General features: G+C 33.5%; 2 protein-coding genes and 1 long non-coding RNA gene across 10 annotated transcripts; 1 reads left to right on the top strand and 2 right to left on the bottom strand.

The window, feature by feature from the left end:
- Positions 1 to 33427: 33427 nt before the first annotated feature.
- Positions 33428 to 34601, top strand: LOC139902803 (calmodulin-7-like). The gene is made up of 2 exons (XM_071885434.1): positions 33428 to 33582; positions 34111 to 34601. Exons 1-2 carry the CDS (start codon positions 33507 to 33509, stop codon positions 34482 to 34484), a joined length of 450 nt encoding a protein of 149 aa, XP_071741535.1. The 5' UTR covers positions 33428 to 33506; the 3' UTR covers positions 34485 to 34601.
- Positions 34602 to 35081: 480 nt separating this feature from the next.
- Positions 35082 to 39399, bottom strand: LOC139902802 (uncharacterized). Of its 8 annotated transcripts, none has more exons than XR_011777709.1 (9): positions 39166 to 39399; positions 38276 to 39014; positions 37693 to 37989; positions 36961 to 37026; positions 36326 to 36883; positions 36077 to 36163; positions 35926 to 35990; positions 35668 to 35769; positions 35082 to 35515 (listed from the first exon to the last, which is right to left on the bottom strand). It is a non-coding gene; the product is annotated as an uncharacterized lncRNA (long non-coding RNA). The 8 variants fall into 8 exon arrangements; XR_011777708.1 differs by lacking the exon at positions 35668 to 35769 and having other exon boundaries at positions 38256 to 38399; positions 38528 to 39014; XR_011777705.1 differs by lacking the exon at positions 35668 to 35769 and having other exon boundaries at positions 38276 to 38615; positions 38888 to 39014.
- Positions 39400 to 41486: 2087 nt separating this feature from the next.
- Positions 41487 to 42903, bottom strand: LOC139901108 (uncharacterized). Its single transcript, XM_071883846.1, has 4 exons — positions 42741 to 42903; positions 42287 to 42611; positions 41972 to 42126; positions 41487 to 41893 (listed from the first exon to the last, which is right to left on the bottom strand). Exons 1-4 carry the CDS (start codon positions 42901 to 42903, stop codon positions 41487 to 41489), a joined length of 1050 nt encoding a protein of 349 aa, XP_071739947.1.
- Between the last annotated feature and the right edge of the window lie 29186 nt (positions 42904 to 72089).

The raw sequence follows: 72089 nt of genomic DNA, 5'->3' as shown, positions 1-72089 counted from the left end.
CCAGTATTGAGTCAACCACGCTTCTTCAAGAATCGACCATTTTGTTTGATTTCTTTGACTTGGACCTTCCTTTGAAACTACATAACAAAGTAAACATATATTATAAATAAACAAAAAAATCGTATATATGTATATATATATATATATAACCGAATATATGTATAAATATATAAAAAGCGTATATATGTATAAATATATAAAACAATTAACCGTATATATATTAAACAAAAAAATATATAAAATTAAACCGAATTAACCTTGCTTCTTTTTATGTTTTCTTTTACTACGTTTCGTTTCTGAAACCGTATCTTCTTCATTTTGTGATTGAGTTGGTGGTTGAGTTTCGGTCACCGTTTCTTGAGGCAATGTCGAAGTCATCGGATTCATCAACAACGTCGGTGTTATGGGGCGATATTGTGCTTATTCTAGAAGTCGTTATTGCTCCAAATAAATTTGATGTTGTTGTTCTTGTGTTAGAGAACGATATTGAGGTGCAACGATTGGGATATGTTGAAGATTACTTGGGTTTGATAAACCACCACCCAAAAAGGTTCCATATTGAAATCAATCGTGGAAGTCATTTGAGTTTGGTGGTCTTTGGTTTGGGTTAGACATGATTTTTTATTTTTTTTATTTAGAAAATGATAAAGTTAAAGGTGAATTTTTGTTGATGAAGATGAAGGAAATTGTATAAGTATTTATGTAAAACAAGAAAAAAGTTTAAATTTACTAGAATTTGAAAAAAATAAATAAAAAAACAATAAAATAACCCAAACGGTCATGTATCCGCTGGAGGGCCAACTAACGCCCATCACTAATGAACGCTTTAACGGCCGTCAATTTTCATCAGTGTGTGCCAGGTGGGACTGACTGTGCAATCTAACGCCTGGTTGGAGTGGTCTAAGAGCATGAGGTGTGGATACATGCAGCTCGGCGTCGGATTCTGATTTCTCACCAATCGACTGTCGGTCAATACCGACCCGGCGTCGGTGCCGCGTCGCGACACCCAACGTCATCTGCAAGACTTCGAAGTATCGATCCGTTAGTGGGCCCCAAATTTAAATATATATCCGTTACATGTTTTATTTTTATTTTTCAAAATAAAATTTTAACATTATATATTATATATACACACCATATCCCCATTTCATTTTATACACACACACAATTTCATCAATTAAAACACACACTCCACAATTCTTAATACTATGAATCCAAACAATACTAATCACCCACAACACCATATGAATTCAAACAATGCATTTGGCCAAAATTTTAATTGGAGTAATCCTAATAGTTGGGTTAATACGCAAAATGAAAAATAGTCCTCAATATGGTTCGTTTGGTAGTCAATATGGTTCGATTAATCAAACTCAAGTGCCACAAACTCAAGATGACTACCGGGAATTTTTGGCTTGGAAAGCTTTCAACAATCAAGGAAAAAGCGGCTCACAGCATTACACAAATAATCTATCAAACAATCAATCCGTAGAAGAAGTGCCATCACCAACGTCTCAAAAAAAGCCAAAGCAAAGGAAAGGAAAGAAGTCGATGAATGATGAAGGTTCGAGCCGCAACCAAACCATGTGGGATGCCGATGACGAGTTACGTTTGGCTCAATGTTGGATACATGTTTCCGAGAACTCAATTGTAGGAAACGCAATGACCGGTATATACGTATATATTTATTATATATATGTATACACGCAATATTAATTATTATATATATGTATACGTATTCGCATATTATTATTTATATATATATATATACACTGACAACGTTTATACGTATAGGGAAAACCTTTTGGTACCAAATTGTTGAAGAATACAACAAACATAATCCACCATGTGCTCGTACGAAAGATGCATTGTCTTCGAAGTGGACCAAGTTGAATGCTGATTGCAATAAGTATAACGGTATTGTGAATCGTTTGAAGGCCGCGTGGAGGAGCGGGGAAAATGATCAAATTTTTCGCACCAGGTGTGACGATCAGTTTAGGTTCGAGATGGGGAAGACTTTTCCAAGTTATAAGTCATGGGACTTTTTGCAAGACAAACCAAAGTGGCTACATCTTGATCCCGTTGTTATTGGTAGGCGAAACAAGCGAGTGCCTGATCCCGTTGTTGATGAAGCTGTAGATGAAACTGATTTTGACTTGAACCAAGATAAAGAAGTTGAAACAAATCCAAATTAGGAGCTATTTGGCAGAGATCGACTACAACGTCCACCTGACAAACCAAGAAAGGCTAGGTCAAGGAAATCAATGAAGACCTTAAGTGATTCAGCCGCATCATCCCATGAGTCTTTACACGTGTCCATGAAGGAACACTTTGAAGATGTGTCTCGAGAAAAGAAATCGTACTACTCTCAAATGAAGATGGAGTCGCAGTTGAGGATTTTGGCTATTGATACGGACAATTTAAATGAACATGATAGGAGGGAAATCGAGAAAAAGAAGGAGAGGATTCGTCGAGAAATGACTTTGGAAGACTCATACTCAGACTCCTGTGACAACCCGAAAATTTCCGACAAATTTAAACTTGATCTTTATATGATTTCGACACGATAAGTAAAGTCTATTAGGTTGAATCCCAAATATTTTGAACTGTTTCCTATAAACATTTGACCTTTAATTATTTCCGACGATTCACGAACAATTATTTGTAAATAAATATGTGTATATAAATATCTGGAGGTACAAATGTAAATAATAATATGAAATAAGAAAATACAATTAAAACATTAGAATTAAGTAAAACAACATATTGGATAATAAAGATCTATGTGTGTATATGTATATATATATATAATTCTTAAACAATAATTAATACTATATGTATATCATAATATTTATATAAAATGTATAATTATTAAATATTAGATATATATAAATATATTGTATGAGCAATACATAACACATAGTTAATAAAATGTAATATTATATAAAACATAAATTATAAGTTAAAAGTTTTATAGTAACATTATTATCATTTTCAATATTACTATCAAAGTTAATATTACCAATATTATTATCACACACAGGTATGAAATTTAATTATTATATTTATTACTAATATTATTATTGTCATTAATATTATTATTAACTGATATTATTGTAAGTATTATTAATATTATTATTACCATTTTTATTACTATTATCATTATTATAAATCATTGTTAAACTCATTAAAAATCATTATTCTTGTTATTATTGATATCATTATATCATTATTAATACTTCTATTAGTATTATAAATTATTAATGATTAAAATGATTATTAACAATATTATTATTAACAATATCAATGTTATAAATAATTATCATTATTATTATAAATATAAATAACAATATTATTACTAACATGATTATATTTATAAATAAATAAAAAAATATATAAATGCGGATACATAAAACCTGTGAATTCAGTACCAATCCCTTTCACTTTTTTTAATTTTATCTTTTACTTCCTGATTTAAGTGTGAAAACCGTACGAATTTGTTAAGTGTATCAATCCAACTATTTTCAATTTTTGTTTCTGTCTGTAATCAATTACATATCGATTTCACAGTTTTGTTATAATCAATTCCACCATATTATAAAAGAATACTACTGCAATTGGGGATTTAAAAACGAAAAAAAAATAGCTGAACAAGCTTAACCCCTGTTCGCGTTTATTTTTTTAACAGTTCAATTCAGCTTAAATTTTTAAAATGTAAAACTGTGGTGTTGTTAGGATTATTTTTCTCACACTACCTGAAAAATTTCAAGTTCTAATTCCTCATATTGAATTCGAATTTTAGAGGTCAAAGATAGATTTTCAAAAAGTCAACTCTGTGTTCATCGTAAAATTTGAGTTTAATACAATGTTTTGGATCCAATTGAGGGTACAGAAAGTTTATGAAGATGTTTTACTACCTATTTCGTGTTATAACATTTTTCTAAAACAAACTAGAATTCGATATCTAATTTGGAGTTCATAGCCTTTTATTTTTCTGTCCAGATTAATTTTTTTGTTTATTCTTTGATTTTAATCAGGCACTATATATTCTGTTTCATATATATATTCTTAAATAAAATGGGTTTTGTTATTATGATTAAAAATCAATACGTTATCAATCGGTTGTGAAATGGGGAGGAAGGAGATGTAATAGAAAACTGGGTTAAATAAAATCGTATGGAAATAAAATCAGAAAAGTGAAGTAGCTCAGCTAGTTAGAGAGTGATTTTGGGAACGAGAGGTCTCGGGTTCAATCCTTGCTAGGTGCAGTTCTTTCTAAATTGGACTCCTAAGGTAGTTTTTAATATCAAAAAATTTTATTATTATTTTTATTTTCATTATTATTATTATTATCATTATTATTATTATTGAAATTGTTATTATTACTGTTATTGTTATATTTATTAGTTATTAGTATTATTAGGTTAACATTAATAATATGATTTATATTATTAGCACTTTTGTTATTAAGTAACATCATTAAATATTATAAGTGTTACTAATATTAGTATTAGTAATATTGATAAAAGTATTATTATGATTAGGATATTAACATTATTATCATTAAGTATCAGAATTATTATTATTATTAAGTATTACGACTAATAGTTATTACTGTTATTATTACCAATGTAAGTATTAGTTACCATTTATTATCATTATTATAACCCTAATTACAATTACAATTATTATTATTATTATTGTTATTATTAATATTATTATCAAAATAAGTATTAATATTAGGTAATATGATTATCATTATGAGATTTCTATTACTATTATTATAAGTATCAGTATTAACAAAATCATTGTTAGTATTATTATTAGTAAAATTATTATTAGTAAATCGTTATTATTATAAAAAAAATATCTTTTAAACAGGTAAATATTTTGTACCTAAAATATACTTGTTACATATACTATAATTATATTAAAATTTCACATAACTATATATATTAAACCTATTAATATTAATTATATAAATACATACAAATAACAAACTATCAATTTTTAAATAAAACATTTAAATAATTATGTATATAAATATGGATATATTAATATAATTATATAAATATTAACCAATATGAAAATATACACAATATATAACTTAAAGATATAATAAATAAATTTGTTCAATTCTGATTATATGTTTTAATATATATATACGAATAATATAGGTTCGTGAATCCGAGGCCAACCCTACATTTTGTTCAATGTTGTCATATGTATTTTTACTACAAAATACACTATGTGAGTTTCATTTGCTCCCTTTTTAAATGTTTTTGCAATATATATTTTTGGGACTGAGAATACATGTGCTACTTTTATAAATGTTTTACAAAATACACACAAGTAATCGAAACTACATTATATGGTTGAATGATCGAAGCCGAATATGCCCCTTTTTGCTTGGTAGCCTAAGAATTAGGGAACATCACTAATTTTGAGAATTAGTGCACGCCTAATTGACGCGAATCCTAAAGATAGATCTATTGGGCCTAACGAACCCCATCCAAAGTACCGGATGCTTTAGTACTTCGATGTTGTTTTTATCATGTCCGAAGGATTTCCCGGAATGATAGGGGATATTCTTATATTCATCTTGTTAATGTCGGTTACCAGGTGTTCAATCCATATGAATGATGTAACGACCCTGGTTTTTCCACTTTTAATTAATAATGTTTATTATTAATGTTTGCGTGTTAACGAATGTATTTTATTACATTTACTTGTTACCATGATTGACTTTTAAATGCCCGACACGTCTTTGTGACATACGTACATTACACGAATAATATTTTCAAATATTATTTACATTCATGATTAAGTTTTATTAATCATTTTTAATTAACTATGGATACTAGTTAATTACTTGGGCTTTTGTTGGATTAACTTATTAAATACTTGAACTTGGGCTTGATTAGTGTTAATGGACTTAAGAGCCCACTCTACTCACCTTAATGGACTTATTAGCCCATTACACATGTAAGTATCACATTAAGATTAAACTAGATGGATTAAGTTGCATGGAATCTAGTTACTTACTTAGTTACACATCTTTCCCATAACAACACATCTAATAACCACCTTTTTAAGTCTTTACATGCATGTAACTAGTAGACAATCTCCTTCCCCCTTACCCTTGATGAACCGTCGGCCTTTGTAGGCCTTTAGAGGAGTTTTTTTTTTTTTTTTGACTACTTCATTTACTAGTATTACTCTTTCATTTTACACACACACAAATTACTTGCAAGTTCTCTCAATCTTTTCTCTCATTTTCTCTCTCAAGTTTGTAAGTAACTTGAACATTTCTTCTTCCTTTTTCTTGTCTTCAAAACCGTGACCTACAACACTCTCATCATCATCATCCTTTACTTGTTTGTTACTTGTCTTTGATTATTGTTTACTTACTTGTAGTTGTTACTTACATGTTATCAAGAATCAAACTCTTTAGTTTGATTCTTCATTTTATCTTGTTTATGCAAGAACATAAAGAAACTAGGAGAATCAAGTTTATGTTTTGATTCTTCCATAAAACTTGTTAAAGAAAGTTCATGTTGTAAAATCATACTTGTAATTCATGTTAGTAAACTTAAAGTTTACTTCCTTAAAGATCAAGACTTTGGCTTGAATCTTTAAAGTATGAATAACCATGACTTGTTACTTGTTTATTTAGTTTGTTACTTCATTTCCTTGCACTTTAATTTCTTGATTATGGTTGTTGTTGGTCAAATGTTACTAGTTAACTTTGATCTCATTTTTCTTGAACTAAAGTTAACTTTAAAAGTTCAAGAACATGGAAGTATAACTTTTTAGTTATAACTTTATACACTTGTGTTAGATTTAACTTAATAACAATAGATCTAGACTTTTGGGTCTTGGATCTTCAAGATCTAACTAAGAACTATGTTCTACAACTTAAGATCTTGATTAGTTAGTTCACTTTCAAATTTGTAGTTCCATATTACTTTTATAACTCTTGTATGTGTTGGATCTAAGGTCTTGATGTAACTTTGGTTCATCAAACATCATACAACTCTTAAGTGAGTTGTTCTACATATCTTAGACTTGCACTTGTGTTATGATGGTCAAAACTTGGAAATATAATGTAAACCCATCAACGAGTTGTACACTTGAAGCTATATGCATCAAGGATGAGAACCGTGATGAACATCAAGCACCAAGAACCCACCGGAACCTACTGTTTTACTATTTCTGGGTCTGATCAGTACGACCTGGGATACTGTAATGTTGATATTCAGTTATCTCTGTTCGAGTAGATAACTTTTCATTTATGACTCGTCTTAATCCGAGTTACGGTTTAGGATTTATGGCCCTCCGATCGTCACTATGTCCTTTTAACGTTTTGCTGAAAATTCTGACCTACTCGCACTTAGACCGTCGCCACGGTCAAACGAAGATGAGTTCGCTTCTGGAATTTTTACCACGAATAAAGGACTCATATATGGAGCCATGACCACTGGTCTCACCTTATTTCAGTAGGTATAGAGGCCGTGGTGACTGATCCAAGTCAGCCTTTGTTTTAAACTTCTTTCATAAACGAAACTTACTTTACACCTTTTGTTTGATGATGAATGATGATGACCTTTAAGACCTAATTTACATACATTTAAACCTATTGGGACGATTTACTAACTTAGTATTATTTGACTTAGGTTGAGGACTTTCCGGACCTACGTACTTGCTTATTTCCCGACTCGACTTTACCACTACTTTACCACTGTGAGTTATAGCATTCCCTTTTTACTTTAACTATTTTGGGAACTGAGAATACATGCGCATTTTACGTTTTACATACTAGGTACGAGTACTTAAACTTATATATGTGTGGGTTATACAACGGCATAAACATTCCCTTTAGCTCGGTAACGTTTAGTCATTGGTTTTTGAACCGGTGAACGCGAATCTTAGATATGGATCCATAGGGTTTGACATCCCTACTCGGGCTAGTAGCGCTAGCATTTAATGAGTGTTTAATACTTCGTAAACATACGCACTCACCAAGTGTACTTTCAGGGGGTTATAAACGTTAAGTTAGTTACCAAGTGTCCACGGTTAAACATATACTTTATCTTACTGTTTTGAAACGCTCTTTGTAGCACTGAGATCTCATAGCCTACCTTACATACTGTTATACTTAAACTATAGCTCACCAACCATTGTGTTGACGTTTTAAGCATGTTTTTCTCAGGTTCTTAAGGTTGCTTCCGCTGTTGTACTAGTCTTGCTGTAGACACCCGCTGCTTTAGAGATGTCACTGCATGAACGTTTATCTTGCATTCATAAACATTATTACTTTTGAAACTATGATTTGTAACGACCTATGGGTCACATACTATTATCCTTGCTTCCATTCAATGAGGCATACTTTTGGTTGTAAAACAATTGACATTGCTTATAACGTCAGCTTTTATCATGAATGCAAACTTGTTTTGAAATAGCATATAGTGTTTGACCTTGTAATGATCCTGTTGTTAATGATTCGTACACGATGGTTTTGTACGGGGCATCACAAATGATTTTTGTCTCTATGCATGGGGCGTATATTTATAAGAACTGGAAATGAAAATCTTGTGGTCTATTAAAATTATGGAAATGATTATTTATGATAAACTAATGAACTCACCAACCTTTTAGTTGGCACTTTAAAGCATGTTTATTCTCAGGTATTAAAGAAATCTTCCGCTGTGCATTTGCTCATTTTAGAGATATTACTTGGAGTCATTCATGACATATTTCAAAAGACGTTGCATTCGAGTCGTTGAGTTCATCAAGATTATTATTAAGTCAATTATAGTTGGATATATTATGAAATGGTATACATGCCTTCAATTTTCGATGTAAATGAAAGTTTGTCTTTTAAAAACGAATGCAATGTTTGTAAAATGTATCATATAGAGGTCAAGTACCTCGCGATGTAATTAACTATTATGAATCGTTTGTAATCAATATGGACTTCGTCCATATGGATTAAGACAGGTCATTAGAGTTGGTATCAGAGCGGTGGTCTTAGCAAACCAGGTCTTGCATTAGTGTGTCTACCTGATAGATGATTAGATGTATTAGTGAGTCTCGACTTCGATCGTGTCTGAATGTCAAAAGTTTTGGTTATCATTTAGTGTCAAAAATTATTTGCTTATTATCCTTAAAGTCTAGACACGTCTTACTGCCTCTATTGCATAGACTGTGTATAGATAAATTCATATCTTAGCGTATCTGCTATTGTTACCTTTGCCTGACAGCTTCCGTAGATTCCTCCGTAATTTATGGGATTTTAGTATTATATATACATATGTAAACTATGTATTGCATGGTACTAATCTACATCCTATAATCTATTTCTTATCGAAAATCCTTCATCTGATCGTACGAGATAAATCCCTCAACCAGTTCGAGTCCCTCAGATTTCGATAGCTATTCCGATAGTTATTCCGACAGCTATTCCGACATGGATATTCACCTAAGCTCCGAAAGTGGTGTCACCAGAATGAATCAATCAATCAGCCATCCCCAATTTATCTGATGGGTTCGTAGTCGACTTAATCAATGGAGACGTGAAGAAGGCGATCCTTTCCACCAAGTAAATTGCCCTCTTGGCGAAGAACCTTAAGCACCTACCGGCGAATCTATCCGAAACACCATTTTCAGCCTCATTTCTAGAGTAGTTCGACACGATTATATTCTATCCACAATTCTAAACCTTATTCATCCGCTCGTTCCGACCGACAATCATCCCGGAATAATAGAAGAAGTTAGCGAACTTCGCGCTCGAGTAAACAATTTGGAGAATATGGTGAAAAATTTACCAGCTTCAGCAACATCACTGGCACTAACAGTACCATCAATAACAACATCAGTACCATCAATAATCCATGCCTCAATATCACCATATGTACTTCGAGTATGATCTTCGTTCTACGTATCGTTCTACCTCATTTATCTTCGTTCGACATGGCGATTATGTAATCTCTAATGTTTTAGAGATTATATATTCTTGTTCTAACGGTAAATCAAATGAGTTTAATATCATATTGACTCATTAAATCCATGATTACATTTGAAGAAAATATATATGTTTATATATTTTCATAAGGATTGTAATTAGAAATTCTTCGTACAAACTGTTAATGGTGAAAATATTTTAACGGGTAGGTAATACCCGAGGAATATTTAGATTTCATATTAACATGTTATACTGTACATTCTTCGAATTTGATCCAACAGTAATTTACTATCCTACTTACATCCACAAGATATACGAATCCGTTCACCACAAAATAACCATTTTCATTCAATTTCATATTTGGATTTTGACTTATCAGGATCCAACAAGTGGTATAATGAAGAAAATATTGGACAAAATAAAATTTGTTAGAAACAAACAAATTAACTATGAAAAATTTTGTTAAGAATCCGCGCTAACAAAATCCTAGCTAACTGTTCCTAGCTAACTGTTAATTCCGTATTACATTTTAATTATCGCAATTTATTTATCGCAATTTATTTATCGCATTTTATTTCTCGCAATTTTAATTCTCGCAATTTTATTTATCGTCATTTAATTTCTGTTATTTATTTTACGCACTTTAAATATCGGAACACGTATACAAGGTTTTGACATATCATATCGACGCATCTATATATATTATTTGGAATAACCATAGACACTCTATATGCAGTAATGCTGGAGTTGGCTATACAGGGTTGAGGTTGATTCTACAATAATATATATAGTTTGAGTTCTGAGACATGTACACGGGTCACGACACGTATTAATTAATTCGAATATTATATATTAAACTGTATATGAATTATTGGACTGTTAACTGTGGACTATCGACTGTGGACTAATGACATTGGACAATTAAAATGAATTAAAATATTAATTATAACATATGAAACTAAACATTTCTTCAAGTTTGCCACTTGATTTCATCTTAAACCTTATTTGTATCTCGATGATTACAATCTGCGTTCAAACCTTTCATAATTCTTGAAAACACCTCAATCGAGAGGATGAACCAACTTCATCTCATCTACGTAAGGAAAGATTTATGCATATAGTTATGCACCTGAAAAAACTCTCGGAACCTGAGTAAACGTTTAACACGTAGTTGTGCTAATTCCTTTAGGGTTATTATTACCCAAAATAACTTAGTAATCCCTTTCAAGGTAGCAAATTTTGTCACAGCTCCAACAAGTCTACTTCGACTTTTCAGTCGGACTAGCCTTACTATAACCTAGATATATATGCGTGCTCTTTTATTGTTACCGGGGAACCTTTTATATTCCACCATATTGCCAGCAGATGTACCAGCAACCTCGTCGCTCCTTGGCTTAAATCTCCCCAACAAAACACTATATTTATCTATTGAAGTCTTATCATATACTCATCAGCATCTTGTAATGATAATTACCATATTAAATACGGGAGGCATCAGTCGATAATCTCAAATTTCTCAGTGATTCTACGACAACAAATATATATATATATATATATATATATATATATATATATATATATATATATATATATATATATATATATATATATATATATATATATATATATATAACTTCTATCTCCTGGATTTACGAACTTCAATTCTAAATTTCTGAAAAGCGCTTTAACCTATGAATCAGTTTCTGAGTTTTGAAAAAGCTGATGAAGCAGTGAAAACTGAAGACTGCCTTAACAGTCAAAAGTTTGATGATAAAGAACTGTATGTTGGCAAAGCTCAGAAAAAGTTTGAAACTGAAAAACTGATTAAGCAAACTACGAAGGAGTCTTTGAACAAATCACAAGGACTAAACTTGTACATTAAGAATCCTGATGATTCTATTTCTGATGAAATCTTTAGTGAATACCTTGCTTCTAACTCCAAACTCTTGCGGACAAATTTTCTTCACCATCTTTCGATATTAGAAATTCCAAGATATCATCGTATCTTTCATTATAAATATCCTCCATATTTCTGAAGATATTTTTATAACTATTCTTATCTGAAATCATTAATCTCTTCGTGCTATCAGTGTTACATCATATAGAAACTGTTAGTTTCTATATTCTATAAACTTTCGAGCTTAAAATATGAATGTTATTGAAGTAATGTTGGGAACTGATGCATGAGTTAGTATAATATAATGACACTTGATCAACGTGATTATATTACAGTAAGTCATGCTGAGTTTCTAAAATGGAACGTGATGATTCATAGATCATAACGTCATCATGTGCTATGTTACACGACTCTTGTATTCTATTTAAACTCTAAAATATCAAGAAAATATTTTTTTTTGATGATTCGGTATTTTCCAGGGTATTATGGTAATTTAACAAATCAAAAATCGAGCCATTTCGATTTCCTTCTTAGAACATTAATAATGTTCATACCAAAATTCATATCTGCAAATTCTGGACCATTAAAAGACATGCCTAATTGCAAGAAGAAGAAACGAAGGGACAAAGCTCCGAAATAGAAATTGGAGTATAAATCATAGCAAATAGGAGGGGAGTATTAACTGTGGATGTCAATGAGTATAGAAGACAGAAACAGGGACTCTGAAATATAAGGGGGAATATAAAGCTCGACAATAACTCAGAAATTCCAAACCGTGTATATCGATGCGTATATCAATATAAAGACACGGGGAATGAAAAACACTATAACCCCAAGGTAATAGTAGAAGTAAACAGATTACTCTGGTGGTAATTGGAAGAGAAGGATTATTGATACAATAATCAGAATAATATTCAGAATTAGAATGTGATTAAGCATTTTCACAATCTTTTGGATCTATGAACTAAGAAAGAAAGTATAGAAATGGTGAGAATAATGGAAAGGAAGAGTTTAATTTATAATGGAAATATCAGACAGAGTAATCGAGGCAGATCACCGTATTTAATTATAGAAATTTTAATTTCCTTACTCGCCGAAGAATCAAATCTTTTAGATTTTGAAGATTTTCTCTAAATCCCTTGAACTCCGGAAATCAAACATATCTACGTCAAAGGATATGACGAAACATTATTTTCTCATTTCACTCTTTTGTGAAAGCTTCACTTATTCTCTTCGAATAATCGAATTGTTTTATCCATATTACTCAATGATGATAAAACTCCTTTAATAACTCATATTCGTTATGAAAACATTTTTATTGTTAGCCATGACGACCTCGCTCAAATTTCGGGACGAAATTTCTTTAACGGGTAGGTACTGTGACGACTCGAAAATTTCCGACCAAATTTAAACTTGATCTTTATATGATTTCGACACGATAAGTAAAGTCTATTAGGTTGAATCTCAAATATTTTGAACTGTTTCCTACAAACATTTGACCTTTAATTATTTCCGACGATTCACGAACAATTATTTGTAAATAAATATGTGTATATAAGTATCTGGAGGTACAAATGTAAATAATAATATGAAATAAGAAAATACAATTAAAACATTAGAATTAAGTAAAACAACATATTGGATAATAAAGATCTATGTGTGTGTGTGTGTGTATATATATATATATATATAATTCTTAAACAATAATTAATACTATATGTATATTATAATATTTATATAAAATGTATAATTATTAAATATTGGATATATATAAATATATTGTATGAGCAATACATAACACATAGTTAATAAAATGTACTATTATATAAAACTTAAATTATAAGTTAAAAGTTTTATAGTAACATTATTATCATTTTCAATATTACTATCAAAGTTAATATTACCAATATTATTATCACACACAGGTATGAAATTTAATTATTATATTTATTACTAATATTATTATTGTCATTAATATTATTATTAACTGATATTATTGTAAGTATTATTAATATTATTATTACCATTTTTATTACTATTATCACTATTATAAATCATTGTTAAACTCATTAAAAATCATTATTCTTGTTATTATTGATATCATTATATCATTATTAATACTTCTATTAGTATTATAAATTATTAATGATTAAAATGATTATTAACAATATTATTATTAACAATATCACTGTTATAAATAATTATCATTATTATTATAAATATAAATAACAATATTATTACTAACATGATTATATTTATAAATAAATAAATAAATAAAATATAAATGCGGATACATAAAACCCGTGAATTCAGTACCAATCCCTTTCACTTTTTTTTAATTTTATCTTTTACTTCCTGATTTAAGTTTGAAAACCGTACGAATTTGTTATGTGTATCAATCCAACTATTTTCAATTTTTGTTTCTGTCTGTAATCAATTACATATCGATTTCACAGTTTTGTTATAATCAATTCCACCATATTATAAAAGAATACTACTGCAATTGGGGATTTAAAAACGAAAAGAAAAGAAAAAGAAATAGCTGAACAAGCTTATCCCCTGTTCGCATTTCTTTTTTTTAACAGTTCAATTCAGCTTAAATTTTCAAAATGTAAAACTGTGGAGTCATTCATGACATATTTCAAAAGATGTTGCATTCGAGTCGTTGAGTTCATCAAGATTATTATTAAGTCAATTATAGTTAGATATATTATGAAATGGTATACATGCTGTGACGATCGCTCCAAATCCATATGGACGAACACGTCATTCATCGATTTCATTGCGAGGTATTTGACCTCTATATGATACGTTTTGTAAACATTGCATTCTTTTGAAAAGGCACACCATAAATGAATATTTAAATCAAAGGTTTTCGACATCTGATGATTTCTACATATAGACAATCACCGTAAATAATAGTTTATAATAATACTTCCGTTGACAATGCAGTCAAAAGAAGATACATGGTGATGATTTGGTGAATGCAACGTTTTCTTGAAAAAATATGCCATGTAAGACTCCATGCACATAGCTTGTCTAACATATAAGCAAACAGCGGAAGACTTCTAGGGAACCTGAGAATAAACATGTTTAAAAGTGTCAATACAAAGGTTGGTGAGTTCATAGTTTTAGTGTTTCGCATAATTTGTATATAAAAGTGGATCACAAGATTTTAGTTGTTTCATCCAGAAACGTTTTTCAATAGATTCTACATAACAGAGCACTCTGGTAACTAAGCTTTAATGTTATAATGATAAATATCCCATTCGTTTTAATACACGTAAACCAACGTATCCTAAACTCAAATAACACACGTCCGTTAAAAGGCTAGTGCTCTAGCTCGGACGGGGAAGTCAAGCCCTATGGATCCATATTCTGTTATTCGCGCCCACCAGTCCATATCCTATGTACTGGCAGCTACTAGTTACCAAAGCTAAGGGATTTTCGGTTCAAACTCAGTGTAGAATTAAGTATGTACTTGTATCCATTGCGTTTAAAATAAATTGCATTATTCTCAACCCAAAAATATAGATTGCAAAAGCAATTAAAAAGAGAGTAAATGAAACTCACCTTAGCAGCATATAAAGTCGTTCACCAAAATGTGACCGAAACTCGGAATACCAAATAACCGTAGATCTCAACCTAGAGAACATATGTTGGTCAATAAATATCTATCAAACTAGGTCAGGTCATAGTGTATCACAATCCTAATGCTCGAGATTGACATACAAAAGTTATCCAAAGTCGTTTCAAAAAGTCAATTTTGACAATAGTTCAACAAAACGAGATGTGCCTTATATAAGGATTCATTTACTCGGTTGGTAATATTCAAGAATCCAATTTATCAATCTTACAAACAAGTTGTTTAAATATTAATTGCAGATTCAAAAGCAATTCCAATTAACGTCAATCATAATTCAGTTGACCATATCTTTTAATTCGTTCATCGAAATTACGCGATTTCTAAATGAAAAGTTATTGATTTTTCGCCAGCTTTCCAAAAACATGCATATCATATAACTTTTACCAGTAATATATGTATTTAATTCGTGATTCAATATAAACTGTTTAACGACGAAATTTAGCATACAAACATGCATAAATATATATACTCGAGCACTAGACATGGATACACTATTAATATATAAAAGATAAGATATGAATGCTCACGTATCAATATTGTGATTCAATATTACAGGAAAGTACATAGACGCAACAGAGATGATAAACACTAGGTTTGACTTGCGAACAATACCCATGAACATTACCCATAACCTCCATAGCTATAACCCATAATTTCCTTAGCTCTATCCCGTTTGAAAACCCATTTTGAAAGTGGCACGCTCATGACCTCGTCGTAGTATTTTATGTATAATACTACTAATAATACTACTAATACTACTAATAATAATATTTAGATTAATAATAATAATCTTTAATAATAATAATAATAATAATAATAATAATAATAAAAATAATAATAATAATAATAATAAAAATAATAATAATAATAATAATAATAATAATAATAATAATAATAATAATAATAATAATAATAATAATAATAATAATAATAATAATTATAATATGTATAGAGATAGAGATGCGTGATATTGAATGCACCAGACTGGAACCAGATCGATCAATTTATAGAACCTGAACTCTCCCACCTTTCCATGCGATCGCATGGCTTTTCCATGCATATACCATGTGATCGCATGATATAACTTTACAGCTTCCATTCAATGATTTTTCATCATGTCGACACATTTGGTACATGTAATATATATATATTATTATTTAATATATAATATATTTAATCTTTAGAATTAATTAAATATTATATTATATTTACGCTCATGGTAAAAATATAATTTTTACAAAAATGACACGGACGTGGTCTCACGACTCATGTACCACTTTCGATTTTTCGAGCGCACTTTCATACGTTTAGAAAACTAGCCTTTTACGTTTAATGACTCGTACCATTATAAATGTAGCGACCCGACCAAATAATGTTTGACGGCGCCGTCTACGTAGGTCCCATTACATGGTCATAAGTCTTTAAGACAAAGTTTGACCGAAAATATGTCGCAATCATTTCATAAGTGTGGATGTTTCAAATTTACAAAAGTAGTTTCCATAACTAGTACATAACGATGTTTAAAGTACAAATGAAACACGTGCGACACAGTTTAAAGTAGTCAAAAGACGCTCCACATATGCAAGTATACTCGACATCCAAAGCAGGTATCAAAAAGAAATGTGCGGAAGCATGTATCACCTAATGTTCAAAGACCTGAGAAAAATATAGAAATCTATCAACGAAAAACGTTGGTGAAATCATAGGTTTAAGTAAGTAAGTGAGTAAAAGTAAGTCAAACCACAAGATTTGCATCATTGATAAATAGTAATACATTCTAAAAGTTAATATTCACGAGCACTCAATTATCAAAGCTTAACGTTTCCTTCCTTAGTACCCCATCACAATGGTGTTAGAACATACACCGTTTCTCGAAAATATATTTCATCTGAATAACGGTAGCGAACCGTCCGAATGAGGGTTTGTCAAACCCATATGGCCATATAACATAAGTTCTCGCTTACACCGTCAAGTGTAACTAATGATAACCGAATTGAGGATTTTCGTTCTAAACTCGTATGTAGAATGTTTGTTTTCATGTACTTGTGTTCACTTAGTTAAAAGAAGCGTTTATGTTTTCTCATCCCAAAAGTAAGTTCAAAAGAGTAAAAGGTGGGACTATGATCTCACCTTGAGCGCAAGAGCAAAAGTACTTCGACAAGTAATGTGTGCAAAGAACAATGCTAGTCTTGGCCTAAACAAATAGGTTGTATCAATAACGATAGTCACGATTGGTCAAAGATGTTCAATTAGTCCTATAGCTCGTTACGACTCGATTATGTAGCATGCGAATCAATTTGTCAAGTTTCATGCAAGATACAAGTATAGAAACAAGTAAGAATGATTGCATAATCATTTGGTTAAGTTTGACAAAAAGTCAAACTTTGATCGGTCAAAGTCAACGAAAAAGTCAACACGTTCGGGTCGGGTCCCGAACTATTTTTCTGAGGTTTTTAATCATATATGAGCATGTTAGAACAAGTTACATGTGAATCGGAGGTGCGTAGCATAGCAAACATTTTCCAAAAATGGAACAAGTTGGACAACCTACTTTGGCGCGCCGCGCGGGTATATGGCGCGCCGCGCCATTACCTGTGCAGGGAATTCTGGTAGTTTTTAAGTTTTATACACGAACCTAACTTCAAACAATCACCATTTATGACCCGCAAACAACCAAAGCATGTATCTTATATCATCGGAAAGGTATTTTGACAAGGAAAACAACTAAACACATTTCATCAATCATATTTACTTTTACAACAACCAAAATCACATTCAAAGCTCCTCATTAAATGCATTCAAGTTCATAAATGAAATTCGATGATTCGGCAACCAATTTACATGAATGATATGCCGTTTCGAAGGTGATCAAGCATACAATACAACCTAACACTTACAAATAACATTTCATGTCATTCAAAGCATCAAAAGTCCATTTCAAGTTCATCAAACCCTAACCCAAATCCACCAAAACTAATAATCAAGTTTATGGAGTTTTCTCAAGCAACCTACACCTCAAATTGAAGCTAGTGATACTAGGAACACATTTAATACATGCATTTATAACATTTAACAACATTCAAATAACCAAATCACCAAATCAAACACACCAAAGTTCATACTCAAGCTAGTTACTTCAAATAACGAAATCGAGCATATAAATCATATATTCATGTTAGACTTGAGCCATAGACACTAATTAACAACTTTATAAGTTCAAAATATCAAGAACACAAAATCTAGTGATTTTAGAAAGTTACCCAAATGAGATGTAATCGGTATGGAATCGAAGAGGAAGTTGCAAGGATTCTAAATATGCAATTTGTTTTGATTGATGCTTGCTTGAACGATTTTAGATGATGAATCTTTGTATGAGTGATTGAGAGAAAAAATGAAAAGTATTAAATGAAAAGAGAAATGAAAGGGATAATGGATGGTGGAAGGGGTGTTGACTAGTCAAAAGCTAGTCACACCTTTGATCACTTGGCAAAACTAGTCCCTCAAGTTCGGTTGCGGGTGCGTGAATTACCTAGACGAGATATTTTTAAAACACGTATTAACGGGGGATGTTATAAACATATAACGGGATTTAAATAGTATAACGGAAAAGTAAACGGAAAAAGGCGGGATGTTACCTTACCTACTCCTTAAAAGAAATTTCGTCCCGAAATTTAAGTAGGCGTAGTAGTCGTTGTTTCTTCCTCGGAATCTTGCGTTTCCGGAACCGGGAATAAGTGAGGGTATTTCTTTTGCATTTGATCTTGCCTTTCTCAAGTAAACTCGGGTCCCCTTTTGGCGTTCCAACTGACTTTAACAATCGGAATTCGGCTTTGTTTCAAAGTCTTGATGGAGGTGTCCACAATTTCAACCGGTTCCTCCACAAAATGAAGTTTGTCATCAATAGTAAGTTCCTCAAGAGGGATGACGATATTGAGTTTGGCAAGACACTTTTTCAAGTTAGATACATGAAAGGTAGGATGAACGGAGTTCAATTGAGGTGGGAGATCTAAACGATAAGCAACGGTTCCAATACGCTCCAAGATTTCGAAAGGACCAATATACCACGGATTTAGCTTCCCGCGTTTCCCAAAATGAATTACACCTTTCCAAGGTGCGACTTTTAACATTACTCGGTCACCGGCTTGAAATTCGAGGTCGTTGCGTCTTTTGTCGGTGTAGCACTTTTGACGACTCCGGGCCGTCCGAAGCCTATCTCGGATTTGTACGATCTTCTCGGTAGTTTCGTGAATGAGTTCGGGTCCGGTGATTTACACATCGCCTACCTCGGCCCAACAAAGAGGTGAACGACATTTTCGGCCATATAGCGCTTCAAAGGGTGCGACTTTAATACTCGCGTGATAACTATTGTTGTAAGAGAACTCGGCGAGAGGTAAGTGCTTGTCCCAAGCTTTTCCAAAATCAACCACGCAAGCTCGTAACATGTCCTTCAAGGTTTGAATTGTGCGTTCGCTTTGTCCATTGATTTGAGGATGATATGCGGTGCTCATGTCTAAACGCGTTCCCAACGCTTCTTGCAAGGTACGCCAAAATCTAGAAACAAAACGGCCATCTCGGTCGGATATAATCGATAACGGTACACCATGTCGGGCTACGATCTCCTTAATGTAAAGTTGTGTAAGTTTCTCCATTTTGTCGGTCTCCTTCATTGCAAGAAAGTGTGCGTATTTGGTGAGACGGTCAACAATAACCCAAATGGTATCATAACCGCCCATCGTTTTTGGTAGTTTGGTGATAAAATCCATTGTTATCCTTTCCCACTTCCATTGTGGGATCTCGGGTTGTTGAAGTAGTCCGGACGGTCTTTGGTGTTCGGTTTTGACTTTGGAACATGTCAAACACTTGGAAACATAAGTAGCTACGTCCCTTTTGATGTTCGGCCACCAATATTGTTGTTTAAGGTCGTGGTACATCTTATTGGCACCGGGGTGAATCGAGTATCGGGACTTATGGGCTTCATCTAAAATAAGACTTCGTAGGTCCCCAAATCTAGGCACCCAAATCCTTCCTGCGAAATATCGAAGTCCGGTCTCCCTAACTTCGAATCGAGAGATGAGAATATTCAAGAGCTCGTGTGAAACGTTTTCATCCTTGAGAGCCTCATCTTGGGCTACCCGAATTTGGCTATTAAGGTTGGTGTGGATGGTGATGTTTAAAGCTCGTACACGAAGAGGCACCGCTCTTTCTTTTCGACTTAAGGCATCGGCTACTACATTTGCATTTCCGGGATGGTAACGAAGCTCGCAATCGTAATCGTTTAATGTTTCAATCCACCTTCGTTGTCTCATATTTAGTTTCTTTTGATCGAAGATGTGTTGCAGACTTTTGTGATCGGTAAAGATGGTACTCTTGGTTCCATAAAGATAGTGTCTCCACATTTTTAGTGCAAAGACAATGGCTCCGAGTTCGAGATCATGTGTCGTATAGTTTCGTTCATGAATTTTGAGTTGTCGAGAAGCATAAGCAATGACTTTCTTTCATTGCATCAACAAACACCCAAAACCATGTTTCGAGGCATCGCAATATACAACAAAATCGTCATTGCCTTCGGGAAGTGACAAGATAGGAGCGGTGGTTAGCTTTATTTTCAAGATTTGAAATGCGGATTCTTGTTCGGTCGCCCAAATGAATTTCTTTCCCTTGTGAGTTAACGCGGTTAGAGGACGAGCAACCACAGAGAAATACTTGATGAATCTATGGTAGTATCCGGCGAGATCCAAAAATTGACGAATGTGAGTAGGAGTGGTAGGAGTCTCCCATTTATTAATGGCTTCGATTTTTGATGGATCAACTTTAATACCTTGATCACTTACAACATGACCAAGAAATTGAACTTCCTTCAACTAAAATTCACACTTGGAGAATTTGGCATAGAGTCGTTTTTGTCTCAATAGTTCAAGCACAAGTCAGAGATGTTATTCGTGTTCTTCTTCGCTTTTAGAATAGACCAAGATGTCATCGATGAATACAATAACGAACTTATCGCGATACGGTTTACACACGCGGTTCATAAGATCCATGAACACCGCCGGTGCGTTAGTGAGACCAAATGGCATGACAAGGAATTCATAACTACCATAACAAGTTCGGAAAGCGGTTTTGGAGACATCTTCCCCCTTAACCCTTAATTGATGATAACCCGAGCGGAGATCGATTTTCGAATATACACAAGACCCTTGTAGTTGATCAAAGAAGTCATCGATGCGAGGAAGAGGATATCAGTTTTTAACCGTCAATTTGTTTAGTTCACGATAATCAATGCACATTCATAGGGATCCGTCTTTCTTTTTAACAAACAAAATCGGAGCGCCCCATGGTGAATGGCTAGGTTGGATAAAACCACGATCAAGTAGTTCTTGGATTTGACTTTGCAATTCTTGCATTTTGGATGGAGCGAGTCTATATGGTGCACGTGCTACGGGTACGGCTCCCGGAATAAGATCGATTTGGAATTCAACCGGTCGATGAGGTGGAAGACCCGGCAATTCATCGGGAAATACATCGAAAAAGTCACTAACAATTGGCACATCATCGATGTGCTTCTCATCGGACTCGACTTTCTTAACGTGAGCAAGGATCGCAAAACAACCCTTACGGAGTAGTTTTCTAACTTTAATACATGAAACGAGGTTGAGTCCGGTGCAACTCTTATCGCCATAGACGATTAAAGGTTCGCCGTTCTCGATAGGAATTCGGATTGTGTTAAGATCACAAAGGATGTGAGATTTCGTTTTAGCTAGCCAATTCATACCGATTATTACATCGAATCTTCCTAATTCCATGGGTATCAAGTCAATTTCAAACTCATTACCCAAAATGTTTAACGTACACCCCTGGTAATATGTGTCGGCACTCAATAGTTTCCCGTTGGCCACTTCAATGGTATAAGTGGTATCTAGTGGGAATGGTGGAGTGCTAAAAGAATGAGTCAAAGTCTTGGATACAAAACTCTTATCGGCACCCGAATCGAATAAACAAGTAACATAAGTGTTGTTGAGAAGAAATGTACCCGTGACTAATTCATTGTCATCTCGGGTTTCCTCGGTGTTGATGTTGAAAGCTCGGCCGTGCGTATTGGGGTTATCTTTCTTCTTCGGGCATGCGTTTCTATAATGGCCCGTTTGGCCACATTCATAACAAGTGACCATCTTTGGAGGATTGGGCCCCTTTCGAGCGACGGGGGCAACACTTGTGAAATTGTTGGCCTTATGACCAATTCCTTGACACCGGTGGCAAATTAGCTTGCCGCATTCACCCGAGTGGTGCTTGTGACATTTGTTGCAAAAAGGTTGAGTTCCGGCATAACCTTTCTTGCCGTCGTTGTTGAAAGACTTTTTGGTGAAAGTGTTGTTGTTGTAGTTGCTTGATGGAGTGGCTTCCCATTTCCTTTTTTTGCCACCCGATTTGTCTTCGACCTTAGGAGCCGGCACTACGATTTCATCAACCGTTTCAATCAATTGGCGGGCCATGTTCAAAGCGGCTTGGTGGTTAGCGGGTTTGGAGGACATCACACCTTGTTTGATGCTCTTTGGAAGACCATCCATATAGAGTTCAACCCTTTGAGATTCGGGGTTCACGAGGTTGGGACACATCAAGGATAGCTCCCGAATCGTTGATTGTAGGCCTTGAGATCGTTTCCAGCTGCCTTCAAAGTTCTTAGCTCTTGTTCGAGCTTTCGGTTTTCTTCACGAGGGAAATATTCAACAATCATCTTTTCCCTTAAATCGGCCCAAGAGAGGGCATGAGCTTCATCGGTACCCACCGATTGAACATAGGTGTTCCACCAAGTGAGGGCGACACCGGTGAAAGTGTGAGAGGAGTATTTGACCTTGTCTTGGTCCTGACAACCGCTTATGCTAAAGACGGCCTCCGTTTGTTCGAACCATCGAGTTAGAGTAACCGGTCCCCCAGTTCCATCATAAGTGTGAGGTTTGCACCCCATAAAAGCTTTGTAGGAGCACCCTTCGCTAGAGTTACCGGCCCCTTGGTTGTTGTTGTTGTGGTTGTGGTTATTGTTGTTGTTGGTGGAGTGACCGGCCATAGCCTCCTCTACGGCGGTGGCCACCATGCGTTGTAGTGCTTGTTCGGGAGTTTCACGGCGTGGCACACGACGAGGAGGCATTGTTCCTTCAAAACAAAAGAATACCATTGGTTAGTATTCTAAATAATACTAACCGTGATATGGAATAAAGATAGAGAGAAAATTATCCTTGACTCGCCTTAAATTCTTTATGTTATAATGTCGGAATGTTCATATGAGTCACCGTAATATAATCTCGGAAATTATATTACCCTAATTCATATGTGCATTCGACATTACTTCATATAGTCAAGGTGGTGTGTCAATCTAATTATACAACGTGAGATTAGGATAGAAATAGAATAGATATGAGTAGGAGAGTTCGAGTATAAATGCACAAGTAGTCAAGTAATTCTTACTTCAAGTCTATATGCCGGTTGTAGTCTAGACTCACCAATGTACCCTATGACTCGGGGTTGACACCAATGAACTCTAAATCCATACAACCAAGGCTCTGATACCATCTGTAGCGACCCGACCAAATCATGTTTGACGGCGCCGTCTACGTAGGTCCCATTACATGGTCATAAGTCTTTAAGACAAAGTTTGACCAAAAATATGTCGCAATCATTTCATAAGTATGGATGTTTCAAAGTTTACAAAAGTAGTTTCCATAACTAGTACATAACGATGTTTAAAGTACAAATGAAACACGTGCAACACAGTTTAAAGTAGTCAAAAGATGCTCCACATATGCAAGTATACTCGACATCCAAAGCAGGTATCAAAAAGAAATGTGCGAAAGCATGTATCACCTAATGTTCAAAGACCTGAGAAAAACATAGAAATCTGTCAACGAAAAACGTTGGTGAAATCATAGGTTTAAGTAAGTAAGTGAGTAAAAGTAAGTAAAACCACAAGATTTGCATCATTGATAAATAGTAATACATTCTAAAAGTTAATATTCACGAGCACTCAATTATCAAAGCTTAACGTTTCCTTCCTTAGTACCCCATCACAATGGTGTTAGAACATACACCGTTTCCCGAAAATATATTTCATCCGAATAACGGTAGCGAACCGTCCGAATGAGGGTTTGTCAAACCCATATGGCCATATAACATACGTTCTCGCTTACACCGTCAAGTGTTTCTAATGATAACCGAATTGAGGATTTTCGTTCTAAACTCGTATGTAGAATGTTTGTTTTCATGTACTTGTGTTCACTTAGTTAAAAGAAGCGTTTATGTTTTCTCATCCCAAAAGTAAGTTCAAAAGAGTAAAAGGTGGGACTATGATCTCACCTTGAGCGCAAGAGCAAAAGTACTTCGACAAGTAATGTGTGCAAAGAACAATGCTAGTATTGACCTAAACAAATAGGTTGTATCAATAACGAGAGTCACGATTGGTCAAAGATGTTCAATTAATCATATGGCTCGTTACGACTCGATTATGTAGCATGTGAATCAATTTGTCAAGTTTCATGCAAGATACAAGTATAGAAACAAGTTAGAATGATTGCATAATCATTTGGTTAAGTTTGACAAAAAGTCAAACTTTGGTCGGTCAAAGTCAACGAAAAAGTCAACACGTTCGGGTCGGGTCCCGAACTATTTTTCTGAGGTTTTTAATCATATATGAGCATGTTAGAACAAGTTACATGTGAATCGGAGGTGCGTAGCATAGCAAACATTTTCCAAAAATGGAACAAGTTGGACAGCCTACTTTGGCGCCGCGCGGGTATATGGCGCGCCGCGCCATTACCTGTGCAGGGAATTCTGACAGTTTTTAAGTTTTATGCACGAACCTAACTTCAAACAATCACCATTTATGACCCGCAAACAACCAAAACATGTATCTTATATCATCGGAAAGGTATTTTGACAAGGAAAATAACTAAACACATTTCATCAATCATATTTACTTTTACAACAACCAAAATCACATTCAAAGCTCCTCATTAAATGCATTCAAGTTCATAAATGAAATTCGATGATTCGACAACCAATTTACATGAATGATATGCCGTTTCGAAGGTGATCAAGCATACAATACAACCTAACACTTACAAATAACATTTCATGTCATTCAAAGCATCAAAAGTCCATTTCAAGTTCATCAAACCCTAACCCAAATCCACCAAAACCAATAATCAAGTTTATGGAGTTTTCTCAAGCAACCTACACCTCAAATTGAAGCTAGTGATACTAGGAACACATTTAATACATGCATTTATAACATTTAACAACATTCAAACAACCAAATCACCAAATCAAACACACCAAAGTTCATACTCAAGCTAGTTACTTCAAATAACGAAATCGAGCATATAAATCATATATTCATGTTAGACTTGAGCCATAGACACTAATTAACAACTTTATAAGTTCAAAATATCAAGAACACAAAATATAGTGATTTTAGAAAGTTACCCAAATGAGATGTAATCGGTATGGAATCGAAGAGGAAGTTGCAAGGATTCCAAATATGCAATTTGTTTTGATTGATGCTTGCTTGAACGATTTTAGATGATGAATCTTTGTATGAGTGTTTGAGAGAAAAAATGAAAAGTATTAAATGAAAAGAGAAATGAAAGGGATAATGGATGGTGGAAGGGGTGTTGACTAGTCAAAAGCTAGTCACACCTTTGATCACTTGGCAAAACTAGTCCCTCAAGTTCGGTTGCGGGTGCGTGAATTACCTAGACGAGATATTTTTAAAACACGTATTAACGGGGGATGTTATAAACATATAACAGGATTTAAATAGTATAACGGAAAAGTAAACAAAAAAAGGCGGGATGTTACATTACCTACTCCTTAAAAGAAATTTCGTCCCGAAATTTAAGTAGGCGTAGTAGTCGTTGTTTCTTCCTCGGAATCTTGCATTTCCGGAACTGGGAACAAGTGAGGGTATTTCTTTTGCATTTGATCTTGCCTTTCCCAAGTAAACTCGGGTCCCCTTTTGGCGTTCCAACGGACTTTAACAATCAAAATTCGGCTTTGTTTCAAAGTCTTGACGGAGGTGTCCACAATTTCAACCGGTTCCTCCACAAAATGAAGTTATCGTATGAGAGAAGTTATCGTAATAGAGTGAAATGGAGAATAGAGATTCATCTTATCTCTTGATGTAGTAACGATTGATTTCCGGAATTTAAGGAATATAAAATCTTCATAATTTAAATAAGATTTGATTCTTCGGAATTTAGGAAATTAGGATTTCCTTTGATTAAATGCGTAATCTGCCTCGATTGCTATGTCTGATATTTTGCTATAAATTAACCACTTCAGTTTCATTATTTTCACCACTCCTACATCTTCTTCCTTATTTCATACTTCCAAAAGATTGTGAAATGCTTAATCCAGTTCTGATTCTTGATATTTTCTTGACTATCGTATCCTTCATTCTTCTTTTTCATCTGCCACCAGAGGAAGTTATTTTCTTCTACTATTACCTTGAGGTTATAGTATTTTTCATTCTCCCGTGTCTTTATATTGCTATACGCATTGATATACACGGTTTGTAATATATGTGTTGTTGTCAGGCTTTATATTTTCTCTTATATTTAGGAGCTCCATGCTTTCGTTTTTCTTTCCCGACTTTAAGTCAAGCGAATAATGGTCCAGAATTCGTAGGTATGAATTTCGAAATAAACATAATTAATGTTCTAAGAAAGGAACGGTAATGGCACAATCTGACTTGTCAAATTACCAGAATACCTCGAAAAAGACCGAATCATTAAGAAAAATATTTTCTTGATATGTTTAGAGGTTAAATAGAATGAAAGAGTTATGTAACATGGTTCATGATGAGGGTGGGATCTGTGAACCTTTATCATATTCTATTAGAAACTCAGCATGACTTACTGTAATATAATCACGTTGATCAAGTGTCATTATATTATACTAATTCATGCTTCAGTTCCCAACACTACTTCAAACATCCATTTTTTGAATTTTTCAGATTTTTGAAACTAACATAGTTTCTTTTATGATGTACACCAGATAGCGCGAAGAGATGAATGATTTCAGATAAGAATGGTTATAAGAAAATATCTTCAGAAATATGGAGGATATTTATAATGGAAGATACGATGATATCTTAGAATATTTAAGATAAGATGGTGATGAAGAATATTGTCCGCAAAGGTTTTAGAGTAAGGAGCACAGTATTTGCTAAGGATTTCAGAAGACACTGAATCATTTGTATTCTTTGAAGGTAGATTTCGTCTTTGTGATTTATCCACAGCCTCCTTCATGGTCTGCTCAATCCGTTTTCCAGTTCCAAACCTTCTCTTTTTCTCAGCTTTACCACCATACTATTCTTTATCATCAAACTTTTGACTGTTAAAGTCGTTTACAGTTTTTGCTGCTTCATCAGCATTGTTCCAATTTCAGAGAACTAGTTCATAGTTTGGGATGTTTTTCAGAAACTTCACATTCGAAGTATGTAAGTCTAGAAGATAGATATTATCTATATATAACTGTTGTCATAGAAAATGCTGCTAGATTCAAAATACTGATTGCTAATTCCCAGTAGTTGGTATGGCAATTACCGTTTCAAGATGTGAATGAGTACATGATAGGGTTTCAATGAGTATAAGGATTTTTCGGAAGATCAAGGATAAATGAAGTTGTTGGTAAATTTACTGCTAATGTGGTGGAACATAAAAAGTTCCCCGGTAACAAGAATGTATATGTCAAGATTATAATAAGGCTAATCTGAAAAGTCGAAGTTGACTGTTAGAAGTATAGTAAAACTGGATACTTTGAAAAAAAGATTGCAAGATTATTTTCGGTAAAAACAACGCTAAAGGATCTTGCACAGTTTTGAAGTCAAAGTATAGCTTTGAAAGATATAGAGATCTAAGAATGATGTCACTGGTTTAGAGTTATGACTTGGATTCTGATCCGTCAATATCAGAATATGTAATTGAATTTGTATGAAATGATTGTGTATTGCAGTTAAGGTAGTGAGTATAGTTAATGATTGTGTTTTTTTTTTTAATTAAAGTTGAAGAATGTACAGTGTAACATATTAATTATGAACTTATATATTTCCCGAGTATTACCTACCCGTTAAAGATTTCACAAGTAATATTTTGTACAAAAGAATTTTTCATTACAGTCTTTATGAAAATATCTGTATGTATATTTTCTTCAGATGTAATTCAGATTAAATGAGTTAAAATTATATTAAGCTCATTTGATTTTTGGCTTGAATTAGAAATGAATAATCTCTAAAACATTAGAGATTACATAATCTTCGTGGAGTATTTCACTAATGAAATCAATACTTCATTAATTATTCTTATTGATATTCCTCGGTGAAGGATGTTGGTGTTCGTGGAATTTTTGTGAACCTTACAAGGCACATATGATGTTTTTTGGAAAGTTTCGAGTACATCGAAAATGAAAATGTAAAATTAATTATTGTAATTGAATAATACACTTGGTTTATTATGAAATGGAATTCATTATGTTGAAACAGAGATTGTAGTTAACAATGGTTAAGTTGTTAAGGAAGGATGTACATCATTATATATTAGTAATATGAACTAACCGAGTAGTACCTACCAGTTAAGATTCACACGTAATAGCTTAGTACGAAAAGATTATTTTGATTTCAAAATTCATATATATTAAATATACATAAAATTTCTTCAGGGGAAATGAGTTAATACTTCATCGGTTATTGTTGCTGGTATTTCTTGGTAACTACGGTGCGTATGACGTTGATGCTCGTGGGACAGATTGTGAAGTTGAGGTTTGCGATGCGGATGTTATTGGTGGTGGTAATGGTACTGTTGGTGTTGTTGTCGGTGGTTGTTGATGCCAGTGATGCTGCTGGTGCTTGTAACCTTTGCACCATATTCTCCAAAGCCACTACCCGAGCGCGAAGCTCGTTGACTTCTTCTACTACACCGGGATGATTGGCGGTTCGGACGAGCGGATGAATAAGATCCAGAATTTGAGAGAGTATATGATCATGACGAGATATTCTGGAGATGAGAGAGAAAATGGTATTACGAACAGGTTCCCCGGTAAGTGCTTCAGGTTCTTCGCCAAGAGGGCAATGTGGTGGATGGAAGGGATCGCCTTCTTCTTGTCTCCAATAATTAAGTAGGCTACGAACCCATCTCCAATTCATTCAGAATAGATGATGGCTAACTGGTTGATCCATTTCGGTTACACTGTCTTCGGAATTCAAGTGAATATCCATATCGGAATGGCTGTCAGAGTTTAAGGAATTTGAACTAGATAGGGATCCATCTTGTATAATTAGGGAGATGATTTTTGATATGAATTAGATTATAGAATTTAGTTTGGTATTCTTCAATACATAATTTATATATGTATATATAATACCAAATTCCATAAATCACGGAGAAATTTTTGGAAGATGTCAGGAAAAGTTTACAGTAATAGATACGCTAAGATATGAATTTTGTCTATACACTATTCATGCAATCAATGTAGTAAAACGTGTCTAGACTTAAGAATGATAAGCATGTAATTTCCGACAAGAAATGATAAGCAAAACTTTTAACATGCAGACACGGTCGAAGTCCAGATTTACTGATGCATCCTAACAACTATCAGTTAGACACACTCATGCAAGACCTGGTTCACTAGGACCAACGCTCTGATACCAACTGTGACGATCGCTCCAAATCCATATGGACGAACACGTCATTCATCGATTTCATTGCGAGGCATTTGACCTCTATATGATACGTTTTGTAAACATTGCATTCTTTTGAAAAGGCACACCATAAATGAATATTTAAATCAAAGGTTTTCGACATCTGATGATTTCTACATATAGACAATCACCGTAAATAATAGTTTATAATAGTACTTCCGTTGACAATGCAGTCAAAATAAGATACATGGTGATGATTTGGTGAATGCAACGTTTCCTTGAAAAAATATGCCATGTAAGACTCCATGCACATAGCTTGTCTAACATATAAGCAAACAGCGAAAGACTTCTAGGGAACATGAGAATAAACATATTTAAAAGTGTCAACATAAAGGTTGGTGGGTTCATAGTTTTAGTGTTTCGCATAATTTGTATATAAAAGTGGATCACAAGATTTCAGTTGTTTCATCCAGAAACGTTTATCAATAGATTCTACATAACAGAGCACCCTGGTAACTAAGCTTTAACGTTATAATGATAAATACCCCATTCGTTTTAATACACGCAAACTAACGTGTCCTAAACTCAAATAACACACGTCCGTTAAAAGGCTAGCGCTCTAGCTCGGATGGGGAAGTCAAGCCCTATGGATCCATATACTGTTATTCGCTCCCACCAGTCCATATTCTATGTACTGGCAGCTACTAGTTACCAAAGCTAATGGATTTTCGGTTCAAACTCAGTGTAGAATTAAGTATGTACTTGTATCCATTGCGTTTAAAATAAATTGCATGTATTCTCAGCCCAAAAATATAGATTGCAAAAGCAATTAAAAAGGGAGCAAATGAAACTCACCTTAGCAGCATATAAAGTCGTTCACCAAAATGTGACCGAAACTCGGAATACCAAATAACCGTAGATCTCAACCTAGAGAACATATGTTGGTCAATAAATGTCTATCAAGCTAGGTCAGGTCATAGTGTATCACAATCCTAATGCTCGAGATTGATATACAAAAGTTATCCAAAGTCGTTTCAAAAAGTCAATTTTGACAATAGTTCAACAAAACTAGACGTGCCTTATATAAAGATTCATTTACTCTGTTGGTAATATTCAAGAATTCAATTTATCAATCTTACAAACAAGTTGTTTAAATATTAATTGCAGATTCAAAAGCAATTCCAATTAACGTCAATCATAATTCAGTTGACCATATCTTTTAATTCGTTCATCGAAATTACGCGATTTCTAAATGAAAAGTTATTGATTTTTCGCCAGCTTTCCAAAAACATGCATATCATATAACTTTTACCAGTAATATATGTATTTAATTCGTGATTCAATATAAACTGTTTAACGATGAAATTTAGCATACAAACATGCATAAATATATATACTCGAGCACTAGACACGGATACACTATTAATATATAAAAGATAAGATATGAATGCTCACGTATCAATATTGTGATTCAATATTACAGGAAAGTATGTAGACGCAACAGAGATGATAAACACTAGGTTTGACTTGCGAACAATACCCATGAACATTACCCATAACCTCCATAGCTATAACCCATAATTTCCTTAGCTCTATCCCGTTTGAAAACCCATTTTGAAAGTGACACGCTCATGACCTCGTCGTAGTATTTTATGTATAATACTACTAATAATACTACTAATACTACTAATAATAATATTTTGATTAATAATAATAATCTTTAATAATAATAATAATAATAATAATAATTATAATAATAATAATTATAATATGTATAGAGAGAGATGCGTGATATTGAATGCACCAGACTGGAACCAGATCGATCAATTTATAGAACCTGAACTCTCCCACCTTTCCATGCGATCGCATGGCTTTTCCATGCACATACCATGCGATCGCATGATATAACTTTACAGCTTCCATTCAATGATTTTTCATCATGTCGACACATTTGGTATATGTAATATATATATTATTATTTAATATATAATATATTTAATATTTAGAATTAATTAAATATTATATTATATAACGCTCATGGTAAAAATATAATTTTTACAAAAATGACACGGACGTGGTCTCACGACTCATGTACCACTTTCGGTTTTTCGAGCGCACTTTCATACGTTTAGAAAACTAGTCTTTTACGTTTAATGACTCGTACAATTATAAAAATTTGGTTTTAGTTATTGAAAAATTACTTTATGACAAATGTACCTTATATAATTGAGTGTTGTGGTCATTTGCTTCTATAAATCAGTGGCTCGTTGTTTGTCAAAATATATTATTTTAAGTTAGGACATTTTATGACTAAGTTAAGATATATATATATATATATATTTTTATTTAGAATTGTAAATTTGTACGTAATATATATGTTTGAAATATTTATCTAATGATATAAAGATAAAGTTTAAATTTGATCAAAAATTTTCGGGTTGTCACACATGCCGTCAATTTTCGATGTAAATGAAGTTTGTCTTTTAAAAACGAATGCAATGTTTGTAAAATGTATCATATAGAGGTCAAGTACCTAGCGATGTAATCAACTATTGTGAATCGTTTGTAATCGATATGGACTTCGTCCAGATGGATTAGGACGGGTCATTAGAACTCCAGTGATGAAGAATGAAGAATCGTATTTGTGTTTGAATTATGTTATTTATGTTTCAATAATTGTATTTGTGTGTGAACGATCGTAGTTGTTGTATTTTTATCTTATTTATGTACTAGGATTTTTAATTTTAATAAACTAGGACTTTTTAATTTTGTGCAAGTTTTATTTTATCTATCATTTATATTTTATCAAATAATTTAATTAATTTTAAAAAAATAATTAAATAATAAAAACATAAAATATTTCTCTTTCCAAGATACTGAACTGACAATCTTTTCAATTCCTCTGTTTTTTCACCAATGTCAGTTTATAATGTCAGTCCAGTCAACGTTCAGTAATCAGCAAGACACTGAACTAACACTGAACTGACGCGTCACGACACCTGTGACTCTAAGTGAATTTAAATACTTGTATCTAAAAACGTATTAAGTATTAGTTGTTTTTTTTTTTTTTTTTTTAAGTTAATCATGGAGGGCACCTTTATAGCAAGCAAATCAGATCATTTGGTAAATAGCCAATAGCTGTAAGAAAGGCGTCGGATACGTTAAATTAAATTTAAATATAATTAAATCAAAATTCAAATAAAAATCAATCTCCTATATATTCATCAACCCCTGTACTCACCCTCTTCAAATTTCAAACCCCCTGCACATCCCTTTGTTTTGTTCCTTTAAGTTTTAATCTGAGATTTATCAAAAAATGGCAGATCAGCTTACCGATGATCAGATCTCTGAATTCAAAGAAGCTTTCAGCCTGTTTGATAAAGATGGAGATGGTTAGCTTTCCTTTATAAGCTCTTTAAATTAATATATTAATTATTCCATTTGTTCGATTCTTAGTTCCTTAGTTTAGATGTAACTTCAATTTCTTAAAATTTAAGATCTGTGTTCCGGTTCAACTAAAGTTTTAACTTCAGTGAATTGCGTTGACCATATTTTGTGAGTTGGGGATCGTTTTGATATCTTCGCAGTTAATGTCACAATATGTATACTTGTTCCCTAAGTGATTTATTTTTGTTTATGGTTTTATTTAGACTTTTATCAGTTTCCTTGTACTATTTATTTTGTTTGTGTTGCCTGCATGGTGTTTGATGAAATGCCAATGTGATAATTCGTTACTAGATGATAGTTAAGTAGATAGCAAACATGAATTAAAAAGTGGTGATGTAAGAAGCCACATCCCACTGGTTTAATCATACTTTAATTTTAGTTTACCGATGTCGTTTGTTGAAATCTATGTTGATGAACTTAGGAGGCGAAAAAATGGTGATGTAAGAAGCTTGTTTGTGTTTATGGTGTTGCAGGTTGCATAACTACCAAGGAGCTTGGGACAGTTATGAGGTCTCTTGGACAAAATCCAACAGAGGCTGAACTTCAAGACATGATCAACGAGGTTGATGCTGATGGAAACGGAACAATTGATTTCCCAGAGTTTCTTAATCTGATGGCCAGGAAGATGAAGGACACTGATTCTGAGGAGGAGCTTAAGGAGGCTTTCAGGGTTTTCGACAAAGACCAAAATGGTTTTATATCAGCAGCTGAGCTTCGTCATGTTATGACAAACCTTGGTGAGAAGCTGACTGATGAGGAAGTTGATGAGATGATTCGTGAGGCTGATGTCGATGGTGATGGTCAGATCAACTATGAGGAATTTGTCAAGATTATGATGGCCAAGTGAGGGCCTTAAACGTAAACAAAAGTTAAGTTATTGTTTTTATTACTTGTGGTAGGATTCATTTCATAACTTATACGTTTCTTGTGTGGTTTTCAGTTTATTCTGTTCTCATTTCTGCTATGTGTCTTTGCTTGTTTATTTATTTATTTTTTCCTGCAAAGAGGAAAAGCTTTATTAAATAACCAAAACATACAAACAAAGGCCCAGGCTAAATAACCTGCCCCATACACAGACAAACAAAATTCAAATCAACACAACCAATTACATACACAAAATGAAAATACAACTAATCTAAACGAAGCCGTCTAATCTTTCATGACGCGCTAGATTTAGACCAACCAACTACCCACCATTCCTTTGAAACTGCATATTATCCCAAGTCAAATCCCATAACTCTCCAGCTTTTATGACAGCAGCACTATGTTTGACTTTAAAAGTCAATAATTTGACTTGAACAAACTGCTCAATTGTACCCCTTAAATCCTGCACAGATGTCTTCTTCCCTTTGAAAATTCTCCAATTTCGTTCTTGCCATATATAATACTAGATTTAAGAGCCCGTGCATTGCACGGGGACTCTTCTGCAAACAATCTTAAATCTTAAAATGATATATCAATTACGATATTATACGGACAGTGTCACAAGCACTTTTGTGGTGAATTCGTTAAGTAATTTTTTTTTACACAAAACACATCACCAAGAGCTGGATAACTTAAACTTTGTTTTAGACATAACACATAGATTCACGAAAATAAATAGGAGATGATAATTCTTTAAGAGCCCGTGTGTTGTAACCCTAGGATCGTAAACCATACCATACGTGTTCTAAACACCCTATAGTTAGTTCCTTTACACTATACCTCTTTACACCTGTATTAGTTTTGATTCCATCAATTAGACTTCTTGATATCTTTAAATCGTCTATCACACTCTCGTGTATCATACTATTGTTCCGATACATCTTTTTCGGTACTGTAAACAATCTCATCTTGGCCGATCACAGTCCTCTGAGACATTTCTCGAGCACTAAGAATCTGTAGAAATCATGTATAATTAAAAAGTCAAACTTGATGATAATCAGAACAGCAAAAGCAATAATATTTCTGGTATTAAGAAAATGAAATGATTATGGAAAATTTATTTCATAAAAAGTAAATATATTGTATAACCATTGATGTATTATTACCTTTTCTCTAAGGAAGTTATCGGGGAAATTAAGCGCTTGTGCACGCAGCTCTCTAGTTCGAATTCTTTTTTCTATTTAAGCATTTGTTTTTTGAGCTAAAAACTATCGGACCAAAGGGACAACAAAAAAGGAGGTAGCATACAACAGTGCAAGTTCACAATGTGTTAATTAACTTTATTAAACATTTTTAAACATCATTACAAAACATAACCCAGATTTATCGGTTCACATAAATGGGCTGGAATTGTTCTTTTTTACCTGAAGAAGAGGGAAATTTTAATCACAATGAAATGAATCCATCTGGTTCGATGATCTTTATATCCCTACAAACAGTCACACAAACGTATTAGAAAATTGAAGAAAAACAATAATCCAGAATAAAAAAAATAAAAAAAATAAATAAACGTACTTGAGCAAGGCCCCAAGGACAATCACCCCAAACAGATTAATCGTACCCAAACTACCGACCCATGCCCTCTTTGTGTTGCTAGTTTTACTGCAAGATGAGAACCAACACATTTCAAGAGGCTGAAAACAAACAATATAATTTAGAGGTAGCAATTTCAACCCATATACTTATGGATAGATCAACGCAGGTGGTTTTCTATCACAAACGGGTCAAATCACAAAAAGGTCCGTTTCAAACACATTCACTAACCCGCACTACCTGCCCATCTTGCTATCATACAATCCGTCCAACTCTGCAAAAACAAAGTACATAACTCAGTTGACTTATATCCTTACCAAATGGACTAAGAGTAAGTACAAATAAAACTGAAGTAAAATTAGTTGATATATACCGACTTTGATATCCTTATTAGTTGACTTATATCCTTACAAAATGGATTAAAAGTAATTACAAAAAAGGACTGAAGTAAAATTAGTTGAGTTATATCCCGACCCTCAGGCATCGATTTTTTTTAAGTTCATAACCCGACTTTGATATATACCTTTTCAAAATTATATTTCTAAAAAGAGTCAAAGATGTCCTAGAATCGTTCTCAACATAGAATCGTTCTCAACACGTACGGAACTTTGCAACTATTATAATAAAAATAAATTATATATTCCTTACGATTAGACATATAGCATCAGGTACTGCATATAATTGTAGGTGATGTTTATTATATAGTTTACCTCATATAAACCTTCGGATTGTTTCCGCATTTCGCTACAATATATTGGAATAATGTCCACGTTTGGAAATTTTTTTTAACTGAACATATATAATTCAAACTTCATCAAAAATAATTATCAATTGTAGTCTATATATCTAATAATTAAATAACTAACCTGATACGGTAACGAACACCATCAAATTCAACCCGGTGGCAATCCAACTCGACTCCTTTATCAATACTGTAAAATCAAGACAGAGAACGTTAATACGACAGATAGTAGAAGATCATATATCCATCCACAAGACATTCAGAGAAAAAACAAAATGACCCAAAAATTCAAGCATACCAAATCATATATCATATACTATAGCAAACAGGATTCAAACATACCAAATCATTTAAATGTGTGCGCGCACCCATCTGATTTCAGTTCTCACTTTTCGACCAAAAAGTCACATGACCCATTTTGACCAAACCCAAGTTCCACTTAACCAATTGACCTGAAAACTTTCAGATTACTTAAAAACATATTTCGGGCACGCTCACAAAATATCTTTACAATCAGGCCGAATCTGACAAGGTTGACACCTTTTGACCCGTTACATATTTCGACCCGAAAACACAGATACTTAATAATATATTTTGGGCCTACTCACAAAATATATATTTACAATCGGTTCAAATCTGAGACGAATTTGACCAAGTTGACACCTTTTGACCCGTTAGTATTCTGACGTGAAAATACACCCTAATGATCTAAAAATATGCAGAGATAATAACACATTTTGGGTCTAGACCAAATATATATAGATGAAGCTTAATACACCCGGACCAAATCAAATTCAAGATTAGAACAACTCAATCATAAGCTAAAAATATCAATGAGTAAGGAGCAATGAAATACCTTTACCAAGTATATATCAATGAGTATTCTCCTTTCTATTTGATAGATACTTGCTATGAAATTAAAATTCAAAAGGCAACACCCCAACGCCCATATACCGGTCAAACTTGCAACAAATTATTGTGTTATTTCAATTGAAGATGATCACTCCAAATGATGAAGAAATTCATGAAAACTATAAATGATAGTCTTTAATCCTTCAAATCATTAAAAAATTGGACGTAGTTCAAGTAGCCAATGACCTACGAACTTAGTATATGAAACAACTGTAACGCTAGTTCTACCTAAAAGCTTGTCCTGCATCACAATTCAAAAAACTACATAAAAATGACAACAAAATTATTTTTACTTTATATCGTGACTAATAAACCTTAAAAAACACTCATGCCAGCTTGATTAAAATGAGCATGAAGAACACCATAAATAATTTCAATATTCGTCGACAGCTTGATTAAAATGAGCATGAAGAACATCGATCAAATAAATTACTCATTTGACCAGTTTGAAAGTAACATAAGGTAAAATGGATTAAATACAAACTTAATCATTGAAAGCTAAATTACCAAATTCCCGAAAAACATACATCAAGATCTGGAATCATATCTTTTTTTTTTTGACAAGTTTAAGCATTCAAATATCCCTTCTTCAGCCTCTGTTAGAAATGTGTATTTTTACACCATGATTGACCAACTTTACACCTGAGCAGCCTTGCAAAAATAAATTTACATATACTTCAATAAACAACCCCTTTTCGTGTCAAATAAATAGAAAACTGTGAATATCAATTCATATGATAAATGCGGAATTTCAAAGATAAAAAAAAGAACGCATTCACTTGAGGTTTGCTGAAAATGTCTGAATGTGAATTATCTTCGGTTAACATTTGCAGCTCGACAACACATCATGAAGATAACATTTTCATTCTGCAATTTATACGCTAAAGTTAAAATGAGCAAAAATCAATATCCAAAAAGAGAACACAACAATAAAATAATAAATTCACCATTCCCAAATTAACAAACACAATTTAATAAAAAGCTTCAAAGACGTGATGGAATGAAAAAGACATATAAAGGATCAAATAATTTAGATTGCAATTCGATGAAAAATATGAACAAATTAAATTGAACAATTCAAATATACGATCAAATACATAAACGTAATCAACCTTTGTTACTCGTAGTAAACAACATACCTGAGACTTAATCCACCTTTGTTAGTAAACAACATACCTGAGCGAGATTAATGAAGAATTGACGGTTTATTGAGCGAGACTCGTGATTGTCGATCCATTCCCATAAATTAATGAGTAAACAACATACCTGAGCGAGATTAATAAAGAATTGACAGTTGTGAGAGGAAACTTACTTTATGCTCTTTTAAGCCCTAATCAGGCCGATATTCTTGGATTGGATCTCAATTACACGACGGTTGAGAAAGTAGCCATTCAAACCGTAAAGGAGATGATGTTACCTGGATGCAATCGACATCAATTGATAAATTAGGGTTTGTAGCAGATGGATTAGATGGATTGTGGTTGGGGCGCAGGAGATGATAATCGTTGTTTTTTTCTGTGTTAGTTTTGGTTATGGATTTGAGATGTCAGCTTGTAAATTTTCATGCTTAATTAGTGTTAATTGTGATTAATTAACAATAATCCACATCAGCACTAAGGGTTAAGATGCAATTTGGGAATGCCACGTTGGATTTTTCTTAACGATTTATAAGATGTAATAGATAATAGATAGATAGATAGATAGATAGATAGATAGATAGATATTATAGCAGCAACAACAATTCTATTAATCACATTCCAAATGTTCTTAGAATAAGGATATGCAGAAAGGACATAATTCTGTACAGATAATTTGGCAATCCCTTAAACAACAGCTTCCTTTTCAACAGGCTCAATACTTCAGCAGCAAAAACACATCTAAAAAATAAGTGTTCATGAGAATCCACCTCTTGATTACAAAGAGCACATTTTAATCTCAAGGCAGGGTACCATTTCTGCAGCTTATCCTGTGTTACCAGCCTGTTTTGCATAGCTAACCAACTTATAAAAGCATGTTTAGGAGTAGCATGTGGGAACCAAATTACATGATGCCATTTAACTTTTGGCTTATTTTCACTCAAATCATTCCAGACTTGACTTGTATTGTATTTGCTTCTTCTTCCATCATTACTAACCCAGACCACTGCATCATCATGGTTTGTTAACACATGAACATTCATACTAAAAGAGCTGGATATTTGAGCCTTCATTCATCAGGCCACTTTCATTGATTATCAAGGACAACATGAGCCACTTTCAAATTATCACCCATCCTGGCCTGAAACCTGTCTCTTCTAGTAATCAATTGGTCCAGATAACCAATAGAACTCCAATTATCAAACCAGACAGATGTGTTATTTCCATTACCAATAATATGAGCAACATGTGGCTTTATTTTATCTCTTAGAGCTAGTAATTGCCTCCAACCCCAACCATCAGAGTTTTCCATTTGCATATCCCAAATACTTCTACCCTTAAGGTTCACAACATTAACCCATTTAGCCCATAATGAATCCTCATGAGCAACAATCTTCCATGTTTTCAAAGGCTTAATCCCTAAACCACCTTGATCTTTAGGCATACATATGGACTTTCATGCAACTCTAGCTTTACCTTTTGAACTGCAGCCCTGACTCCATCAGAAGCCTTTTAACACTTTTTCAATATCACTGATCACAGTACTAGGCAACATGTAAACTAATGCCCAGTAAATTTGCATGGAAGCTAGAACAGAGGCTATCAATTGGAGTCTACCAGCATATGAAAGTTTCTTGTTTCTCCAATTATGCACTTTAGCTTTAACCTTATCAACAAGACATTTGCAATCACCAATACCTAATCTTTTTGCCAATAGAGGTACCCCTAAATATCTCATAGGCAGACTTCCAATTTTAAATGGTAATATATCCAGAATACTACTTTTAACCTCCTCCTCAACATTCCCAAAAAATATAGTACTCTTGCTAAGATTAGGGTATAATCCAGAAACACTACTAAAGTCATCCAAAGCTATTTTAATAACTAGAATAGATGCTAGATCACCATGACATAACACCATCAAATCATCAGCAAAACACACATGGGTGATCTTAAGCTTTTTACATCCAAAATGGTATTTGAACTCACTGCTTTCCTTAATTTTCTGAGCCATAATCAAAGTGAGGATTTTCATAACTAAAGTAAACAAATAGGGAGAGACAGGGTCTACTTGTCTCAACCCTCTTCCACCCTTAAAGTATCCATGAGCTTCCCCATTAACACAAATGGAAAAGCTTGCCGTTGTAACACATGTCATGATCCATTTGATCATGACTGGATGGAAACCAAAGCAGTATAACACTTTTTCAAGAAACACCCAACTTACTGTGTCATATGCTTTTTGAATGTCAATCTTTAATGCACATCTTCTTGGCCCACTAGCTCTATTGTAGCCTTTAAGCAATTCTTGAGTCACTAGGATGTTATCTTGTATATGCCTTTCAGGAATAAAGACACTTTGATTAATACTCACGACCTTCATAAGCCCCTCCTTAATCCTATTTGTAATAATCTTACTAATGCATTTAAAGATTACATTGCAGCATGAAATTGGGCAAAAATCAAATACTTTATCAGGAGTATCAATCTTAGGCACCAAAGCAATTAATGTTGCATTGTCCTCTCCAAGTAACTTGCTTGTTCAGAAGAATTCCTTCACAGCTAAACAAACCTCAGGCCCAACAATGCTCCATGCTTTTTTTTAAAAAAAATGTGAAGAATAGCCATCTGGCCCTGCAACTTTATTACTATCAATGTCAAATATGGCCTCCTTTATCTCTTGATCAGTAACTTCTTTCACCATAGCCATAGCCTCATTGACAGACAGTTTAGTAGAAAAAATATCACCCATTTCTTCCAAAGGTCTAACATCTGAATTGACTCCCAAAAACTGCTGAAAGTGCTTAACAAACTGAACAGCCGCTTGATCTCCAAAATGCCTGGTACCCACTTCATCACATATACTATCCACCTTACTTTTTTGCCTTCTGCTTTTGAGAATCCCATGAAAGAAACTTGTGTTTTTGTCACCTTCAGTCAACCACTTGATTCTAGCTTGTTGTTGAAGCAGCTTTATCTCATCTTTTTTAGCTACATCATACTCTTGAGCTAATTGCACAACATTGCATTTAGCCTACTTATTAAAAGGATCCTTATCAATTTCTTGTTGTGCCATCTGAAGCTTACTTCTTAGCTCCTTTACTTTTGTAAATAAGTTGCCATGGCTCCAATTCAGATTATTGAGATCTTTTTTAAGAAGTTTGAGTTTTTTCACCAGTTTATACATGCTACATCCTTCCACATTTCTAGTCCACCAGTTTAACAATAGGTAAGAGCCCCTCCTTATCAACACAGTAATTCATAAATCTAAATGCCTTCTTTAAACGTTTGTACCCTTCAGGAATGCCCACAATTGTAGGATTGTGATCAGATACAAGATAGGGCAAGAACAGGCCATATGCAGAAGCATATTGGGACATGAATCCATCATTTATTAGTTACCTGTCAAGCTTCTTACGAGTATTGCAGTTGGGATTTTTAAGTGATCTGGTCCATGTAAAATGAAAACCAGTGCTGCATATGTCTTTCACTTCAATGCTATTAATGCAATTGATAAACTCCTGCATATCTTCAGTTACATTAGATCCACCAGTAATATGCTCATCAGGCTTTAAAGTGACATTAAAGTCCCCCAATAACACCCATGGCTGTTGATATGTAATACCCTTCTGCAATACTAAATCATTCCATAGTAATCTCCTCTCTTTGCCAGAATTGCTTGCATAAACAATACTGAGGAAAAACTTTGTTACCAGATCACATGATTCTATTTGACAAAAAATCATCTACTTGTTCATGTGTAAGACCATTACTTTAATTTTAGTAGGATCCCATCCCAAAACAATCCTACAGCTATTAGGACTATGCAAAACATTTGATATCCACTCCTATATACCATACACCTTATTACATACATTAACAATTGAGTTGCTTTTGAGATGTGTTTCAAGTGCAGCACACATCTGAAGCCTTTCATTCTTAATAAACAAACTAAATTCTTTTTGCTTATCCTCTATATTCATACCTCTTATGTTCCAAGTTACAAATTTGAACTCCATGGGGAAATACTATAAAACACAACTACTCATATTAAGATATTAGGGTTGTAGTGACCCGAACTTTTCCATGTTTATATATATTAAATGAAATTGATATTTACATGATTAAGTGTTTCCAACATGTTAAGCAATCAAACTTATTAAGACTTGATTAATTGGAATAGGTTTCATATAGACAAATGACCACCCAAGTTGACCGGTGATTCACGAACGTTAAAACTTGTAAAAACTATACGATGACATATATATGGTTATATATATAGTTAACATGATTTTATTATAAGTATGTATCTCATTAGGTATTTTAACAATGAGTTATATACATAAAAATGAGACTATTAAATTAAGAAACTCGAAAACGATATATATAACGATTATCGTTATAACGTCTTACTAGGTACATATGAATCATATTAAGATATTGATACACTTGGTTAATTATGTTAAATGATAAGTAAATATATCATTAAGTGTATTAACAATGAACTACATATGTAAAAATAAGACTACTAACTTAATGATTTTGAAACGAGACATATATGTAACGATTATCGTTGTAATGACATTTAATGTATATAGATCATATTAAGAGATATTCGTACATCATAATATCATGATAATATAATAATTTAAAATCTCATTTGATATTATAAACATTGGGTTAACAACATTTAACAAGATCGTTAACCTAAAGGTTTCAAAACAACATTTATATGTAACGACTAACGATGACTTAACGACTCAGTTAAAATGTATATACATGTAGTGTTTTAATATGTATTCATACACTTTTGAAAGACTTCAAGAAACTTATCAAAATACTTCTACTTAACAAAAATTCTTACAATTACATCCTCGTTCAGTTTCATCAACAAATCTACTCGTATGCACCCGTATTCGTACTCGTACAATACACAGCTTTTAGATGTATGTACTATTGGTATATACACTCCAATGATCAGCTCTTAGCAGCCCATGTGAGCCACCTAACACATGTGGAAACCATCATTTGGCAACTAGCATGAAATATCTCATAAAATTACAAAAATATGAGTAATCATTCATGACTTATTTACATGAAAACAAAATTACATATCCTTTATATCTAATCCATACACCAACGACCAAAAACACCTACAAACACTTTCATTCTTCAATTTTCTTCATCTAATTGATCTCTCTCAAGTTCTATCTTCAAGTTCTAAGTGTTCTTCATAAATTTCAAAAGTTCTAGTTTCATAAAATCAAGAATACTTCCAAGATTGCAAGTTTACTTCCAAGTTTTCTGAATCCATTCCAAGTAATCATCCAAGATCAAGAAACCTTTGTTACTTACAGTAGGTTATCTTTCTAATACAAGGTAATAATCATATTCAAACTTTAATTCAATTTCTATAACTATAACAATCTTATTTCGAGTGGAAATCTTACTTGAAATTGTTTTCGTGTCATGATTCTGCTTCAAGAACTTTCAAGCCATCCAAGGATCCTTTGAAGCTAGATCCATTTTTCTCATTTCCAGTAGGTGTATCCAAGGAACTTGAGGTAGTAATGATGTTCATAACATCATTCGATTCATACATAAAAAGCTGTCTTATTCAACGTTATAAACTTGTAATCACTAGAACATAGTTTAGTTAATTCTAAACTTGTTCGCAAATAAAGTTAATCCTTCTAACTAGACTTTTAAAATCAACTAAACACATGTTCTATATCTATATGATATGCTAACTAAATGATTTAAAACCCGGAAACACGATAAACACCATAAAACTGGATATACGCCGTCGTAGTAAAACTAGGGGCTGTTTTGGTTGGGATAATTAAAAGCTAAGAAGAACTTTGATTTAAAAGCTATACTTCTGGAAAAATGATTTTTCTTATGAACATGAAACTATATCCAAAAATCATGGTTAAACTCAAAGTGAAAGTATGTTTTTCAAAATGGTCATCAAGATGTCGTTCTTTCGACGGAAATGACTACCTCTTTCAAAAATGACTTGTAACTTGTATTTTAGACTATAAACTTATACTTTTTCTATTTAGATTCATAAAGTTAAGTTCAATACGAAACCGTGGCCACTGGAATCACTCAAAACGGATTAGAATCGAAGAAATGGCGAGTAAAACAAGATTGATAAAAACTACTCATTTTACCTACGTGAAAGTTAGTAATAAATCTATTCCAACCATAACCTAATCAATTTATATTGTATATTATGTAATCTTGAGATACCATAGACACGTATACAATATTTCGACCTATCATGTCGACCCATCTATATATATATATTGCGGAACAACCATAGACACTCTATATGTGAATGTTGGAGTTAGCTATACATGGTTGAGGTTGATTCCAAAATATATATATAGTTTGATTTGTGATCAATACTGAGATACGTATACACTGGGTCGTGGATTGATTCAAGATAATATTTATCGATTTATTTCTGTACATCTAACTGTGGACAACTAGTTGTAGGTTACTAACGAGGACAGCTGACTTAATAAACTTAAAACATCAAAATGTATTAAAAGTATTGTAAATATATTTTGAACATACTTTGATATATATGTATATATTGTTATAGGTTCGTGAATCAACCAGTGGCCAAGTCTTACTTCCCGACGAAGTAAAAATCTGTGAAAGTGAGTTATAGTCCCACTTTTAAAATCTAATATTTTTGGGATGAGAATACATGCAGGTTTTATAAATGATTTACAAAATAGACACAAGTACGTGAAACTACATTCTATGGTTGAATTATCGAAATCGAATATGCCCCTTTTTATTAAGTCTGGTAATCTAAGAATTAGGGAACAGACACCCTAATTGACGCGAATCCTAAAGATAGATCTATTGGGCCTAACAAACCCCATCCAAAGTACCGGATGCTTTAGTACTTCGAAATTTATATCATATCCGAAGGGTGTCCCGGAATGATGGGGATATTCTTATATATGCATCTTGTTAATGTCGGTTATCAGGTGTTCACCATATGAATGATTTTTATCTCTATGTATGGGATGTGTATTGAAATATGAAATCTTGTGGTCTATTATTATGATTTGATAATATATAGGTTAAACCTATAACTCACCAACATTTTTGTTGACGTTTTAAGCATGTTTATTCTCAGGTGATTATTAAGAGCTTCCGCTGTCGCATACTTAAATAAGGACGAGATTTGGAGTCCATGCTTGTATGATATTGTGTAAAAAATGCATTCAAGAAACTTATTTCGTTGTAACATATTTGTATTGTAAACCATTATGTAATGGTCGCGTGTAAACATGATATTTTAGATTATCATTATTTGATAATCTACGTAAAGCTTTTTAAAACTTTATTGATGAAATAAAGGTTATGGTTTGTTTTAAAATGAATGCAGTCTTTGAAAAACGTCTCATATAGAGGTTAAAACCTCGCAACGAAATCAATTAATATGGAACGTTTTTAATGAATAAGAACGGGACATTTCAAGGGTCCAGCCCCTTTACCTCATTAGCAGTTACATCTCCTTCCTGTGATCCACATTCAATCATCTTCCTCACATACATTATCCCTTTGCCTACATTTAGCTTCCCACTGGAGTTTAAAATAATGAATCATATCATATGTCCATTTTTTGGTAACTTCTGCAGAGGGTTGAATATTCTTTTTAACATATCTATCTACAATCATTCTGTTATCAATCAAAGGATTATCAATTTCATCATCATCCACTTCATCTGATAGAACTGCATATTTATTTGCACCTTGTTTGAATGCATTAGCCATTTCTTTATTCAACTCCCAAGTCTTATTAGGGTTTGCAGCATTTAGGCCTTCTGTCTGTATTAAGTTCTTATAGCATTTTTATGTCTATTTATCTTTTGAACAAATTTCTTATTCCTCACTTGCTCATACCCTTCATTGTCCTTTTTGCTAATATTCCCAGTCTTTTTTGCCGCTAATTCTTCTTCAGTTATAGGCCTCATCTTACATTCATTATGACTGTGACCAAAAACTGAACAATAACTGCACACTTTAGGCTTCCAAGGGTATTCCACATTACCTTTCTTACTACCTTTTACATTATTCTGTTTATCTTTATATTGTATTTCAACTGTATCCACAAACCCTTTTTCAGCCTCAAGTTCCACCATCACTCTAGCATACCCTGCCCTTCCAACACCTTTGTGACACATATTAGCAGTCACATTATCCATCACCATAGGCTTCCCTAATCTGCTAGCTATGGCACTTATCCCTTTCACATTCCATGCTTTCAAAGTAACATTTGTCAGCTTAACCCAGAGGGGAACCTTATGAGGATTAGTTTTCTCGATGCATATCTCTGGACTCCATTTATACACTAACAAAGGTTTACCATTCACCATCCAGGGACTTTGTTCAACCACTTGAGTTAAGCCATCTGTGCTATTAAACTTAAAATAGCACATCTGATTATCGTCCATTATAATATCTCTTAGTCTAAATCTTCCCCACATTCTCCTTAAATTGTATTGTAAAGCACCATAAGGCATATCATATCCAACAAAATATCCACAAGCAGTATTCTCCCATTTTACACTACTCTCAGCCACAAAATCCTCATCAAATATAACAACTTCATTACCCTCTTTATCAACAACAGTAGGCACAAAACTCAGTTTCCTATCAATGCTCTTAGCATCCTTATTCACAATATTAGCATAAATAACAATTTATGTAATACAATTTATGTATCACCACATGTATCACCAATCTACTATGACATAAATAACAATTTATGTAATACAATCATGAAAAAACTAGAAAAACTAACCTGTTAAGAAGTTAGGTAAAATTGTGAGTGTATGAACAAACCCCTACAAAGACCAGCATATGCTTTTTGGGATATTATCATCAAGAATTATGTTGTGTTTTTTTTTTAAGGATTGAAGTAAAATTGCAGGGATATCAGATGAAGGAAACATGCGATGAAGGGATTAGGGAGTTTTGAAGGGATGAAAATGCAAGGGAATGGGGGCGATGAAGGGTTTTGGTGTTTTTTAAAGTCGTAGTACTAGAAATACATTACATATAATCGGTATAATAATTTAATATTAATTTTGATTATTTAATTAATTTAGATTAATGATGTCACTAAGATGCTTCTGATTTTTTTTTTTGTAAAGGGTAATAGCTTTTATGACATCATTCAAATAGTCTTTTATAAGTATATATAGAATAGATATATAGATATGTTAAAGAATAATGTTTATTTATATTAATTCATCTCTAAGTTAAAGATCAATGACTCTTATTCACTTAAAATGTAAATTAACAAAATTAAATTAATATTGATTACATAATTAAATTTATATATATATATATATATATATAGATATATATATATATATATATATATATATATATATATATATATATATATATATATATATATATATATATCAATACAAATCATCCTTTTAGTGTTCACTCCCTTATTTTATTCTTAAAGGGTACTGTCTACTGTGATCTTTTTGTTATATAAAATACTAGTTTTATGAGCCCTACATACTCCCTCCGTCCCATATTTATTGTCAAGTATTCCTTTTTTGGATGTTCCAAATTAATTATCTACTTCCATAAATGAAAAAGAATAATGTGATAAATTTCTTTTATGCCACTACTTTATACATGTAAGACAAAAATATATGTAAAAAAAGTAAGGGGTAAAACTGGAAAGTTAACAGAAAAATACATATGTCAGGTACTTTTTCTTAAACTATGTGTTTTTTATCTGGGGACAATAGATTTAGGATGAAGGGATTATTATTTATGGTCATTTAAAATAATTTTATAAAAATAATATAATATATAATATAGGGGCTAACCAAGGAGGAACCCCTTTTTAAGGGGAATGGGGGAAGTAAATTTTTATTTTTTCTTTTTTTTTTATTTTTTTTCAAACATTAAGATCACATGAAAATATGAATATTTAAAAAAGATACTATGCGATGAATGTTATTATTTTAGCGGAAAAACACTCGAAGAAATAAATGATAACATGCATCATGAGTAATGTTTTAATTATACTTTTTTTTTCACCATTTTTTTCCCATCATATGTGAAGTTTTATTTTCAATATGTATCCCGATTTAGAGTTTAGGGTTTAGTGTTTTGAGTTTAGTCCCTAAACCCTAAACTCTAAATCGTTCGTGTTAAAAATTCAATATAAACCCTAATTTTTAAACCCTAAACCCTAATTTCTAAACTCTAATTTCTGAACTCTAATTTCTAAACCCTAATTTCTATACACTTAAAAAATCTCTAATTAAAACATTACTCATGATATATGTTATCATTTATTTCTTCGAGCGTTTTGCCGTGTAGCGACCCGACAAAATCTTCATTGACGACGCCGTCTACTTAGGTCCCGTTACGTGGTCATAAGTCTTTAAAACGACGTTGTCGCATTCATTTCAAATGTAAAGATGTTTCAGAGTTTACAAAGTAGTTCAACAACTAAATATGTTATAACGTTTTAAAGTACAAATGAAACCTATGCGACACAATTTAAAATAAGCCATAAGACGCTCCATGTATGCATGTATACTCGACATCCAAGAAAGTATCAAAATAGTGTGCGGAAGCATGTATCACTTAGCATTCAAGGACCTGAGAAAAACATAGAAAATCTGTCAACGAAAACGTTGGTGAAATCATAGGTTTAGTAAGTATATTGTATTGAACCACAAGATTTAGTATAAAGTGATTATCCAAATCATTTACATTCCAAAAGTTGTTGTTTGTATCACGAGCACCCAATTACCAAGGATTAACTGAATAGTACCTCAGCATCATAGTGTTAGAAACTACACTATATCCCAAAAATACGTTTCATTCATCTGAACGAGGGTTCGTCAAACCCGTATGGCCACACAACATAAGTTCTCGCTTACACCCTACAAGTGTAACTAATGATAATTGGACTTGAGGATTTTTGTTCTAACTCGCATGTAGAACATTTGTTTTCGTACTTGTGTTCACTTTGTAAAACGAAACGTTTATGTTTTTCTCATCCCAAGTATAAGTATAAAAGAGTATAAGTGGGACTATGATCTCACCTTGAGTGCATGAATATAAATGTACTTCACATGTAAACGCGTGTAAGAACAAATGCTAGTCTCGACCTAAACAAATAGGTTGTATCAATATCGGTAACACGGTCGGTCAAAGTTGTTCAATTAGTCCTATGGCTCGTTACGACTCGATTATATCGCATGTGAATCACGTTGTCAAGTTTCATGCAAGATACAAGTATAAGAGAGAGGTTATAATGATTTAACAAAGTATCGGTTAAGTTTGAATAAAAGTCAACTTTGGTCAAGTCAAAGTCAACGAAAAAGTCAACACGTTCGGGTCGAATCTCGAAATTTTTTTCTGAGTTATATAATCATATATGAGCATGTTAGAACAAGTTACATGTTAATCGGAGGTGCGTATCATAGTTAGAATTAAACGGTAAACGACCAAGCAAAGTAGAATTTCGTAGTTCATTTAGACGACGTCCAAAATGTCTGGACGGCGTCCAAACACCTGGGCTGCTGAAGTTGCAGAAAATTCACAAGTGCATGAACCAAACTTCACCCAAACACATTTTATGATCCGAAAACATTCAAAATGCATACCATACATCGTTGGAAAGGTATTTTAACAAGTAATGAAGCTAAGCACATGTCATCAAGTAATAACATCATTTACAACAACCAAATCTACATTAAATGTCCATCATTTATCACATTCAAGTTCATAAATGCAACTTGATAATTCGGGAACTTAACACACAACATAATACGCCGTTTCGTTGGTAATTACGCATTCAATACAACTAAATACTTACCAACAACCTTTCATAGAATTCAATGCATCAAATGTTCATATTTAAGTCTATCAAACCCTAACCAAAATCACAAAAATCAATAATCATGTTAGTGAAGTTTTCTTAGTCAACCTACACATCAAAATGGAGCTAGTGATGCTAGTAACACATTTAATACATGAACTTTTAACAGCTAACAACATTTAAACAACTAAATCTCGAGATCAAACAAGTCATTTTTCAAGTTTAAGCTAGTTACACCAAAATAACAAGAACAAGCAAATAAATCATATATTCATGTTAGACTTGACTCATAGACACTAATTAACACTTTTATAAGTTAAAAACACTAAGAACATGAAATCTAGAGTTTTTAGAAAGTTACCCAAAAGAGATGAAGTTGGTATGGAATTGAAGAGGAAGATGCAAGGATTCCAAATATGTAATTTGTTTTGCAGAACGCTCGCTAGATCAAAAATGGATGATGAATCTTTGTTTGAGAGTTTGAGAGTAAAAAGGTGGAAGTATCAAAAAGAAGGGAGGTGATGAATGAGTGGAGGAGGAGGAGGTTTGTCCATTTGACCTAGTCATATCTTTGCCCACTTGATAACATTGGTCCCTCAAGTTTAAAAGCGGGTGCGTGAATTACCTAAACGAAATATTTTAAAACGCATTTTAACGAGTGATGTTATAATTTAATAACGGACTTTAAAATAGTTAAACAGAAAGTAAACAGAAAAGACGGGTTGTTACATTACCTACTCCTTAAAAGAAATTTCGTCACAAAATTTAAGTAGATGTAGTGGTCGTTGTTTCTTCCTCGGGATCTTGGGTTGCCAACTCTACGAATAAGTGAGGATACTTTCTTTACATTTGATCTTGTCTTTCCCAAGTAAACTCGGGTTCCCTTTTGGCATTCCAACGAACTTTGACAATCGGAGCTTTGTTTTAGCGTCTTGACGGAGTGGCCCACAATTTCAACTGGTTCTTCTACGAAATGAAGTTTGTCATCGATAGTAAGCTCCTCGAGAGGGATGATGAGTTCGGGGTCGGTGAGACACTTCTTCAAGTTTGATACATGGAAGGTAGGATGAACGGAGCTCAATTGGGTCGGAAGATCTAAACGGTAAGAAACGGGTCCAATACGCTCCAAGATTTCAAAAGGACCAATGTACCTCAGATTTAGTTTCCCACGTTTTCCAAAATGGATTACACCTTTCTAAGGTATGACTTTTAACATTACATGATCACCCACTTGGAACTCGAGATCCTTACGTCTAATGTCAGTATAGTTCTTTTAACGACTACGGGCCGTCCTGAGCCTATCTCGGATTTGAACGATCTTCTCGGTTGTTTCGTGAATGAGTTCGGGTCCGGTGATTTGATGATGACACGTGCACATAACTAGAAGTGATGATAGACATCTTGACATAAAAACACAAGTTTACTAATCCACACTTAGTCCAAAAAAAAAAAAAAAAAAAAAAGACCAAACAAAGTTTAGATTGAAATTTAGGCTACACGGTTGACCGTAGGTCAGACCGTGGAACCCTGCAATCTGGTTTATGAAACCAGGAGTGCATCATCGACTCCATAGTTAACCGTGGGTTAGGAGTGTGCACCATTTGGTTTCAAACCGAATAAACCGAATATCAAATTGAATCCAAACAAAAAAAATCAAAAAAAAAAATTTAAACGGTTTTCGGGTCGATCGAAACCGAAACCGAATTCGTAATTCGGTTTTTGGTTTGAAAATTTTAAATTTGGTTAACCGAAAACCGAATTCAAATTAATAACATATTAAAACATATTTTATAATTAAAATATTTATATATCTATATTATATTTGATGTATTATTACATTTTTATTAAACAATAAAGATGGTATATAGTCTGTATACTTAAATTAATTCAACAACCGTTATTCCTAATTAATATGCAAGTTTATGCTGGTTAGGAATTTTATTTTCAATGATTTTTGGTTTTAACCGAAACCAAACCGAAATCAAATTCGGTTTTCTGTTCGGATTTGGTTATGGTTTTGATAAATCTGGTTTCGGTTTGGTTTTTGGTTTTCATTTTATAAGTTTCAAAACGGAAAAACCGAACCGAATAAACTGAAAAACCAAAAACCGAACCGATGAACACCCCTATTGTGGGTCGACCGCAGAAGGTTATGTTTGAACTTTTGATCAAATTTAGTTTGACCACTTTGGGGCATCTATAATTTATGACACCTAATGACACATTAATGACGATAAAGCCTTGATTAAGGGATAACACATAAGTGTTACAAGAAAACAAGTAATCTTAAAATGTATTTAGACTTACTTACGTTGTGTTCTCGAGTTTTTTTTAAGCGGAAAGGAGTGGGATGGAATGTGAAGGAGAGAATAATGATGGAAAAGAATGTAATATAATATATGTTAGGTGTATTCTCGAGTTGGAAGGGAAGTAGCAGAAAAGAAAAGAAACCAATTACTTATTAATAATTATTAGTATTATTGTTAATTTTTATAATTATAACTATATTATTTTTAATTTATTAATATATATTAAATATTAAATATTATATTATATTATATTATATTATATTATATTATATTATATTATATTATATTATATTATATTATATTATATTATATTATATTATATATAATGCAATATTATTATTAGTTATCATATAATTTCTTTATATATACAGGTACATATTACGGGTACTAGTTAAACTCCATAGGCTTAATTAATACGTATAGTATTTCATAAATTTTTTGGATGGTTATATTACCTAACTGCAACTTTCGTATATTGGTAAATTTTGTTTTCTCTTGTAATCATCTCAAAAATGGGATGATAGCAATTTAGGAAAAAAGGCTTTTTATTCTCCTTCCAAACCCATTCCTCTCTTCTCCTTTCTTTTCTTAAAAAAACTCAAGAATCATTGATTAGTGTTTTATCCATCCCTCCCCTCTCCTTTTCGCTTAATAAAAAACTCGAGAATACAGCCTTAGGATGGTCATCAATTCCTAACTAAGAGTTGCTCCTTCCTTGTACATGTGTTGGTCATTAATGTGAACTTATACATTAATCTTGCAAATGCTACTTTGCAAGTAAAATTTACATAGCCTTGGGTCCATGCTATGTTATCACTATATGTTTAATCCTAGATTAATTAGTGATCTCTTGCTAGTCATTACATGAATATTACTTGACTACTTGCTATTTATACATGAGTATTATTTGACTATGTGCTAAATGCTAATTTGCTAAGTAGTTACTTAATATTTATATGTATGAACCTTGTCTTGCTATGTGTTACAAGTTGGAAATCCATCAACTTGTATTTGGACTACTTTAATATATGCTTATGCTACTTGGATAATGCTTAATGTGTCATAATCTAGTGATCTTAAAAGGGTGAAGAATCATTAACACACATAGGATTTGCTTTAGTCTAAAATCAAGTTTAAGAATGGTTTAGACTTGATTAACTTGATGCCTTATAACATGCTTAATTGATATTACTTGTTTCACTTGTTAAGACATCATGAACACACTTAATTAATTCACAAACAAGTTTAAAATTGAATTCTATTGTGTTGTGTGATTAAGTGGGTTGTTGTCATCAATGACATGTTGACCAACCAATAGGAATTTAGCAAATGTGTTAATTACAAACAAAAAGTTATGACACAACTGAGATTGCCTCAAATGATTATCATGACTTGTATCCAAGAATGTTAGACTTTCCACTTTATGCATGACAAGTCACTATTAAAGCAATACATCCAAGGTAAATGAACACTTAATGCATATAGTACTTGTATAGGATGTTTGGGTATCTTTTGTAGGTATTAAATGAAGTAAATAGTCCAAAGATTAAAGTTCAAAACTGATTCAACAGCTATACAACGGATAGAAGTTTTGGACTAGACCGCGTGCGATCAACCCACGGTCGACCATGGTCCCAGCCGCAGAAACGACTATATTTTTTTATCTCTCCATATAAATAGCAAGACTTAGAGAACTTTGAAAACTTGGACCTCTTGCATGCTTCAACTCAAAATCATCAGAGAATCACAAGAACATAACTCATATACATATGTTTGTGATTAGCAAGAGAAGTTCTATAATCTCATAGATTATAGAAGGGGTTGTAAACTTACTATCAAATTACTATCTTTGTGAGTTTACATAGTGTTGTATTAAATCTTAGAATTGTCTTAGGATTGTCATCACTAGAAAGGGTGAATCTTGTACTTTGTAACTAGAAGCATATTCTAGCTTAGCTATCATCTTCCTTAAAGGGAACCATTGGAGTTGATTAATTCCATTGGAGATTAATACTTATGCAAAAACCCAAGTCAAACGTTCTTGGAATCAACTTAAACAATGGCATACCTTGAAAGATTGGCAAGAGAAGCACCAATCTTTGATAAAGAGGATGTCTATGTGTAAGATTCGAGATATATGTCAAATTAAAAGATTATGACATATGGAGGATCATCAAGGTAGGAAACCGTGTTCCTCAAGAATCTTCAAACATAGTGCACTCAACATTCCAAAATGATGAAGTAGTAAACAAAGTGCTAAAGCAATTTGATGCTATATCACTACTTCATAGAGTTCTTCCAAGTGAAGAAAGGGTTAAAATGCTTTCATGTGAAAGTGCAAAGGAATGTTGTGATACACTATGTCCTCAAGTTGAAGAAGCCTCAAGTTGCTTGAAGAAGAATGGGTTCAAGGAAGAGGTAACAAGACTTGAATGTCTTGCCGGGAATTGGTTAGATGATCAAGATGGAAATGAAGATGAAGAATTTTGTCTCATGGGTTCAAGATACTCTCTAAGCCAAGATGCTCGTAGAGAAGATGAGGATGAATCTTGCTTCCAAGAAGAAGATGGCGAGAACTCAAGCATTCAAAGTGATGAGGTACATGTATTCTATCCTTCTAATTATGAAGATTTGCTAGATGGGTACAAAGCGGTAAAATTTGTGTATACTAGAAGTTTTGGTTAAAGTAAAATTGTTGAAAAAAGAATTACAAAAGATTAATCAACTCAACAAAGTTTTAATTGATGAAAACAATTATTTGAAAATGTCTTTCAATGACAAAAATTGTTTTAAAGACAAAATTGTTTTAAAATCTAGTCACAACAATAGTAGACATAAACAAAGTACTCTAAGTCCAAGGTCAGTCATTAGGAAAGTTGAAAACCTAGAAAGGATAAACAAATCTAGCAATTCAATGGGAGGGATAAGTCAAGGGTTGGGTAACCTTAGGATCAATGAGAATCAATGATCAAACAATTAATAAAAGAGGATTGTGCATTTAAAACTCAATGTATTTTAAGTCAATGTGTTACTATTTCAAATAGCACATCCTCAAAGTGATTATAAGGGTTACTCAATAAGATTATGCTTAGCTTAGGAATGAATGCTTACTTGAAAAGATTGCATGCTAGTTGTAGGACAATGTGCCTTATGTGTGTGTGTGTGTGTGTCTATATATATATATATATATATATATATATATATATATATATATATATATATATATATATATATATATATATATATATATATATATATATATATATATATATATATATATATATATATATATATATATATATATATATATATATTTATATAAACGTGCCTACATACGTGTTATTGATGATGAAACATCGGTTGCATGTGATCATACAATGTTAAGCAAAGAAAACTTGTCCTCAAGTATTTAATAGAACGAAAAAATCGCCAAAACGCGCTCGACTTGAAGAAACGGACAAAGTTCACTTTCCTAAGCTATACAGTCAAACCACGGCAGACCGCAGGCTCGACCGCAGAGCTTTCCCTCTCCACGGCCTATCCCACAGTCGACCGCAATTCCACCGCACGGGCCCTGACGACTTTGTATTCTATCTTTTAGCCCTCATTTCTCATTCTATTCATAATCCACTTTCACTCCCTCTCTCCAGCGGCTCAAGACCTCAAACCGCACGCTGAAGAATTTGCTCTCACTCATCCTTAATATTCACTCTCGGTAAGATAAATCTATGAATTCCCTTCATCCAATTGTTTTAGTGTGATGAAATATTCAAACATTGTTTGAAGAAACCCTAATTAGAAAATTCTACTCAAATTGATGCTAACAATCAAATGTGTTCATGAAAACTTCTAAAACCTTTGAAATCATGATTAACAATGCATCAATTCAAGTTATGAATTATAGGGTTCATATAACTAGATTAGGTTTTCATAAGTTCACTATTTACATGGATCAAGCACATTGTCACTAATGAAGAGTAATAATGTAGAAATTGGTAACATCAAAACAGTTGTGTATTGATGAAAATCAAGCTTACAAAACATGAACACATGTGAACATTTTGAAAATCACTAATAATCTAAAGTGCAAACGCATTGTCACCAAAAGAGGGTGAGAATATGAAGAATTTTAACATCAAAACACTAGGTATTGATGGTAACCAAGTTTGCAAATCATTGTCATGTATGAACGTTGTGAAAATAAGCATTCATACATTTACAAACACGCTCCACCAAAAGAGGGTGTGAATGTGATGGAAGTTAACAATGAAACACCATTTTATATTTTTTAACTAAGTTTGCAAAACATTAATTACATAATTATGTCATTATACGTTCACTTTGAATTAAGTAAAAGTGCGATTGTAAAGGAAATGACGAGCAAAGGAAAGGAAATCTACAATCCTCCTCTGAATGAAAAAAGATTGGTGTATAATCGGGAATTCATTAGCACACAGAAGATTGCAGAAGGAAGAATGATCAAAACTGAAGATTCCCTGAAACAGTTCATGCATTTACGAATCTGGGTTGGAATGCATTCCTTAATCTAGAAGGTCTCATATACACCACATTGATTCGTGAATTCTATGCGAGCTTCGTATTTAAGGAAGGAATGATTGTATTCATTATCAACAAGCAACGATATACTTTAACACTCGAAGACTTTGGAAACATATTGAAAGTTCCAACTGACAGAAAACGATTCTTTCACACAGGCCACAGTCTCACTTATCTTCCATCCTTCATAGATATCGATCGAGCAATTAAGTAACTGTGTCTAAGAATGTATCTAAAAGTGAGATACTTAAGGGCGGAGTTCTTGGGAGATACTTATGTCAAAGGTATTACATTTGGAACAAAGTGATTGATTACAACATCTACTTATGTCAAAGATAATTATGTCCATGCCACTTAAGTTGCTCTCTGGTGCTTGGACAACAGAGAACATGTTGACATGGCTTATCTCATGGCAACAAGAACGAGCAATGTTCCTAAGGATACTTCTAGAGCCCTTCCATATGGGATGCATCTCAACAAGTTATTTTCTCATTTTAATTCACCCATAATGATCAACACCCCCCATCTCATCTACCGCTTAACCGAAGTACAATCTCAAAAATGGGATTTGATATCGGCTAAAAAGTCATATTTTTACCCCAGATATTGAGTCCCAAAAGCATAAAGTTCAAAACTTTGTCAGCAAAATAATCGCTTTTTTGGTTAAATTTGTAGATAAAGTAATTATGAAGATGATGCAAAAAGAATCAAGAGAAACAGAGCTAAAACGAAGATTCAAGAGCAAAAACGGTGAAAGACAAGAAATCAAGTTACGATCCAGTAAAATCAGGCTGACCAGGCCAGCAAACGGCCTGCCATACAGCTTGCCAAATGGCCTACCAGTATGGCAAACGGCCTGCCAAATGACCAGATCAAACGGGCTCGTTAAACGGCTTGCCTTAGCAAACGGCCTCCAAAAACGACCTGCCAAACGGCCTGCCAAAAGGCCTGCCAGCCGTTTGCAGGAAAATTTTGTGTCTATTTAAAGGCTTTTTGTCATCCAATTTTCACACACCTCTCTTCACTCTCTCACTACAATACACTTTCTCTCACTAGAGCTTTCAAGGCCTTCTCACCTCTGAGCGGGAAATTAAGTACCCGGAGGCAAACGCCGAAGATTGTAATAAGAGCGGTCTAGAGGATGTCAGCACTTGTAATGGTCCAGATCTCATCTGTAAACGGTGAACGCTTTCCTTAATTTAATGAAGTTATCTTATTATCTTAGGTTTGTTTCATCTTGCATGATTATCTATCTATTACAAATGTTTATTATAAGTTGAATACTTTATCTGAGACTTATCATACTATTGTGCTGAAACCCTGACGGTTTAGAAGTTTAATTTACGGATCACCCTTTCCGCTTATTCACGTGGCTATAACCTAGTATTAGGACCTGATCAACCTTAGGATACAAGGTAAGTAGTTATGCGTGCTTAACATCACAATAGGGATATAGTACCTACGTACGAATACCCACTTATTCGTCATAGAAGAGCTGCCCATTTAGATTGTGATTAGAGTTAGTAACAGAGAGTTCAGTGAACATTAGCTTGCTCAAAAGCATGATTCACGTCAAAAGCAATGTTCTTGAGATGTTATAAGATGATCCGAGGTTGAATAAGTGATCGCAAAGGAGAGACCTCTAACCCAATTAGCAGTACCTTAGAATATCTAAGATTGCACATCTGTTAATGCTAAGGCATAGCATAGTGTTAAGTGGTGGAATATTGCTTTAGTTTGACCAACTAGGATTAAGAAAAGCTGAGACTTTCCTTTATGGGTATACCACTTTGTTCATGTACCTAGGATTCTATCCATAAGGTCGTTTAAACCTTTTAGGTTAACGTTGGGAGTAGGGATATCCATCTTAGCCAGAATCTTCAAGGCCTAAACTCTTAGTGACAAATCAGTTACGTTCATAGACCAGTTGATTGAGGTTTAGTGTTTATCCTAGGAAATCAAACTCTTGTCATAATTCCCCTTCAGAATTATATTCTCTATACCTACCTATCTTTATCTTTATAAGTTAAATTACTGTTTTATTTAGTTAATCTTAATCTATCACCTCTTGTCACTAGGGTTAACTGTATAGGCACTTTTGTCCCACATTACTGAGCAAACATACAAAAATACGAACCTGAGTTATATTTACCACTTACTCGTTAAAAGGAAGACAAGTATGTGAGTTATAGCTAGGAACCCCAGCTAAATATAAATGACAAAACCATTACTCTCTTTTGGTAGCTAAATCTGACGTGTTGCGACCTAACGACACCGTACAAATAAAACCGTCCATTTTAGCCATATCAAGAGGGTAGTAAGTTTTTGGCGCCGTTGCCGGGGAACTTTTTTTCTATCTGTTAAGGTAATCGTTGATTCTGTCAAGATATCTGAGACTCTTGAGTGGTGTCTAAGAAAGACATTTATACACAGACTTGGTTGTTGGATTTTCCGAACAGTCTCCAATTATATTGGAACCAAAAGGATCCTGCATCTCCGTTGTCTGTCAGGCCACTTGTTTCAAAGATAAATTGACAAGAATCACACATTCTTAACAAGCAGGGAGTTTGGTATAGGATTTAAAGTCACCATTACAGTAAACCCTTTTCAAAATTATAAAAACAAAATATTAATTATGGTATTAATTTCTGTAGATTCCAGTTCAAACTTAACCGACTACGAAGAAAGTGCGAAACGCAGTTGCTCTCCCACAACTTTGAAAACTGGCGAAGTTTTTCTTTATAAACCTAAAACAAATCTAAACCCTGACGAATCTCATCAAGACTTAGTTCTTGATCCTTGTAGTCCAAGAAGCCGGATGATTTCATCTGACTTAGAGATTTCATTGCTTTTGGATAAGTTTTACTCAAATGAACCAGGATTCAACCCCTTTCATGATCCAAAAGGGAGGCTCAATCTTAACAAACTCCTGATTATGGAAAATGAAATACGGGAAGAATACCCAACTATTTTCAATTATCCAGACTTGTTCGAATTTAATCCCAAAGAGATACGACACCCTGATAAAACAAAAGCTCCGTTTATTGGAAATCTGTTAAATCCTAGTAGAAGGTTAGATATCTATAGAGCATTCATTAGGAACCTCTATTCCTCAGACTTCCCATTTTCAACATTTCAAATCAATCTGTTAAAAGAGTTGCGTTCTCAGATCCATTCTCTTCACAAACTGTTAAAATAATGTGGGGATGACCTTTTCGTTAAGTATCGGGATGCAGAAATTGATTTCAAATTCGATTTAGAGTCATTCGTCAGTTTTCTCCCTCACTTCACCAATAAGGAAGTTTCCCCAATTCATATAAATCGTTATGTCGCCGCAATGATCTCTGAATTAGAATTTTGGGTTGAAAGCAAGAAACCTAACCCTATTTCAAAATATGGACACCGAGATTTCTTTTACTTTGATCCAGCCTCATTTCTCATCAAAAGATTAATTGAAGCTTTTCCGGATTCTACCGAGGAAAGAATAAATCAGAATTTCTTCTCAAAAAGAAAGAAAATATATTCAGAACTTGTACAAATCCTCACTATGTCAAAATTTCCATTTACAACTCCGCAAAGGAAGATCATTCGGGAAATATCTACAAATTTTAAAATTTCTATCGGTGATCCTGACTGCGCGGAAGATCTTTTATTTCATGACACAGTGTCAAAACTTCTTTTTGAACTTAATTATCGAGATACTGGACCAAGGGATAGAATTTCAAACACTAAAAAAGTTAAAAGGGCTTCGGTTAAACTTAAGGACGATATCGGAGGTTTACAGAAGCGCGAGTGCAAGATGTTAAGTGATTTCGAAATATTTTCAGTACACTCCGCTGATTTACTCTGGATGGTCAAAGAAGCTTTAAACTTGTCTTTCTTCCCACATCATTTTTGGAATTTAGTTGTGGAACCTGTGTAATTTGTGTTTTTAATAAAATAGAATATTTTACTCCATCCATTTGTCTTTTCTTATTTTAGTTAATTATGTAAAAATAACCGGATTAAAATTCGAAGTAAAATTTTATTTATCTTTTATTAACCTCATTAAAATTTTTAAAAAAGGTTAAAAATTTGCAAGTCGGGTCGGGGAAATAAGCCTGTGAGCCACACGGGCCCAATTTTTCTCCTCTTTTCTTCTCCTCCTCTCCTTTCTTTCTTCTTTTTCTCTTCTCCCTTCTGTGTTCTTCGAGGCCGACGGCACCCCAACACCACACCATCATCAAATCTTCATCATTTTAAACGATTCAAAGCTCAAATCTTATTCTCTCGTGCCTCCTAAACGCATTTCCATCATCAATTTGGTGTAAAAGGTACTCCTTCTTGGTTAAAATTCGAATTTTCACCAAAAGTCAAATTTTTGACTTTTGAGAAAAACTTTGTTTTAGACCGAATTTTGGATTACTTTATGCTTAGTTAGATAATGTGATCGCTATATGTTAATTTTTAGGTTCGAGTGAAGCATTTTGGATAGTTTTTAGCTCTCGATTCGTTAGTTGAAGTTTTAGGGTAGAAATTGGTGAAATTTTTGGAAAATTAATATTTTGCTAGCTTAGGTTTAGTGATTCATTAAGAGTGCTTAGAAACTGATTTTGGAACAATGTATGCTTGTTTACTTAAATTTGACATTTTGGTCAAACTACACGTAATTAGGATTAAGTTTTTTTTTCCTATAGTTAAAACGTTTTTAAAACTTAGGATTGCCTTAAAACTAGTTCAAATGATGATATCATTGATTTGTTCATGAAAATGTAGCTTAATATTTGAATTATCTTATTTTGTACGTTTTGAACAAAATGAATATTTTTCTGTAAAACGGCTTTAATCTTTTACTTAAGGATGTTATAGCTCAAGTTTGGTGATTAAAAATATTTAAGGTAATAAAAAATGGTCATTAGAACTATTGTATGCTTAAATCACAATTGGTTCAAAATTGCTTATTAAAACTAACTTGCTATAATTATTATTTTTAGCATTATTTATTGTAATCACGGGTACACTTTGAATTTTGCTTAAAAATAAGTTATAGTTCGTTTAGATATTGTTTGTGGTAATTATGGCTATATTTGACTATAACAGGAATTCGGAAAATGCCATTTTTAAAGCCCTCATTTCGAAATTTTTTCAAAAAATATATGCATTTTTAAAATTCTAAGTCAATCTTTTGGAACATAACCTATGTTACTTGACTCTTGCAGATGGCTAATCGCTTACCAGCAGAATATAAGTTGCCCCATTATCTTCTCTGGCAAGATGATCCAGTAAATAATGAGCCATTTATGAGAACCTGGATAAATCGGCCAAAAGGGGGTAACAAGTATATTAACTGGACGATCATGGAACAATGTGGATGGGCCGACGAGTTTAGGGCAACCTTGAACTTTAGAACAAACGGGAGAACACACAGAGCCTGGCAACACTTGTTTGAGATGAATGAGAAAACATACAATGAGCCATACGCGGAATTTATAGCTACTTGGAGTTTTGATTCAGATGTTGATCAAGAGGATTATGGTGATCAAGAGTGCATCCATTTTCGCCACCAGAATCACACATATCACTTATCTCTTGCACTTTTTGCGAGATATTTGGAGTTATACAAACCGTCACAGCTCACCGGTTCCATATTCAAGAGAGGATACACCACCTTGAATAACATAGATTACCAAGCTTTCTGGCGCGAGTACACCACCGATAATGAGCTTTGGAAATCAAGTAAAAAGGCATCAAAATTCACCCATCCCGTACACCGAATCCTTCACCACCTCATCACTAAAACCCTTCACCCAAAAGCCCAACATGGCGGCGCTGTTACCATTAACGATATGCGCCTAATGCACGCCATGATACACAACCAGAATATGCAGGTAGCACATCTCCTGGCCCAGGCTTTTACTAATGAAAAGAATTCAGCAAGGACGGTTGTGCCAGTTTTGGGGGGCGTTGTTACTAAACTCCTTCGTCGAATGTGTGTTTTGGGGAATGTAGAGCGGTTGAATTATAATATCGGGGCAGAGTCGGAAGAAATAGGGTATAAGATACTGAACACTTGGGAATACATTCGTATTGAGGGTGAATAGCTGATCATTCAAGCCAATCTAGATATACCTGATTCTGAAGACCGGACAGTGCCGGGGGTGAGAGTGCAAGGTTTCAGACCTGATTCTAGGACGAGAGATGGTAGGAGGCGGCGAGTTCTCAGGAACCAAGGGATGAGGATGATCCCACCGCACAGGGACGTCCCACTGACACCCGCCGACACTCATCAGTTGGGGAGGGTGATAGGCCACGGTATCCGCGATACCACTACCACATGGGGGATCTACCAGGACACGAGAGTTGGTTTGCCCAGCATGTGATCTTTTAGAATTTAGATCATTTTACACATCATGCAGGCAGACAACTCAACGTCCCGCCATATCCTCATGAGTACCCGGTATTAGTATCCCACAGGGACCCCCGAGGAGCAGGTCCGAGCCACCAGTTTTCGGGACCTCCATCTCCACCGCGGCATCACTACACGTAGCATACGGTCATACCGTCTCCACCTCCACCTCCACCTCCACAGAGTACAGGGGCTGTGGGTTTTGTCGACAACCTGTTCGACACCACCCATTTGAACACTAACAGAGATACATCCACCGAAGCTCAGGAGTCGGTATGGGATCAGGCGGTGCACCTGTATACGACTGAGGGGATTGCACAGGGTATAGATGGTATGGATGTTAACCTACAGTGGGGTAGGGATTTACAGGAAGGCATGGGTTGGTGTACAGGGCCTATGGTTTACACAAGCACCTCATCGCTTACAGGTTTGATTGCACGTTCGGATGAGATACAGTTCAGGATATCCTCAGGTGTGAACACGGTAGAATTGGCACAACAATTCACCACAGACGAGGAGATGACCGACGAGGGTCAGTCCGCATTAAGAAACCCGACGAGGCCGCGCACCAGCGTAATCTATTCCCCTCCGTACCCACCACCTCAGCCATGACTGTATTTTTTGGAATATTCGGATTATTACTTATGATACTCTATCTTACTTTATGCTTGTACGCCTGGTTTCGGGCATAACTATTTTATGTTTTTAGTATGTATGGTGTTTAGTATAACAATTGCATGAATAAAACGTCACAAAACAAACGACGATCGAGACCGTACGAGATGGAAGCACAACTTGGAGCAAGGACGCTTTGAACAAGGATAACGCCGACATAAGAATTGAAGAATCCATAAATAGCGCGCCATCCGACTACACGTCTTGAAACCATAGGGGAGTACTACGTCTTCACCACTTTTTCAAATAGAATATATGCAAACTACTATACCACTTTAAAAACAAAGTGTGGGATTGGCAACCCCACCAACATAAACTTTTAATAGCATAACGCCTCTTTCAAAACCTAAAGTGTGGGATACATCGTATCCTTAACATTGAGAATAATGTTATTTTAAAGTGTGGGATAGGAAATGTTGCACATAATGATTCTTGTAGAATCCTCAAGTGTTGAAAAACTAAATTTTTCACAAAAATTTAAAACTTTTCGAATTATAAAACACTAAGGATTATAAAATTCTATAAAAGATAAAAAAGTTTTTGTTACAAAATAGACAAAAAGGGTAAAACATGGTTGAAAACTTTTTGCGAAAATCAAACCAATTTTCCAAAAGAGCATTACATAACGAAAGGCGCAATTCGACCTACTAAAATTGTTGTGAGGCACCCCCAAATAAGGCTTTATAAGCACTCATTTTTAGTGCTTCACTATACTTCCGTTGAGAGCGCCGATGTTAACATCTCGGAATCAGAACTAGCTCTTGATCTACATTTCGGAATCACACTTTTTGACGAGGATGATTAAGTTAGAACCTCATATATTTGTGAAGACAAAAACAATCCCCACTACACATCTTCGTTTTCATCTTCATTCAACAAAGTCCATTCACCTCTAGTTATCTATTCTATCCGCTTCATAAATAAAAGAAATAAATCCCGACAAAATCATTCTTTTCGGGAAAACCCTCTACAAAACCGCATTAGAAAAAAATGCGAGCATCCGAGCCAATTATCAAAGATGACCTCCAAAAGGAGACCTCGAAGAGAAAAGCAAAAGATGCTTGTGTAAAAAAAAAAATTTGTTGATGAATAAAGGTTCTGAGAAAGGGAGCAAAACCAGAAAAGATTCGAGAAAAGAAACTCCTGGCAGTCAAAAAGAAGGATGCTTACCATAAAATTCCTGACAAAAAGCTGAAAGGATTGCTAAAATCGATCTTTCAAAAGAAACTCCTATCTATCAAAGCCCTTCGCACCCTAGAAACCTCCAAATCCCCATCTCTTCACAATCCAAGCTGAGTCGATAACTGAAAATTCTCTCAAATAAGTGATGGAGATTTGAGTATTGATCAAGCCTATGACGAAGAGTGTAAGCATGACTGGCTAAGAGTGACTTCATTTCTTAGAACTATAGGACACCCTAAACACTTTAGTGGAATGAGTGACCCGAGTGAGATAGCCTCAGTTATGTAACCTCCTCTCATGCTTGCGGAAAAAGGTTTAAGAATAGCAAAAAGAATAAAAACTAAGTTTTCGCACTTCCGTCTTGCGGAACAAAAACAACTTGATCACTACGAATAAATGTCCTTGTTGTTTAAAGTTCGGAAGTTTCCTTGAGGACAAGCAAAGTCTAAGTGTGGAATATTTGATATCGGCTAAAAAGTCATGCTTTTACCCCCGATATTGAGTCCCAAAAGCATAAAGTTCAAAACTTTGTCAGCAAAATAATCGCTTTTTTCGGTTAAATTTGTAGATAAAGTAATTACAAAGACGATGCAAAAAGAATCAAGAAAAACGGAGCTAAAATGAAGATTCTAGAGCAAAAATGGTGAAAGACAAGAAATCAAGTTACGATCCAGTGAAATCAGGCTGACCAGGCCAGTAAACAGCCTGCCATATAGCTTGACAAATGGTCTGCCAAACGGTCAGATCAAACGGGCTCGATAAACGGCTTGCCTTACCAAACGGCCTCCAAAAACGGCCTGCCAAACGGCCTGCCATCTGTTTGCAGGCAAATTTTGTGTCTATTTAAAGGCTTTTTGTCATCCAATTTTCACACACCTCTCTTCAATCTCTCACTACAATACACTTTCTCTCACTAGAGCTTTCAAGGCCTTCTCACCTCCGAGCGGGAAATTAAGTACCCAGAGGCGAACGCCGAAGATTGTAATAGGAGCGGTCTAGAGGATGTCGGCACTTGTAATGGTCCAGATCTCACCTGTAAACGGTGAAGGCTTTCCTTAATTTAATGAAGTTATCTTATTATCTTAAGTTGCTTTCATCTTGCATGATTATCTATCTATTACAAATGTTTATTATACGTTGAATACTTTATCTGAGACTTATCATACTGTTATGCTGAAACCCTGACAGTTTAGAAGTTTAATTTACGGATCACCCTTTCCGCTTATTCACGTGGATATAACCTAGTATTAGGACCTGATCAACCCTAGGATACAAGGTAAGTAGTTATGCATGCTGTGACGATCCGGAAATTTCCGACTAAATTTAAACTTTATCTTTATATTATTCTGACACGATAAGCAATGTTTGTTAAGTTAAATCTCAAGGATTTTAAACTATGTTTATACATTCATTTAAACCTCGACCAAATTCCAATGATTCACGAACCATTAAATGAACATATATGAATATGTATGTATATGTGTATATGTTATAAATTGAAAATGTCAACAAAGTATTTAAACGTATAATGCTTTATATGAACGTATTTATTCCAATATGATTATCGACGAAATTAAAAAAATATATTAAATGATTGAATTATCAGAAACATTGAATTATGATTACAAGTCTCTGTTGAGAGGTCCACTATGATTTGAGAAAATCTATTCATCTTAACGATATTCAGAATAATTTGTAAAGCTATTTATAAATAAAAATAAAAAGTGTCATTTACAAAAGTTAGACAAAAGCTAGTGGAGAATTGGTTTCCATAATATTCTATTAATCTATTTTCAAACGTACAAAAACGTTTTCAATTTAAAAAGAACTTTATTATTAAAACGTATATAACTTTTATAAATATCTAGAATCACTTTTGACAACTCATTACTTAACCAGTATAATAAATATAACGATATTTATATTTTATTTCATTAAATATATATAACGATTTAAATTAATATTATATATATATATATATATATATATATATATATATATATATATATATATATATATATATATATATATATATATGTATATATATATATATATATACGCGTATTATACATACATAGTTTTTATACTTTTACTATACTTTAACTTTACCTTTACTTTATTTTTACTTTACCTTAACTTTAATAATTCATACTTTAATAATTCATACTTTAATAATTCACTTTAATAATTCATACTTTAATAATTCACTTTAATAATTCATACTTTAATAATTCACTTTAATAATTCATACTTTAATAATTCACTTTAATAATTCATACTTTAATAATTCACTTTAATAATTCATACTTTAATAATTCACTTTAATAATTCAAAAATCTATTATAAATAGAATTCAATAGGTTTCATTATTTGATATAAACTTAAAAATATTTTCTCTAAACTCTCTCAATCGATTTACATATATATATTTACTCCGTATTATTTCAAGAAATTATCAGTATACATAAAATATTACGACGGAGTGCTGTCCGAGTGATTTCGAAATTGTTTTTCGAGCGGGATAGAGCTAAGGAAATTATGGGTTAAAGCTATGGAGGTTATGGGCATGGTTCGGGAGTATTGCTCGTGAGTCAAACTAGTGTTTATCATCTCCATTGCGTCTACGTACTTTTTCTGTAATATTGAATCTCAATATTGATACGTTCGTGAATCCAAGGCCAACATTGCACTTGTTCAATGACGTCATATGTATTTTTACTACAAAATACAGTATTGTGAGTTTCATTTGCTCCATTTTTAATTGCTTTTGCAATATATATTTTTGGGCTGAGAATACATGCGCTGTTTTATAAATGTTTTACGAAATAGACACATGTACTAAAACTAATTCTACGTGGGTTTAAACCAGAAATATACCCTTAGCTTGGTAACATTAAACTACTTGTCTATGTTCGGTAGGCACGAATCCTAAAGATAGATCTATTAGGCCTGACAAACCCCATCCTGACTATGGGATGCTTTAGTACTTTGAGGTTATATTAAACACACCTGATCTGGTGTACTTCAGAGGGTAAAACATGAACGTTAAGGCTTGTTACCGGGTGCCTACAACTTATAGAATACTTTTATACACTTGCGAGTGTACATATATTTATAAACGGAAATCTTGTGGTTTATTAATATATTGAAATGATTGTTATGATAAACCTATGAACTCACTAACCTTTTGGTTGACACTTTAAAGCATGTTTATTCTCAGGTATTAAAGAAATCTTCCGCTGTGCATTAGCTCATTTTAAGGATATTACTTGGAGTCATTCATGGCATATTTTGAAAGACGTTGCATTCGAGTCATTGAGTTCATCAAGATTATTATTATGTCAATTATAGTTGGATGTATTATGAAATGGTGTGCATGCCGTCAACTTTCATTGTAAAGAAAGTTTGTCTTTTAAAAACGAATGCAATGTTTATAAAATGTATCATATAGAGGTCAAATACCTCGCGATGTAATCAACTATTGTGAATTGTTTATAATGTATATGAACGGATCCTTTCAGTTGGTATCAGAGCGGTGGTCTTAGCGAACCAGGTCTGCATTAGTGTGTCTAACTGATAGTCGTTAGGATGCATTAATGAGCCTGGACTTCGACCGTGTCTGCATGTCAAAAGTTTTGCTTATCATTTTTGTCGGAAATTGCCTGCTTATCATTCTTAGTCTAGACACGTCTTACTGCATTGATTGCATGAATAGTGTATAGATAAAATTCATATCTTAGCGTATCTGCTAATCCATATCTTAGCGTATCTGTTACTGTAAACTTTGCCTGACATATCCCGTAAATTCCTCCGTAATCTACGAAATCTTTTGCGCTATATATATAGATATTCTATGTAAATTAGAATACCACCCGATAGCCGAAAAATTATTTCATATCGAAAAATCCTTTATTCAATCGAACAAAATGGAATTCGTCATTAGTTCAAGTCCCTCGAATTCCGATATGGAATCCCACTCAAGCTCCGAAAGCAGTGTGACCGAAATGGATCAACCAATTAGCCATCATCTATTCTGGATGAATTGGGGATAGATTCGTAGACTCCTCAATAACTGGAGACAAGAAGAAGGTGATCCCTTCCATCCACCACATTGCCCTCTTGGCGATGAACCTGAAGCACTTACCGGCGAACCGGTCCGAAATACCATTTTCTCTCTCATTTCCAGAGTATATCGTCACGATTATATACTACATCAAATTCTAGATTTTATTTATCCGCTCGTCCGAACCGACAATCACCCCGGTGTAATAGAAGAAGTCAACGAGCTTCGCGCTCGAGTAGTGGCTTTAGAGAATATGGTGCAAGGGTTACAAACACCAACAACAGCACCATCAGCATAACCAGTACCACCATCAGCAACACCAACGGTACCATGAACATCACCAGTACAGTCAGTGCCATCAGCGTTGTCAGAATCAGCAGCACCTATAACATCATAAACTCCGTCAGTTCAAGAATCACTGTGGACATCATTATAAATCAACAAGTATGTCATATCAATGAGTTATGAAGTATTAACTCATTTCCACTAAAGGATTTATATGTATATCTTATATATATATAAATTTTTAGACCATAATAAATATTTCCGTACTAAGCTATTATGTGTGAATCTTAACTACTCGGTTAATTCATGTTACTAATATGCAATAATGTACGTCCTTCGTCCACAACTTAACCATCATTAACTACAATCTCTGCCTCAATTCAATAAATTCCAATTCATAATAAATTAAATGAATTATTCAAATATAAGTTTGATTTTTCACTTTCATCGTCGATGTACTCGAAACTTTTCAAACAACATTATTCGTACCTTGCGAAATTCACAAGAATTCCACTAACACCAACAAATAACGAAGTATTAATTCATAATTTCAATTTTATTGAATAAATACTCCGTAAAAGTTATGTAATTTCTAAAGTCTTTAGGGATTATTCAGTTCTAGTTTCAACCGTAAATCAAATGAGTTTAATTTAATATTAACTCATTAAATCTATGTTACATTTGAAGAAAATATGCACATATATATTTTCATAAAGACTGTAATAAAATTTTGTTGTACAAAATATTAATTGTGAAATTTTTTTTTTAACGGGTAGGTAATACCCGAGAGATATATAAATTCACAATTAATATGTTACATTTTTCGAATCTGATTAAGCAAATCATCAACTATACTCCTAAAATCTCACAACAATATACATTCTTGTACAGAAATCAAAACAACCATTCTCACCCAAATTTGATTACGCATTCTAATTTTGACAAATTAAAATCCAAGTCATGATTTAACAGAAGACATCACTCTTAGATTCCTACATTTTTCAAAGCTATACTTTGACTTCAAAACTGTGTTAGAACATCATATGTATATTAACGATTACAAACTGTGTTCAATCTCTCCGAAGTTTTTGAAGACACTTCAAATAATGAACAATCGAGATGATGATCCAACCACATATTACCCACATTTATGTACCTAAAAAGCTCTCGAAGCCAAAGTCATAGTTCGACGCGTATCCGTGTCAGACCCTTTGGCATTTATTAGCTAAAATGACTTTTTAATTCCTTTTCAAAGTAGACAGTTTTGTCACAGCTCCAGCAAGTCAACTTCGACTTTTCAGTCGGACTAGTTTTATTATAACCTCGATAGATACGTTGCCCTTTTGTCATCGTTACTGGGGACCTTTCATATCTCGCCACCTTAGTAATAAACTTACCAACAACTTCAATTATCTTTGACTTTTTGAAAAATCATTATATTTATTGAAATCACATCATTTACTCATTCGCATCTTGTAACGAGAATTGTCATACAAATCATCGAAAAACAGTAACCAGTATTTTGAAATCTCGCAGCATGTCTACGCTAACAGTTATATGTGTACGTAAAACGTCTATCTCCTGGATTTACATACTTTGAATGTGAAGTTATGAAAAATATTTTGAACTGCAAACTAGTTCTTGAAATGCTGACGAAGCATCAAAAACTATAAACGATCTTAACAGTAAAAAGTTTGATGACAAAGAATAGTAAGGTGGTAAAGCTGAGAAAAAGAGAAGGTTTGGAACTGGAAAACGGATTGAACAGACTATGAAGGAGGCTGTAGACAAATCACAAAGACTAAATCTACATTCAAAGAATCCAAATGATTCAGTGCCTGCTAAAGTCA

The sequence above is a fragment of the Rutidosis leptorrhynchoides genome, chromosome 3 (genome assembly GCF_046630445.1).
Source record: "Rutidosis leptorrhynchoides isolate AG116_Rl617_1_P2 chromosome 3, CSIRO_AGI_Rlap_v1, whole genome shotgun sequence".
Lineage (NCBI taxonomy): Eukaryota > Viridiplantae > Streptophyta > Magnoliopsida > Asterales > Asteraceae > Rutidosis > Rutidosis leptorrhynchoides.
Note: the sequence above shows the minus strand (reverse complement) of the source record. Positions and strands in the feature narration are given on the sequence as shown.

What these genes read in the sequence shown, in the direction of transcription:
- LOC139901108 (XM_071883846.1), bottom strand. Translation starts at nt 42,903, where the DNA reads ATGGAGTTCAAATTTGTAACTTGGAACATAAGAGGTATGAATATAGAG. An exon ending in TGTATGTAATAAGGTGTATG is followed by an intron (nt 42,612 to 42,740) that starts GTATATAGGAGT and finishes TTTGTCAAATAG; the next exon opens with AATCATGTGATCTGGTAACA. An exon ending in ACTCGTAAGAAGCTTGACAG is followed by an intron (nt 42,127 to 42,286) that starts GTAACTAATAAA and finishes TGTGTTGATAAG; the next exon opens with GAGGGGCTCTTACCTATTGT.
- LOC139902803 (XM_071885434.1), top strand. Translation starts at nt 33,507, where the DNA reads ATGGCAGATCAGCTTACCGATGATCAGATCTCTGAATTCAAAGAAGCT. An exon ending in GTTTGATAAAGATGGAGATG is followed by an intron (nt 33,583 to 34,110) that starts GTTAGCTTTCCT and finishes ATGGTGTTGCAG; the next exon opens with GTTGCATAACTACCAAGGAG.